Source organism: Pseudopodoces humilis, chromosome 20 (genome assembly GCF_049639895.1).
Source record: "Pseudopodoces humilis isolate 2021_Gansu_Grassland_sample_001 chromosome 20, ASM4963989v1, whole genome shotgun sequence".
Taxonomy (NCBI): Eukaryota; Metazoa; Chordata; class Aves; order Passeriformes; family Paridae; genus Pseudopodoces; species Pseudopodoces humilis.
In genome coordinates, this window is record NC_142219.1 from 9,453,091 (window position 1) to 9,523,869 (window position 70,779).

Sequence of the window (70,779 nt, forward strand, 5' to 3'; positions counted from 1 at the left end):
CTAGCTTATTTTTTTTTCTTTTATCTCTATTTTTTTGGCAGCTCTTGAAGAAATCCCTTTGCCATTTCCATCCCTTCTGCTTTCACCCAGCGAATCCCTGGCTCTGCAAGCACTGGCTTCCTCCACTCGGCATCTTTGGGACACCCATCCATCAGTGACAGGGAATTGGAGTGAGAGGAGGAAAAGAAACTCTTCAGATCCAGGAAACATCCACTGCTGGCCCATCTCCACTGGTTTTGGTGGAGTTGTGCCAGACTGGCTGGGTGGAGCTTGGCCACGGCGTTTTTTAGGTTATTACTCTTTCATTGATTATTTGCTGGAGTGTATTAAAAACCTGACTTTTCCATCTGCTTCCTCATGGATTTTCTTACCTTCTGTGATGAACACACTTTGGTTTTGTGTTTGGCTTTCACTCTGCAAACGCTGGGTTAATGCTAAATAAGGGTTTTTTGGGAATCTTGGGCCACGTGCACATATCCATATTGTTATTCCAGAAGCAAGCCAGCAACAAGGTATTTTTATGTATCTGGAAAAAAAAAATCAAAGGCAGAAAAATTAGTTCTGAAGGCAAAGCAGCATGTTTGAAATACTGAACTTTTTTCCCTCCAGTTTATTGAAGTTTTAATAAATAGTCCCATATTTAAAAGCAGAAATCTGTTGCAAAGACAGGGACATTTTAAGCACAGCCTAACCTGCTTGTAGTTTAGATGACAATTTAGATAATGACCACTTAAATAGAAACAATCAATGTTAATTAGAACAATTAAGTTAATTATGAAAGGTGGTTGTAAACAAGTCGATTGTTTAGATAACAATTCATTATCTCACTGCCCTCCCTAAGGCCCTGTTTCCCAACACATTCAGCCTCGATGACCTGAGCAGGGCTCCCTCTGCCAAGTTCATCCTTTCCAAGGGAGGATGTGGGACTGGGAGAGCTCAGCAATGGTTTTTAAACCCAGAGATCAAGGATAGCTGCTGAAAGGTAAGTAATTAAAAAGCCTATAAAATTGCATGTTAAAAAAAAAAATAAAAATAAGTGCTTGTCAACATTTCAAATCTTAACATTGTAGCTGAGTATTTGGGTCCTGCCAGTTTACCAAAAGCAGAAGGTGGATTTGGGATATAAAATGTTCCTTGCTCAGGTGAAATCTCCGAGAAGCCCCAAATCAAGCTGACATTTGGGTTCTAGCCATCTTTAGTTTTTAGGACGTGTGAAGAAGAATCCACCCAAGCTCTTGCAACAGGAGGAGACGCCGGAAAATTCTGCAGCAGAAAATGGATCTGGAGTGCAGCGAGAGAGGTTTGGTTGTGGAATTCCTCAGGATGGAGTTGAAGGGAGGGGACGAAACCTGTTCTGTCAGCACCTTCTCAAAGATGCAGATTCCCAGCTCATCTAAGTTTTGTCAAGGTGCTTTCCAAGGGATGGCCGCTGGAAAAGCAGCATCCCAGTGCCTTGCTGGGAAAGCTCCTCCCACGGGGAGCCCTTGGTGGGCAGCAACAAAGGGGCTCCAAAGCCCCCTGACCCTCTGATAACGAGTGTGGCTTGTAAGCACGGCTAGGGAGGGCTTATCCCTCCTTTGCACCACCACAGTGCCTTGGGCTGTAAATTTCTTCCAGCTGGAAAGTCCGGGAAAACACCGATAAGCCCAGGCTGTCCCCCCAGCTGGGAATGATGGATTTTCCAGAGGTAACTCCATGTACCCAGCTCCCTTCTCCTCCACAGTGGGAGCATATGGAATATATTGTGGTCTGAGGGAAGTGCATCCTAAGAATTCCTCCTGCATCTCTTCGGGAGCGTTCCAGGGTGGATTCCAGCAGGTGTCATGGAATCGCCCACTCAGTGTGGGTTAAGTTATGAGCACCCGAACTCTCAGCAGAGCTTTGCAGCCAAAAGTTTTGCTGCTCCTTGGTTTTGGGGGAGACTTGCAATGGAAGCTCCGAAAAGACTGTCCAAGGAGAAGGGACAACAAGGAAATATCCAAAATCTGCCTGGAAAAAAGCTGCTCCTGCCAAGGGTCTGATAAGCAGTGCCCATAATGTGATTTTTATTCTCTGATGCCTGAGGATTCCAATCAAACACCTTTGATATTCCTCTGCAGGGAATATTTGCCTGGGAAATGTCCATGGATTACAGGGGTATTTCAGTTCTCAAGGTGTCCGCAACTGAAATTTTTCTTTGAAATAAATAGAAATTTAAGTTTTATCAGTGGTTATTTTTTCAACCAAAAGCAATCAGCCAAATCCTGTGGTCTTCCACCACCAGGGAGGACAGAGTCATTCCCACAGGATAAATCCACCCTGTTTTTTTCATTTGTGGGTACAATTTACTCTGGGTAAAACATGGGATCAAGCTGAAACCCCAGCACAGGCACATCCATCACAGGCAGTCAGGGCTGACAGGAGCTCAGAGCCGAGGTAAAAATCTGCATTGACCCACGAGGCTGAGTTATCTCCTATAGGGAAAACCACTGCCCGAGTCCTCTTCCAGGAAAAGGCATGGCAGGCTGGAAATACAGAGAGTTTTGGGGAGAGAACTGGGAAAATCAGAGTGTTTCTCCCACTGGAAGGGCCGGGTCCTGCTGCGGCCTTGCTGTGGCTCTTTCCAAAGTGTTTTTGAGTGTGGACAAGTTTTCCCCAGTGAAATTTTCCCCACAGCACCGAGTGGGCTGTGATTTAGTGTCCTTGGAGCATCCAGGATACTGGAATTGTTTTTGGTTTTGTGACAACCCTGGATATAAACACAGGCCTTAAATTAGGCCAGACCTGTGGCAGCCAGGCCTTTCTGCTGCCTCAGTCTCTCCCTGCTGATCTGCAGAATTCTTATATTTTTGCCCCAATCCAGGAACATTCCCTGCTGCTCCTACTCCAGGGAGTGTAGGAAGCTGGGCACCTGGGAATGTCAGTGGGCTTTTCAAAATAATCCTTCCTTTTGTTTCTCCTGTGTTTTGCCAACAACCTTCTTGCCCAGTATCCTGAAGCCAGAGCACCTGGGTAAGACAGGAGAAAAGAGCTCTGAAAAAGTGTATGGGCAAATCAGTCCCTGTTTTTCCCTGGAAAGGACCTTCCTGTGAGGAAAGGCTGTGCCATGAGCCTGTTGTGTGTCCCAAGAAATCCTGGGAGCATGTCTGGAGCCCACCATTGAGGGACGTGAGGTGGAGGAGAGGGATTCTCCTCACGGAACTCTCCACTTCTCCAAACCACATTTCCAGTTGTGCAGACTCCATCCACAGTCCATGGAAGGTGATGAGCATCTCAAGAGAGCATTTTTCAAACCAGCTGCTGTTTTTTAGGGGGAAGGAAAGAGCTTTGAGGTGTCAGCTCCTTCCCGTATTCCAGAAATTACTTTTGGGGTAAATGAGTCCCAACCAGCATCACCCCAGGGGGGTCACGCCACAGACTGGGAGGAGTTCCTACAAACTGGGCTTTCAACAAATTCTTCTCACTTGGAGGTTTATGGGAATTTGCTGCTAAACCAAGGAAATTTAAAAGCTGAGGAGGTGTCCAACACCTCCAGGCACTGGAGATGCCTGAGGATGTAACAAAGTGCCACTGGAATATGTGACACCTTGCCAGTGAGCCGTGTTTAATGGGTCAGGCAGCAGAGGTGTCACAAAATCAATAATGTTGGAGTAGAAATCTTTGCAGGACCAACAGCTGCGTGCTTTAGGTTTGTTTTGGGTTCATTTTTTGTGGGTCATTGTTGCTGCTGGGTTTTTTTCCCCTTACTTCCATCAAAGTTTTCAGTCCCTTTATGAGTTTTTCAGGTTTAACCCTCAGCCAGACCAAGATCTGAAGGGTGGCTGCCAGAGAATTGAGGTCTATTAGGACACACAGAGCACTTGGCAGGATCTGTGCTGAGAAATATCTGGGAGAGCAGAAAATAGGAGCCGTGTCCAATCCCCTGGGGAAGGAGCTGAGTTTTGCAGACAGAACTCCAGGCTCCAGCCTCAACCCCAGCCTGACAATTGAGACAGACAAATCCAGTGGCTGCTGGATTACAGCACCAATGAGGAACGTGTGTTCTGTGCTGATCAAAAGTCCCAAGCCCAGCCTGCTCTGCCTCTGATCTGCAAATACATCACTGGTTTTTATCACTCATTTTTGCTTTATCGCAGCGGGGCTGGTCTCAAGCGCTACAACCTGATTATCTGGCAGGAGGCTGCCAAAAGCATGTCAGGGATGGTTAAAGGGAATAATAAAGGAAGCAGGAGGAATCAAGTGGTTTGAGGAGGAAATCAGAGGGAATTCCTGGCTGAGGTTGCCAGGCTGGGACTTGCAGCACTGAAAGAGGAGGGGACAGCTCAGCATTCTGAAGCCTCCTCAAATTAGTGATGTGTTCAATGGAAATGCTGGGCTGGATTCCCTAAGCCTCACTGAAAAATATCCACACACATGCCTGAGATCTAGAGGAAAAACAGCATTCAAGGCTGGATTTCAAAACCCCCTCTCAAAAATACTTTATTTTAGCCTGTGGCTTTGAGTTTGTTAAAGCTCTGAAAGAAATGGTGTCAGTTCAGTTTGTAGGAGAATGAACAGCAGCACAGCTACATTTCATTTTGATAAATTACATAACAAGCAGCAATATTCTTGTGCCAAAAACCCCACTTCTAGTCAATTTGAAAAGAACATAATTTTCAATTCAAAAAAACTTGAGGATTACTTTTGAAGTAAACAGATATTTTTAGTTTGAAGTGGTCTGTAATTAAATACTTTGCTTTAAAATAATCAAACAAAGCATTGCAGTTTCCTCCCTGCTTGAGATTTGCCAAATTATTTGTGTTTAAAAAATGTATTACAGAGTGGTTTGATTGGATTTTAACTTATTTGGCCACAAAATCCAATAAAAAGTCCTTTAGCTCTAATCAAGATCCAGTTAATTAAACCTCATTTGCTACTACAAAACCTTTGGTTTGTAGCTACCACACGAGCAAAGGGATCTTCTCCAGTCAGAGAAAGGGGGTTTGATGTGAATTCAAGGTCTTGTAACGAGATCTTTTTACTGATCTTTAACAATGTTCAAAGGAATAGGATAGAACCAGAATAAAACCAAATCTGGGCAAGAACAGATATTGAAACCAAAGTGTCTCTAAGTAGGTAGAGTTATTCAAAGCTTTTCACTCTTCAGTGTTGTTGAAGTGTATTTTGTACCTACACCCTTCCCTCGAGCTGGATAGAAATCCTCTTTGTTTTTTAGTGTCTCTGTTTTAGCAACAGTGTTGGTATTTTTCTCACAATCCAAATTCTCTGCTTTATGAAAGGCTTTTCCTGGTATTTTAATTTTGTTTTTAAGTTGAAGTTGATCCGTGAGGCTCTAGGCCTATGGAGCTTTGTTTCCTGTGGCTCCATATCTCAGGTCTGGAATAGCAGGTGCCAAATAAAGCGTGAAGCATTCTCTGATTGAAGCATTTTCCTGACCTTGGGGCCTCTGGAAAAGCTCTGTCCCATGTGCTTTTCCCAGCACCTACCAGCCCTGCTGAGCTCCTGCTCCCAGGAATTCAGGGTTCCCCCTCTCTCAGCTGCCTTCAGCCAGCAAACTCAGCCTACTCCTAATGCTCTTGGGGCTGTTTCCATTTGACTTGACTGAGATGGACCCATGGATATCCAAAGTTATTCCTGGAGGGAGCCAGGTGATCCATGGATGCAATTCCTTAGGAAGGACTGAAGAAATGAGCTCCAGGCAGGGCCCAGCTGTGGTGGGGTCAGGTCTTTACTGAAATAATGCAGGATGGGTTTGAGATGAAGAGGGACTTTCTGCAAGACATGGAGTGACAGGGCACTGTCACTATCACAGAGTGGATGGGATCAAACTGCCAGAGGGCAGGGTTAGATGGGAGATTGGGAAGGAATTGTTCCCTGGAAGTGTGATGAAGCCCTGGAACAGGTGCCCAGAGAAGCTGTGGCTGCTCCTGGATCCCTGGCAGTGCCCAAGGCCAGGCTGGAGCAATCCCTGGGATAGTGGAAGGTGTCCCTGGCTATGGCAGGGGGTGGAATAAAATGATCCTGAATTCTCTTCCAGCCCATTCTACGATTATATAAAGTTGTCAGGAGGTTCTTGGGTAGCTGCTAAATCCCTTGGAGTTTGTTGTGTCCTTTCATCTTGATTCTCCCTCAAACCAAGAAACCATAAATTCATTCCTGGTCTCATATAAAATTATTAATGCTTACAAATAATTCTCCAATGCAGAAGAGGAGACAATGAGGCCCTTGCTATGTGCATGCTATGAAATGAGCTGAAAATCCTTCCCTTTCCATGCATCCCACCCTGAACAGCTCCACCCTCTCTGGTTTTTAGGGAAGGTGGGCCTTGAATCCATCAAGTGGATGATGGATACTTTTCCTCCTCTTTTTGCTGGGCACAGGATCCTTTTGCTGTTCAGCTGGAGCTGCTGGCAGCTTTGGGGATGGAACAGGTAGGGAAGGAGGCAGGGAAGCAGGGAAGGAGGCAGGGAAGCAGGGAAGGAGGCAGGGAAGGAGGCAGGGAAGCAGGGAAGGAGGCAGGGAAGCAGGGAAGGAGGCAGGGAAGCAGGCAGGGAAGCAGACAGGGAAGCAGGGAAGCAGGCAGAGAAGCAGACAGGGAAGCAGGCAGGGAAGCAGGGAAGCAGGCAGAGAAGCAGACAGGGAAGCAGGCAGGGAAGCAGGGAAGCAGGGAAGGAGGCAGGGAAGCAGGGAAGCAGACAGGGAAGCAGGCAGGGAAGCAGGGAAGCAGACAGGGAAGCAGGGAAGGAGGCAGGGAAGCAGGCAGGGAAGCAGGGAAGGAGGCAGGGAAGCAGGGAAGCAGACAGGGAAGCAGGCAGGGAAGCTGAGCGCTGTCAGCAGCCGCAGCATTCCCATGGGGCCGGTGGCACCCCGTGAGTTTTGCCAGGCCGGGCTCTTGTCGTGCTCTGAGCTGTTGGACACAGGGTTCCCTGCCTGGCAGGAGCACAGAGGGGAGCTCACCCACCCAGGCACAGCTAAAGGTGAGGGATTCAGCGGTGAGTGACGAGTGTGGGGATCGATATTCCTGGGATTACTGCTCATGTGGGGCCGGGGCTCAGCTTGTTCTGTCCCTGCTGCACGGGGCAGGTGGGCTGGAAAATGCAGAGAGATCTGGCATCAGGGGACAGGCAGCTGGCATCTCAGCACAGGGGAAATTTGGGGACCCTCTCCAAAGCAGAAGATTCCACCTTGCTCGAGCCAGGTTTGTTCCAGGAAGAAGAGTGAGCTTCCAACATTTTTAGCCTCTGTTCGGTTCTTATATTTGTTTCTCCAGCTCAGGGGAGGCAGAGGAGGGAAAAGGCTGGATTGTTTGCTTATTTACATGCACTGGTTTTGTTGCACAGTCCAGAATTACTGAGTTTTAACCCCTTCAGTTCATGGGATAACTAAGAGGGGAAGAATTATTAATACTTGGCAGCTTAACCAGTCTGAAAATCCCAGAGCAGATTTGTCTGTGAGGTTTTTTTGCAGATATAGGTGAGGATGCAGGTTTTAATTAGGTGATTCCAACCCACAGCCTTAGGAAAAGTGATTCCAAAGCAAGGGAAATGTGAGTCTGAGCCCTTCACCCTGACCCCATCCATGAAGGGACATTTGGAGCAGGCTGGGGATCATCCTGAGGGGACCATCCAACCTGAGGGATGTCCCATCCCTGAAAGTGCTCAAGGCCAGGCTGGACAGGACGTGGAGCAACCTGGTGTAGTGAAAGATGTCCCTGCCCATGGCAGGGGGGTGGAACAAGATGAGCTTTAAGGTCCCTTCCAACCCAAACCTTTCCATGACTCTGATCATGCAGTTGCAGCCTCATTAGGAAACCCTGCCTCACACGTTGCAGTTGGGTTGTCAAGCCCACAAACCCAATAAAATCCTTCCTAGGATTGAGGAGGAGCTCGAGTTTGCATGTGTCACCTCCAGGCTGGGATAAATAATAATAATGAGGACAATGAGTGATTGAGAGGATTTTCCCAGCATAATTAATTCTGATTTATGGTGCAGAGGAGCAGAGAGAGACAGGCTGAGATAGAATGAGTGGGTGAAGTTTCTGAATGAGAGAGGGAAGGGGATGACAGTGGGGAGTGAAAAATGAAATGTGCTTTGCTAAAAAAAGCAAGTGGAGCTGGCTGGAGCCCCGTGTGGAGCAAAGCAGGTGACATAAATAATGCCAGAGGATCTGTCATTCCCATAGCTGGGATGGCTGTAATTAGATGGAATTCTTGGTGTCTTCAGTGCTGTGAGACAGAACAAGAGTTCTTCATTCTGTGGAGCCAATTAATCGGCAGTGAGGGAGAAAATGAGTTTAGTCTGGGTAAAAAAGTGACTGACTTACGTGACTTTGAGGGTGGCCCTCATAGGATTCGAGTGAAATCACCCAAGCTCTGCTTGGACAGCTTGTTCCTCCAGTCTTCCCCAGCCACGGGGAGCTGCTGGAATCCCCAAGACTCACTGGGCTCCTCTCTGGTGTCCCAAGGGAGCCAGAGCCCTGTGGCTGCTGTTCACACCCCGTCCTGAGCCCAACACCCTCCTCTGCAGCCAGGCCAAGCATGAATACAGCACAAAGAGAGGGTTGGGATTCTCCAGGCTCATCCAGCCCTGGTGTAGCCATGGGATGCTGGCCATGGGCTGCACCATTATCAGCAGTTAATTAGCTGTGCCCTCAATGCAGCACTGATCAGCACCATGAGCAGCAGAGGAGAAGCAGAGCTGTGCCCTGGCTCCCTGGGCAAAGGGAAAAGGGAATCCTTCCTCTGCCATGGTGCCAGGACCTGCTCCTCAGGAGCTGCAGCACCTCTGAAAGCAACTTCTTTTTTTTTTAATATGTATTAAATGTGAATTTCATCTGGCAACAGCCCCATTGTGGTTGGATCAATGCAGGATCAATCCCAAACTCCCTCTGCTGGGAAGAAGGGCAGAGGGGAAGAAGTGGGGAGCTGACTGGCCTGTGCAGCTGGAATAATCTCTGGGGTGGGCTGTTCCCATTTCCCTGAGATGGATTGCAGCATGAATTTGGGGAGCTGGATGCTTAGGGATGCTCTGCTGCTCTCCCAGGACATCCCACCCTCCGGCTCCAGGGGCTTTTCTCTGTCTCCCCTCCCAGTGCTGCCACCCAAACAAGAGCTCCAGAGGCTTCCTGCTGCCAGCTGTGCATCCCCTGGGATGCCTGGGCAGATGTTGCAATGAGACAGGAGCTGTTTTTTCCTCCAGACACAGCCCAGCTCCAGGGATGACATTCCTCTGGATGCTTCCTAGAGCATGGGAAGGACTGAGGTGTTTCTCTGACTCTCAGCGACTCACTTTGAAAAATTAATTGAACTAAATTGCTCTGAGCCCAGGGATACAGGCAGGACAAAGCTGCCAGGGAGGTGGCAGCCTGGAAGGACATCAGGTACAAGAAAAACAATGAACCAACTTTGGGACTGCTGAAATATTGATTGGATTCTTCCAGCAGTGCTGAACATGTCCCTGCTCCCACTGGGCTGAGTTTGAGGGCTTGATCCTCCCTCGACCCTTTTCTGCTGGCACTAGGCAGGAAAAGGAACAAGGACCAGTTATTTCCAAGACTTTGCCCAGGAAAAGAGGGATTTTACCTCTCTGTAGTGCTCACAGCTGCTGGTTCACAATGAATCCCTCCACTGTGCTTCCAAATCCAGGGACTCCCCCTCCTCACTTCCCTTCTCCCCCCGACTGCCACTTTTGTGTCCCTGCTGCAGCCCAGGCAGGTGGCTGAAGGCAGGCTGGGCTCTCCACCCCTGCTCCCAGCCACTCCAGCATCCATGGATTCTGTCAGAGCCGTGCTGGGGAGGTGGCCAGTGGGCCTCCAGCCACACGAGCCGTGCTGGTCTCCTTCCCCCACACACGAGTCCAAAAGGACACTGTGACTCACTCCTTTTCCACTGGCAGCACTGCCAGCTCTCGAAATACTCTGTGTTTTTCTTAGAGTCTTGGCTCCAGAAGCCCTATAATTACTTGAACTTTCATTTTCTTTAAATAAAGCAAATTTCTGTCTCTCACAGAGAATCGCCGGAAAATGTGACCTCCTACAAGCTCAGGAGCCACAGAGTGAAAACCCCACCTTTAGTCCTTCAGTTTTTTGGATTTTTTTTCTTTCCTGACACATTTTTTACAATTTTTCTTGCAGATTTGGGTTATTGACAGTTGTCTTTCTCTGCCTTGAATCTTGCAACATTGCAAATGATCTGGACTTTGTGTCTTGGTGGTGTTGACATCTCAGGTCCATTGGCTTCAAGCATTTGGCTTTGAATGTAAAATTCATGAATAATTCTCTTCAACACGTCCTGGGCTCTGTGCAGCTCTGGACAGAACGAATTTGGCTCTGGATTTTGTGATCCCAGAGTGTGGTGTATTTAAATTGCAGTTTCAAGTTTAGAGGAGAAAGAGAAATGCATTCCTTGGGGGATTCATTCCATCCCTGCCTCAGGTGGGATGGATGAACAACATGGGACAAGAGCTGGTGTTTTCCCCCTTTATTTTGAGGATGTTTGGACAGGTTTGGTGTGTATCCTTCAGCTCTGATGTTCAGCACCAGGTGAGATGGAAAAGCTCATTTTCTGCTGGGATAACCTCTGGAGAAATGGTGTTAGCTGGGGGTGATCATCAGGAGAGTGTGCAGGATGGAGATGCCACAAAATGATCCCATGCCAGGCCGCTCTCCAGTGGGACATCAGAGCCTGGAGAGAGGCAAAAACCAGGCAAAGGAACGATTTGTGTTTTCTTTGTTCTGCTCATGAGCCCTGAAGGTTTGTCTTGTGTCCTCAAGCAGCACAAAAAGGCAGCCAACGTGCACAGACAGGGAATTGCCTTGGAGGTTGATTTTAACAACAAACCCCAGTGATCTCCAGAAGCTCCCCACGAAAAGTAATCCAGAGACATTCTAAAACACATTTTTTCCAGAGGAGTAGGAGGGGGAAGTGTGCATTTTTAGCAGCATCAATCAGCGCACTGGCCCAAGTCACACGTTTAAATCGAGGCCTAGAAAATATGGAAAAGTTGAAATAATCCTTGGAAGCAATCCAGGGACTGGTCATTGAGTCTGCAGGACCTTTTATGAATAACTCTGTAACACAAACCTAATGGAAGCACCAAGAGCCAGCCCATTGGTTTTCCAGTCCCAGTTTCCCATTCCAAGATGAATGGCCTGGATTTTTGGGAGGGAAAGGAGCAGGATTGGTTTGTCTCCTGGCTGGGAGAGTTTGGCTTTGAAGAACTCAGCTTGCAGGAACAGGCAGCTCTGTGAACTTCCTCACCTCGGGGTTTCTCTTGGCCTGGATCACCTTTTTATTCCCTTTTATTTCCACTCCTGTTACATGGTCAGGAAGTTGCCTCCATTCCACACCAGAACATGCTCTGCTCTCTCCACTGAGTGCCGTGGAGAAGCCAAAGCCTTGTGGGGATCCTGGAGACCTGCAGGTCTCTGCCTCTCACCTTGTGTTTCTCTCATCTCAGACATCTGAAGTTTTTCATTCTTGAGGCTGTGGGACAGAGGGAGAGGAATAATTTGAAATTACTGACAGGCCTGAAAGGTCACCAGATGATCTCCTCTCATCACAGGGGTCTTTTCTGTAGCTCTGTGACCTCACTTTCCCAAAAGCAGCTGGCAGTGGATAGCAGAAGGGAGAAGGACTCACCATAGTGAGAGCTGCTCCTCTGTTCTTCATTAAAGCTGACTTAATTCAGATTTTCACAGGAAAAACCTCCAGTTTTCCTTATTCCCCAGCACCAGTCCTAAGCAGAATCCCCTTGCTAAAAGGGGATGAAGAAATAGATGTGGGAGGCTGTGTTTCCCAAGCAGCTCATGAGTCAAAATCCCTGGAAAGGACAGGAGAGGGTGGGTGGAGTGGAGAGCACAGGGAGTGGGTTATTCCTGGGTTGGGAATACAGGGCAGCCTTTGGCCCTGCAGAGCATCTCCATGTCGTTAAGGCTGGAAAAGCCTACAAAGATCATCGAGTCCTTTTTGCATCAAAGCATCTCCAAACGCATCTGGCAGCTGCTCTGGGGCGTCCCTTGCTAATCCCAGACAACGTCTGTGGGCACATCTTCCACCCAGCATCCAGCCACACCCACAGCACACTTCTGCATCTTCGCTCCTGATGTTAGGAATGAAAAAAGTCGTTTGAATCCAGAGATTCCTTTGCTGACCTGTGATTTGTGCTGAAGCAGTCAAGCACCTTCCCCTCGGTTCTGTGGTTTTAAGTGTTTTTCAGAAGTATCTGTTTATTACAGCTCTATAAAGTTTTATTTTGCGAAAAACCGTGATTGATTTCCTCTGCTTGAAACAACAAGCAGGCACCCTCCTCAGCCAGCACCTCCTCCTCCATTCATAAAAACGTGTTAACAATTCGTTTAAAATTCATAGACAAGCCAAGCACAGTTTATTCCTGAAGTTACACAAATTAATACAAAGCAGCACACGGCCTAGGCCTGGCATCAAGTCAAAGCCTGCTCCAAAGGCCTCCCTCTGCTGTACAATACGTCGATGTGCTCCTGGAAACTCCAGGAATCAGCAGATAATGCTTGGAGTTCCCTCCTTCCCTGCCTGCTTCCCTCTGCTCTCCTGGTGGATCTGAAATGATCTTTAAGGTCCCAAGCCATTCTCTGATTTGCAATTTCCTGAACATGACACAGAGCATTGATTCAATCCAAGGCTATACAGATCCGTGCCCCCTCAAAGTCTGGTTGTGCTCCAAAAGTTGTGTTTGAGAGTTACCCTAAATTTTGGCTTATCCTAAATTTTTCTCCCTTCTGTTGTGTAGGTGCCCAGAGCTGAGAGCTGTGAGCTTGGGAACAGAGGTGTTTGTGTGACAAACAGGGTTTGGTGACAGGAGAGTTACCCAGCTTTGAGAGAGTGAGGGCTGGGAAGGAGAGCTCCGAGGGAAGACTTTCATTTGGGGAAAGTGCAGGGGGATTATCCTACACAATTGCCATGTCTGTGTGGGATGGTCAGCAATGCCTTTTCACTGTGCTGCTGCACGCCTGCCCCATCTCAGCGCTCAGCAAGCCACCACAGCAGGTCCCTGTGGGCACTGAGGGGAGCCCCGCTCCCTGCTGCCCCTGAAGATGATTCCCCAGGTGGATTTTCCCCCAGGAGGCTCTCCCCTGTCACAGCATTCACCAGAGCAGGAGCAGGTGCAAGGTGTTAATTGGTGTTAATTAACCTGATGAGCCTCACCTGGGCTCCACTCAAGGCCCTGGAGCTCCATTCAAGGAGCTAAAGGGTTTGGTGGTGGCTTGGCACATCCTGCTCTCCTGGGTAGGTGTGCTGCAGGTAATTCATCCCCTGGATTGTCTGCTGTGGGCAGTTTGTGCCCAGCCTCTCTCCTGCATGAATTTCAGCCCTGTGAGCCGCTTGTCCCGTGTCCTGGAGGGACAGAATTACCCATTTCCCTCCTTGTCCTGTCCCCAAACCTGTGCAGAGGGTGTCCTGCATCACAGCCTTTCCTCGGGGGTGTTCAGCATGGGCAGCACAATGTCCTGCCATCAGCTCTCCCTTCACAAGGACTGCCATTATGCACTTCTAACATCCCAACAGTGATGGTTTTTTGAGGAACAAATGACACATTTAAATATTCTGACCCAGCACCGCCCTGCTGGGCTACAGTTTAGAGGGAACTAGAGCAATAATTTGATCTACTGAGTGTGTTTGTTTGTTTAATTACCTATTCAACTCCATCCAGTTTCTTTTTGCTTTTTTTATTGAAGGAAGGCAGTACTGAAAGGCTCCTCTGAGCAGGAAGCCTGGGCTTTCTCCCCCTCCCTGCCCTGTCAGCACAGCCCCTGCTCTTGACCCTGAGCAAAGCTCTGAAGTTCTTATTTGTCAGCACAGCAAGGGAGAGCTGGGACACATCGATTGTCCTTGCTGAAAGCACCTGGAAGGGGCAGGAAGGGAAGTGTGAGGCCAGGTGGGACTTTGGGAAGCATCCCTTGCTCCCCCACCTGCGTCACGCGGAGCGGGCAGCGCTCAGGCGATGGCTGACGTTATCAATAAATTGTCAGCCAGGATTTCTCTCTGTGAGGGTCACTGGCTGTGGGGCACCTTCCCCTGGGAGGGCCCTGATGTGCAGCAGGGCCAGCTGAGCCGAGAGCACAGCTGTCCTGCCTGCAGGGGCAGTGCTGTGATGCTCCTGCTCTCTCAATTCCAGCCTTTTCCACAGGGACCGGTGAGACCTGTGATTGACAGCATCAAATATCCCCCAGCCTTGCTCCTTTCTTCCCCTCTGCTGACCTCTTATCTAAAGTGCTTTCTCCTGCCCTCAGCAGCTGAGTTTCATCACACCAGGGAGGTCCAGCAGCCTGGTAAATCCTACCGCTCCCAGGTGGCCACAAAATGTCACTTTTTGGCTCTAAGCTCTGAATTCTCTCCCCCAAACCCTGGTGTTGAGATGTTATTTTGAGGTGTAATTCCCCCAGGGCTACCAAGATGGGAGGGAACGATCCTGGGTCTTGCCTGTGGTGAGTACAGTTGGAGTTTGGCCCTAGTCTGGAATCAGCTGCAAAGCCAAGGGAAATCCTTGGCACCGGCTTCAAAACCTCCTGAGCTTCTGGGCAAGGCAGGACCTGAGCACGGCTCGGCTTTGTGTGCTGGAGAGCAGACCTGTCCTGGAAGGTCCCTGTGGGAATATTTGGGTAGTTTCTAGCAAGATAAATTTAGTGCACGTGGGAGGGATGTGGGGATGAGGAGGCAGACGTTTCATCAGCTTTGGCTGGGTAAAAAAAAATCAAGGTTTAGCCTTGGCTGTTCTCAAAGTTTGTCTGAGTTGCTGATTCCCCCTGGAATTTCTTGGGAGACTTGCTCAGAAATTTTGAAGCTTCTGATTATGGACTTGGTTTCCCTGGTTATCTCTCATGGATCCTCCATGGTTCTGGGAGTGTTTGAGTGGACTGAGAGTTTGGCTGGGCAGGGTGGCACAGGGAAGGCCACAGCTCTGCCTGTGCCACGATGCTCTGGGACTACCGGCAGGGGTCTAAAAAAGCTGAGCCTGGGGAACTGCTCGTTTTCCAGGCTCATTCCAGAATTTATTTGCAACACCATCACTCAGTAACTGGGATTGTATTTGCTGAGGTCACACAGGAGTGGATTTGAGACCTTTTCATTACAGCAAAGAGGCTGGGAAATATTGCAGCGCCGGAGTCCCAGCTCCCTGTTTTCCAGGGCTGGTGGGAGTCCAAAACTGCACTCCAAGGAAAGAAATGATGTGCCATGTGTCTCAGCAAGCTGCAGCTCTCCAAGACAGATATCCAAGTGCCCTTTCCAGCCTCTGGAGCGATGTGGTGGGGATCAATCCCCACAGATCCACCTCCTGTTGGCAGCGGGACACAGCCACACAGTCGGCGTGGAGGAGACACTTCCCTGCAGATGGTTAAGCTTAAGCAAAATGCAGCTATATTACAGTCTCCTGAATTAAATTCCCAACTGCTTTGGGAACCTATTTTAGGGAGGAAAAAGTAGATCATGTTTCACCAGACAATGCCGGAGCTGAACAACTGGAGCTGGTTTTATAGAAGGCACAGTTGATTTTTCTCCCAACATTTTATTTATTTTATATTTTTTTTGGAGGAGAGGGAGAGAGAAATCCTGGTAGTGAATCCTTTCTGGAGAAAGGGGGTGTGGGTGGAGGCAGGATGGTCACTTATGACTGGCACTGAGAATTCCTGCTGCCCTGGCTGGGCCCTGGGAGAAATCTGGGAATACAGAGATAAGCAGTGATCTCCAAGGTCAGCACTTCCCATCCGCTGGATTCCAGCTGCACACGTGGTACCCAAGTTGCTTTGGGTTTGTTTTGGGTTTTTTTCTGAGGGGTCTGATGTTAACTCAGGGCTGGGAGAAGAAAACCTGGAATAAAGATAGTGCTAAAGCTGAAAACGCAGGGGATGGTCGCTCCAGGGTGAGCAAGGAAGGAAATTCGGGTGTGAGGATGGCAGGGGCCTGGCTGGCAGGAAGAATGAATCTTTAACTCAAGAGAAAAAAAAAAAAAAGGTTGTTTTATTCATTTTCTGAATTAGGAAAAGCCAATATCCCAGGCTGGACAGGGGCTGGAGCAACCAGGTCTAGTGGAAGGTGTCCCTGCCCATGGCAGGGAGTGGGAACGAGATGATCTGTAAGGTCCCTTGCAGCCAAAACCATTCAGTGAAATTCTGCATATTCAATTCCAAAAGGAAAAAGCCTCTTAGAGTAGTCAACAAATTCCATTTTGGTAGCAAGGCTGATTTGTTTTGAGCTGAATGTAGAAAATGAATGTCAAGGAAAAGTCATTTCCAAGCAAGAAAGCCCATCCTTTGCGTTGGGGAAAATGTCAAAAGGGCACGCTGACATTTACATTTTTTTCTCTCTCCACTTTGTTCCTGAACAAAAATTTGCCAAAGCCAACAGGGTGTCACTTTGTGATGGAAATCTGTTTTGACAAAAAATTTTCCAACCAGCTTTACTTGCTACACACAAACATTTCCGCTCTCGATTCCAATCCGGATTTGGCAGGGAGCAGGGTAAGGATGAAGAGGGGCTATTCCTTTCAGGCCCTGTCAGTGATGTATCACCCTGTCAAAGGCCCCAAGATTGCTGAAAGCATCCTGATTCCAGGGAGATCTTAGCCCAAAGTTCCCTCTCTTTGCCTGCCTGGCTGAGCTGGGCAGGGATTAAAACGTTCCCTTGCTAGGAAATGCTCAGCTGGGAGCTGAATTTGGGCTGGAGAGCTGCTGATCCACAGTCAGGGCCTGCTTAGGCCTCACATGGGCTGTTCTGCTGAGTTACAGATCCTTCTTACTGATTTTTGAGGGTTCTTCCTTATTTATGATGCAGTTCTGGGTCACAGTTTGGACAGATGTGTTTACAAAGGAGTGACAGCACAAGGGGGAATGGCTTTAAAGTGCCAGGGTTGGCTTAGAGGGGATATTGGGAAGGAATTGTTCCCTGGGAGGGAGGGGAGGCCCTGGACCCCTGGAAGTGTCCAGGGCCAGGTTGGCCAGGGTTTGGAGCAGCCTGGGACAGTGGAAGATGCCCCATGGCAGGGTTGGAATGAGATCATCTTTACGGTCCTTTCCAACCCAAATCATTCTCTGACTTTATGATATGGAATGAAGGCAGGAATCTAGCCATATGCCTATTTTTTGGTACTTAGAGACCAAAATATCTACATTTTCAGTGCAATTTATCTGTAGAATGTTGAAATGCCGTGCATGGGATGGAAGAGGTTTGAAAGTCTCTCATTTCCTTGTTGGGATCATATCAGAAGGAACATCCCAGTGAGGATGAGGACCCAAGCCATGCTGGCTCTCTCCTGGGAGGAGGACAGCCCAATTTGTGCTCCAGCTCTGAACACGAGGGGCTTGCCAAAAAAATAAAAGAAAAAAATTAAAAAAAAAATATCTGAGCACAAGTGCTTGGATGTTACTGGCAGGGAAAAAAAAAGAGCCACAGAGGCAATAAAATTAATTTCCTTCTCTAATATATACAAGACTTTCTCCAAGAGAATTATGAGGCAAGCTGATCAAAGTCTGTAAGTGGTACTTATGCTATCAGTTTCACCCCCTTAATGCCCTGCTGTCAAAACAAAATCCCCTCGAAAGGCTTTGAGGAAAATCACATGAGCATAATGGCTTTGAGAAAAATGGCCCTAAGTACTCAGTAACATATACAGAGAGGACTATTAGATGGGCTGGTGTAATTGGACTTATTTTCAAATGTAAACACTCTTCTAGGAGCAAGTTACTGCTTAGCCACGGAGCAGAGCAGGGCTGGGTTATCGAGGGAGAGGGGAGCACTGGGAACTTTGCCCTGAGACACGGTGGGGACTTGAGGCAGAATTAGATAAAAGGAGGAGGGAAAAAGCAGGAGAAGGATGGGGTTTATTAAGGATTCACTTTCAGACGTGTAAAGGATGAAATTCCAGCGGGGAGCGATGGTGCTGCCCTCAGGTGAGGGTGAACTCTCAGAGCCTTTATCTGCTGTGTTTGCCTGAAGGTGTTCCTGGTGGGGTTAGGGCTGCCCTGACAGCTCTGGGAACTCCAGTCCTTGGAGGATTCCCAGCTCCAGAGCTGTGTTTGGGCCAGGCCTTGACCACCCAGCCCTGCTGGGGACACTGAAGGTGACACCCCAAAGGCCCAGTCTGCAGTGCTGGGAGGGAGCACAGCCAGCTCTGATTAAGGGATGATTAATCCTGATTAATCTGATTAATCCTGTGGAGGATTTGTTGGCGCACCTGTAGGGAAACACCCGTTTTCCCATTTTGGTCCGTGACTCTCCCTCAGGGTATTCCATCACCTCTGGAGCAGTGACAGCAGCTCCCACTCCTGCTACCAGCTCTGCCCTTTTCCAGCACTTTCTGGGGAGGTCCCAGCCCCTCAGGCCTCCTTTGCTGCAGCAGCAATGCCCCAGGGATGTGCAGGGAGGGGAGGGACAGATCAGTGGCTGGGTTTGGAGAGATCCTGAGGTAAAGGCAGGAAAACTGAGCATCCCTCGTGGTTTGGATGCTGCTGGGTAGAAAAGCTGCTGCTGAGGGTTAATATCAGGGTTCATATAATTCCCCCTGTGCAAACAGTGTCCAGTGCACACTCCAGGGCCCGTTTCTTCAGTCCTTGCTTCCCCTCCTCCCTCTTGCCCCACAGCCCTCTCTGTCTGAGGCCAAAAGGTCCTTGGAGTCTCTTTCCCAGACCACTGAATCTCTTTGCCACATGACTTTTCTCCCTGGGAACACCAGTCCACCAAAAAGCAGGGTCAGGGATGTTTTGACAAAATCCTGAAATATTTCAAAAGCTTAAAAAACAAAAAATTCCAACCAACCCCACAAAACCATACCAATAAACCCACACTCTTTCTACTGCTTGCTCTTTTTGGCTGGGGAGTGTCAAACAAGTCTTCCCCGAGCATCCTTTTGGGCTGGGGCACAGACAGAGTCTGCTGGAGTCAATGAAAAGATATTTCTAGGCCAGGCTCATGCAGATTCCTGACATCTCATAGAACTATTTCCCTATCTGTCCCTCCTTCCTGGCCTTACTGTCTTGCTCTCCCTTTGGAGGAAATTCCTTTCCTGGTGATAACCATGTCTGTAGCTCATATTTCCTCTTTCTTGTTGACAGTTTTAAACCAATAGATTTATGAACTTTGAAGTAATAGAAATATTTCAGGCATACCTACCCTTGCCCTTATCTAGACCAGGCAGGGATTTTTCTTTTTCTGGACACTGCACTTGTAACAGGAGACATTTCCCTTTCAGCCCATCCTTTGGAAAGCCAAGCCTGGTTTGCTTAATGAGGGCTTTGGTAACCTCTGATTATTCATGTGTGAGTCCCACAGCTGTTCTCCCAGTTTTTACCTCGGCTGGGACCAAAGAGGTGAATCTGCTTTTGAGGCGATGGCTGTGTGAGACTGGGGGGTGATGGATTGGTGCTCAATGAAGAAATTTGCAATTATTTCCCATCAGGGCTGGCTGGGACACCAGGGTGAGTGAACTGCTCCATGCCCTGCTCCCTTTTTGCAGTCCCTGGCCCAAATGTCCTGCTCCATCTCAGAATCCCACGTCGCTTCTCAGACTTTGGCTCCTCCGCAGTTTCACCCCTCAAAATGGGAATGACGTGGTTCAGAGTGCTGCAGGCAGGCTCAGAGCCAGCCACAGCAGTGACAGGGGACATCAGCTGTCCCTGCCTGCAGCACTCTGAATCAGGGAGGGATTTTACACCTTCCAGCCCATCCCGGGGTGTCTGCCCCAGGGGGACACAGCTGGGGCTGGGCTGAGCACCCTACAGCATTGCTGAGCCTGAATTCTTCCTCCAGTCACTTCACAGGCAGAAATTCTTCACTTTTTAACTCTGCAGGATCCTAAATTATTAAAAAAGGGTGGAGGGAGTAGATACTTCCTCTAGGAAGTGTTCCTCTGTCAGAGATGACAGCACAGCCCACGAGTGACACGAGTCAGAGAGAACTCCAGAGGCAGCACCTTCCCACCCGACTGTGAGCACTGAGCCCTGGGGGTGTAAAACGATTGGTGTTAATTGCTGACACCTCCCCAAACTCCCCAGGGGCAGAGGAGAAATGCTGCAGGTGGGGAAATTTGGTGTTAATCGAGATTTTGCATGGCTGTGACCTCCAATGAGATAAAATTGCAGAAATCCCGTGGCAAATGCATCCCTAGGCAGGGCTGGATTTTAGGGGAGGCTGAGCCTTAGTTCCAATGGTTCCAGACCCCAAAATGATGCTGTGGATGAAGAAATAACAGCCCTGAGAGGTGCTGCTGTCAGGTGGGAGGGTGACACCACAAAACCTCCTCCTAGGCAGAGCTGGAGCCAGGATTTCCTGGTGGGATGGGGAGCGTGCAAGGTCATGGGAGGGGAGAGGCAGATCCAGCCCAAGCCAGCACTTTGCCCAGGAAAAAAAGGATCAAAGGAAAGATCCTGAAAGACCTGGGACAGCTTTGAGAGGCAGAAAGTGGCTGCTGGTTGTGTGCTGAGGATGTGTGTTTGGGATAAGAGGCTGATCCCCAGCCTGCTTGTGTTCATCCTGGAACAGGAAGGATTGGCAGGGTCTGCGGCCAAATGAATTCCAGAATCGTGGAATGGTTTGGGTGGGAAGGACCTTAAAGCTCATCCAGCCCCACCCCTGCCATGGACATGGACACCTTCTCCATCCCAGGTGGCTCCAAGCCCTGTCCAAGCTGGCCTTGGGCACTTCCAGGGCCGTGTGTTGGGCGCAGATCTGCACACGCAGTATTCACCACCACGGTGAGCAGCAGGTTTTGTGCCTGTTTTTTGTTTGTTTGTTTTGTTTTTTTCCCCTTCCTTCCGGGGTTCTGGTGGCTCTGCTGCAGCGCTCGAGGGAGCAGCAGTGCAGGGAGATCCCACACTGGTATTTCCCCAGCTCTATCAGCTGTGGGCTTAACAAAATAAATCATTTTCCAGGGCTATAAATCCCGGGCCTTTCAGCAGCTCCTACAGTAACCGCCATGTGCAGAACAACAGCAGGCTGTTTATCCAAACTCACCAAAGCATCTGTAGCCCAGTTAATGATTTCCCAGCCACTCACACCCCGGCTGTGGGCTGGGAGCTGCTGCCCTGAGCATGGGAGAGGAAAGCAGAGGCTTCAGGGTAGGAGAAACTGCATTTCCCCTCCCAAACCCCAGACTGGGATGTTTGTGAGAAGTATTTTCTTCCTGCTCTACTCCATGCTGGGATTTCTTTCCAGAGGCACAGAAATTGGTACTGTAAGGGTTAAGCTGATGTGCTGGGATGTTCCTCTCTCCTCTTGATCCCCAGGTCCTGTCTCTGTTAAACATCTCTCCCTCTCCTTTACGTTCAGCTCCTCTTTTACAAGGCTGGGCTCGGGAATTTCAGCGCAGCCAAGAGCCATCTCCCCATCCATTAAGGCCCTGTGACAGCAGGTAACGAGATCACTTCAAAAGGACCACGTTCCCCATCTCCCCCTCCCCAAACCCAGCCCTGACAGCAGCACTCGAGCACAGCCAAGGAAGGAGCAGCTGCCCCATCTCTTTGCGAGGCTCACCCGCTCCCAAACAGGTCCATTTTGGGGCTCCAGGGCGGGGCTGAGCGCAGGATCCGCCGGTGTTTGGGAGGAATGCTGAGGCTGTTTGCCCAGAGGTCTCTGCAGGACGCTCCGAGCCCCCAGGAGGGGCTGGGGATGCTGTGTTTTATCAGCCTGCTGCTGACCTCTGCACCACGTCTCGGCTAATCGCAGAGCCCCGAGGGCTGCACCCACCCTGCCCTGCAGGAGCTCACTTTCTCAGCCGGCCTTCCCTTTTTTTGGGTTGTTTTTTTCCTTCTTTCTGTGTTTTCCCTCCCCTGCTCCCCGCTCAGTCTCACGTTTCTCACACCGCTCCCGGCTGTCCCCGGGCTGAGCATCCCTCCGGTCCATCCCGGGATGCAGGCTCGCTCCTGTGCGCTCCTCACCTGGGACAGCAGCGAGGCAGGGAGGGGACACCCAGCTGCAACTGGGATGTGGGCTTGCATGATGCTGGGAGCCTGGGTGGGGAAAGAGGTGATTCCTCTCGTTCCAAAAACCCATTCATTCTGCCAAAAACAAAAACAAAACCGACAAAAAAACCCAAAAAACAACATCAAAAAAAAACCAAACCAAAAAACAAACAAAAAACCACAAAAAACCCAAACAAAAACCAAAATAAAACAAAAAAAAAACCCACACAAAAACCCCAAAACAAAACCCCCCCAAAACAACAACAAAACAAACAAACAAAAACACACAAAAAAAACCCCAGACAAATTATTTATTCATTTATTAGGTTATTTAATCTTGCTATTTTTTAAGTTACTGAGAAGTAGTTAGAAAGAATTCTGGAAATGTGAAGGCATGAACACACAGAAGATTCCAGGCTCTGTCTGCAATTTCTTTTAATTACTAGTTTTTCCCACAAATAATAAAGTAAAACCCTCATCTTCCTCAGGATCCTCTTGCCAAACCCATTTCCTCACAGAACTGGCTTCAGCTGCTGCAAAGCCCCAACACAAACCCCTCACCGGGGTTCAACTTCAGCTCATTTGGTAAATTACCCCTCGATTTCCAGTGAAATCCTGTCCCAGGCAATGCTGAGGAGCTGCAGAGCCTCGTGCTCAGAGAGCCTTGCAGGGATGAGGGGCTCAGGTTTAATTTGCATTAATGAGTTACAGAGTGATTGGGGCCGCAGAGTGCCAGCTCACCGTGGGGCACTGGTGTGCCCAGGGCTGTGCCACTGCTCCCTCCGCAATTCCAGAGCTCTGCTTTATGGCTTGGCCTTGTAAATCAGCACAAAAGCAGTCCCAAATGTCCAGGGAAACATTCCTGAAGGGCAGGAAAGGCCGGGCTGAGGCGTGGAGAGGCACCTGTGGTTGTGTTCTCATCCCAGCTCCCCGCCAGCTGCACCTGCTGGGGAGCTCCTGGGGACATCTCGTGGCTTCTGCTCCGTCACCCTGGGCCCTGCTGAAGTCCCTCTGTCCTGGAGGAGCCGACTGCTGGGAATTTCTCCTCCAGGAATAGCTCCTGTGGAATTGCTCTGGCAGGATGGCTCTTAATGTGGGAATAATTACAGCTTTTCAAAGGCAGAAATAGATTTGGACCCGTGCAAGACTCTGGGGAGCTCTTCCAATCTCCCCCTAGGTCTGCTGGTATCTTTTTTTCTGTGCTTTTAAGGGGAATTATCCAGAGGCCACTCTCAATTTATGGGATCAGTGTTTAAATATGGCTTGACTGATAATTCAATTAATTGATTCAGTTTGTGGCTGGTTTGAAAATGGCTCTTTCAGGGCTCTCCCCAAAGCTGTGACTTCTCCTCTGCACTGCCCCAGCACTGATGGCTCTGAGCACCCCAAAACACAGGACCCTACAGCACCCAGGCTTGTGTGGGGTGACAGGGAGAAAGCTGAGCAGCATTCCCTGCTCCAAATCCCTCCCCCAGCACCTGCTGGATCTTTTTCACCCTGCTGATCCCCAAACACACCCGGTGGGATGTCAGTGGCAGCATCCTCCCTCTCCCCAAATCCTATTTTCAGGTGGGGAAACTGAGGCACTTGAGAATGCAATGAGCCTCTTTAACCACACCCAGGGCATTGCAGGCAAAGGCAGGATTTAGCCATTAAAATAACTCTGATTTCCAGTTTTTGGGATTTTGAAGACACAGATCCCTCCACAAAAATGAAATAACATTTCCAAGGAGTTCCTTGGCAACATTCCTGCCAGCTAAACAGCAAGAAATCCCAATTTTGGCAATTAACCCCTCCAAAAACTGAACATTAAGGAGACAAAAAGACAAAAATTGAGGCTTGGATCTCAGAGTGCTGAGGCTACGTTTTGCTGAGCAGGGGCTGCTGCCACAGCAGCCATCCCAGAGAGCCCCTGTCCATCTCCATCTGCCCAGGAGTGACAGAGATGGATGATGGTGCTGCCCAGAACGTGCTCTCAGGCTGGGGCTGTCCTCCCAGGAGAAAGCTGGAGGCTTTAGGAGCCCCTGATGAAGATGTAAGAGCCGTGTTTGACACGCCAGCTCTTTTGTTGGGGCGCTGGTGGCTCGTGCCATGCGGCAGCCACCACGCTCCTGCCAAAAAGGGTCAGCGAGACACGTGGCCCTTTTTTCTGCCTACAAAAAAAGCTGGGGCAATAGGGAATCTGCCCAGAGAAAAGCTTCAAGAAGCATTTTTTGAGGGGACATGGGTTAAAGAGACCAGAAAACAGCCAGGATGCGGAACAGCAGGGAAAGACGAAGGGAGAAACGTTTGCTCGTCCCACCAAAGTGGGGAAGGATGAGCGAGGAGCAGATAAACCCCAGATGGGCAGAGCTGCTGCCCCCGAAGGAGTTAATTCCCCGAGGAGTGCACTAAGTGGTCAGCAGCCCAATAAATTATGGCCTGGAAAGACAAACCCCAATCATCATTAGTCACGGCTCATTGGCCTGTTAAGGCTCCTCAGCCGCGTTTATCTCTTCCCTCCTGTCCAGCCTCAGCCATATTTCATGCTCCGAAAACAGCTGACCCCGGGGGTCAGCCGAATGAAAGCCCCATTCAACAGGTCCTCCCAGGCCTGGCCACGGAAAAAAACGGCCGAGGTCAAAATAACAGGGAGCTGCAGGCAGCCCTCGGGCCGCTGCCCGCCCGGGACAGACGCACACCACACGCTCAAGTGCCCAGGACATGTTAATCCGCCGCAGGATCACGCGGGGTCAGGCCGGGGCTGGGAGGAACAGTGGCATAATTAGGTGAGGGTGACCTCCATAAAACAGTAATGGGCTTCCAGGGGCCGGCACGGAGCGGCCCGCGGCGCTCTGCGCCCACGGCCCGGCTCCTCGGGAGCTGCCGTGGAGGGCGTCCCACAGGTAGGCCTCGCTCCTGCCGACCGCAGCCCAGGGTTTCACCAGCCAGGGCAAGCTCGGTGGGAAGCATTTTAAAAGAAAGGAGTGAAGGGGAATGTCTTAATTTCTGTTAATTTCCATTTTAAACGAAAAACCGACGGGAAAATATTTGGAGCGCGCGCAGTCGGAAGCTGCAACAGGTGGTGTGGGAAGGCCCTGCTGCACACAGCAGCAGGAAAAGGGTGTGCTGAGGAATAACGGGGGGGTTGGAGATGGTTTTGTAGGATGTTATTTTCCCAAAACCCTGTAAGTTCATGCATAGAGGCATGGGAAACTAGCTTGGAAGAGCTGGACGACTTGGAGTGGGATGGAGGGAGGGGAACTCCAGGCCAGCTTCCTCCGCAGGATGGTTATAAAAGTTGGTACTGGAGGGCATGAGGTGGCTCAGGGTGAGCTCCTGGTTTTCATTCTGAAGCCATATGGCCAACTGAAAACTCAAAAAATGCTCTTAAAATAAAATGGAATGCTATGAAATGAAAATCCTGAAGATTAGCATCAAGTGAGAATACTCACTCTTCACCAGCACAGCAGGGCAGGGTTTTAATTCTAGAGAAGAGCAAGAAAGTAAGTAAGATGGTGAGGAAAACATCTCAAATTTTTACATTTTGGATATGTTGGTTTTCAGCCAGAATGGTGTTCCGTTTTTGGCTACAAAAGGGCTTCTGACATTACAACACAAAGCCGTAAATACTTCAGAAATAACCCTCATTTAAATTGGTTGATGGAGACTCAAGGATTTGACTGAGGAACAACAGAGATCAAACCAAACTCGTGTTTTACCAATCCCTTGGAAGTCAAACTCCTGTTTTAGCAACCCTTTGGAAGTCAAATTCCTGCTTTCCAGCCCTTTGGCTGACAAAGCAAGATTGCTTTTAGGAATTTGAGGCTGTGCCCATATCTCAGAGCAGGGAAAGCTCGTGGAGGCAGCCCGGGTGTTTGTTTCTGGGCATTGCAGCTTTTCCTGCTGCAGCAGGAGGTGCTGGTGCTGGAATCCTCTTTATCCCACTTCCTGAGCAACCTGTGCACCTCCAGGTGCTAAGAGGGATTTAAGCTCTGGGAGAAGATGTTGTACCCTGGAATTTCATTTTCCTGGAGCTGGAGGTCAAATGTGGGGCTGAGCCCACTTTGCCACCCGTGTGTCTATTCAGGGAGGGTTTCAAACAGCTCCCCTATCACTGTGATCTCTGTCACTGAGCACCATAAATCAGGAGGTGCTGGCTCAGGGCTTTTCCTTTTCTTCCAGGGAAGCAGAGGGAGGGGTGAGTATCAGGGAGAGCTCTGCTGAGATAATTCCTGCCCAAAGCAGCTTGTGGGGATCACATTTTAACCCAGCTATTTGTCTGTCTATTTATTGCAGCGTGTCATGGGATGTTTTAGCACAAAGCAATAGAGATGATGTGATTTGGGACATCCAATCTCCCTGCTCCCTCCCTAATTACAGGGAGGATAATGATGGGAGGATGCCAGAGGCACGTGTGGAGCATCCCGGCCCTGGAGCTCTGCCACGGCCGCTGGAGAGCTCAGACGGGGAAAAGGGAGCTGAAAAGGGGAGAGGAGGAGGAGGAAGGCTGCGTTTCCTCCTCTTCCTGGGCTGGAGATGGGGCAGCTCCTGGCTCTGAGCAGCGTTTGCAGCCAGGGCTGTGCAGGGTTTGGGTTACCCCAGGCAGGAGTCTGAGCTCTGCAGCCAGCACTGGATGGTGAGCAGGGAGGGGAGGGAGTGGTGTCCCCCTGCTCTGTCCTGGCTCCTCTGGCTCCCAGGGGTGCAGGGTGGGGTCCCTGGGAGAGAGGGCAGCCTGGGAAGCTGTGCCTGTGGGATTTCACAGGGGGCTGAGGGAGGTGTTGGGGAGCTGGGGAAGGAGCACTTGTGCAGGGGAGCTCTGGAATCTCTGTCTCTCCCCCCTTTTATCCATCCAGGGTCCCCCAGCCCTGAACTCCTCTGCTTTGTGACTGGGGTGACTGAACTGGGCCGTGTCGCCCCCTTCCCTGGGTGGGTCCACCAGGAAATCTTCAAACAACCAAAAAAAATCTGTTCTGGATAAAAAACGGTGGGGCCTTCCACAACATTTTTTTTTTCCTTTACTTGGAGATTAAAATCTTTGCTGCAACAACTCATTTTGGGGGAGTTTGCTGCAAAACCTGCATCCCATCCAGAGCTGCAGCCTCTATTCCCAACAGAGGAGCCTCTTTCTCCCATCCTGCATGCTGAGTTGGCACTGAGCCTCCAGCCATGGGGCTGGGCTGTCACCCCAGGGATGCCATCCCCATCCTGGAGCAGCTCCCCACCTGCAGCAGGAGTTTGTGCAAGCCCAGGGAACTGAGCTGGGATATCCCAAACGCTGAGCACTCCAGAGCTCCCTCCCTGCTGGCCACCAGTGACTTCTGAGCACAAGGTAACACCTGGGATGGGTTTGTGAGGTGGAAAGGGACAGCAAAGGAAGAGCTTGGAGCAGCAGGTAAGGCTTGGAATTCACATCCCTGCGTTCACAAACTGGTGGAAAAGCAGCCCTGGGAGCGAGACAGAAGCTGGGACAGTGTGTGACATGTCTGGCTCTTTATTCCCTGCTATAGAATGCAGCCATTTGTTAAGTTGAAATAATCAGCTGCCCTTGGTGGTGTTTCCCGTGCTGTTCCAAGCCAGGGGGGAGAGCTGCCAGGCTCTTCCCTCCTCTCTCTGCATCAAACATCCCTCCCTTTCTCCCAGGCAAAAGCAAAGACTATCCTATTTTCCCTGCCTTTCCCTTCACCTCGCCCTTGCCAGACTGTCTGTGGGATTAAAGCTGGAGAAATCAGCTCCTTTGGAGCACCGGGCTCAGCAAGGCGCGGTGACAGCACGGTCCCAGCGCTGGGAGCAGGCAGAGCAGGGGAGGGATGCAGGAGAAATGCTTGAGCAGGACGTCGGGCTCGGGGCTGGTGGAAAATTTACAGCCTCAGGCTCGGGCTCTGGGCCCCCTTTTTATTACATTTGACACCAAGCAAGCGAGATTGATTTACCCCCGCGTTTCCATCTGCTCCAGCAGGGCTTTTTCAGCTCCAAAGACCACGGGGTTGGGAAGAGGAGCCGCGGAGATGCCGGCTCTGGCCGTCAGCAAATCCAGCAGATCCAGGCATGAAGAGCAGGCGATATTTCATAAGCTTAGGATGGGATTTAGCTGTCCTGCAGAGCCCCGGAGAAAGGAGCACAGCCAGCATTTCCCCAGGACTGGGGGAGTTAGCTGGATCTCCACTTTTCTCCTGTCCCCAGGTAATAGAGGCATTTTTAATCTGTGTTTGCTGGCTCCTCCATCATCCTGCCTCTACCAGCTTTGCCAGTATGGAATTATGGAATATCCTAAATGGGCAGGGACCCACGAGGATCTCTGAAATCCAGCTCCTGGCTCTGCACAGGGCAGCCCAACAATCCCACGGTGTCCCTGGGGCTGTGGCCATTCCCTGGGCAGCCTGGACAGGGAGACTTGAACAGCCAGCTTCCAGAACCACTCTGGAGCTTGGAAAGAGGATTAATCCGGGCTCAGGACTTGCTGTGGTGATGGAGAAATGAAGGTGCAGAAGAGAGGAGATATCCCTCTGAGCTCCTTGCAGGAGGATTTGCTCCTCCTAAGGCTCTCTGGGAGGATGAAATGGGAATGTTGGAAGCTGGCAGGACAAGCTGCCAGGTGCTGGACTGGAGATCTCCAGAGGTCCCTCCTAGCCTACGTGCTTCCCCAGACACTGGAATTAAATGTCCTGTGAGATGCAGCTGCCTGCAGTCACCACGGTTGGTGTTGGGATGTTTCCTTTTGCTTGAATGATTTCACACCTGGCACTTCACCCCTGCCCTCTCTCCTGCTCTGCCCCTAGCCCGGCCACTCTTCTCCCAGAGCACAACTGTGGGAAGTTTTGTTGCTCCCAGGCTGCTTTCCCACCCCTTATCCTCTCTCCTAGGAAAAGCTTCCTCTTGTGTCTCATGCCCTCTCCCCTCCCCATGCTCAGGCTGTCACTCACTGTCCCATTTCAGCGCCACTATTCCCTTCCTGAGCACGCTCAGATCAGATATTAGGAAACATTTCTTCCCTGAAAGGGTGGTCAGGCACTGGCCAGGCTGCCCAGGGTAGTGGTGGATTTAAAAGGAAGGGAGGGATTTAAGAGCTGCGTGGATGTGGCACTTGAGGACAAGGATTAGTGGTGGCCTTAGTGCTGGGGGATGCTTGGATGTGATGATCTCCGAGGACTTTGGGATCACAAAAATCCCGGGATTGGGATTGGGATTCTGTGGGCCACATGCAATGGTCCTTAGACCCTTTAGAAGCAGGATGGAGTTTACAATCCTCAGCTGGGCTCTGTGGTGTCTCCAGGCCCACCCTGGCAGTGCTGACAGTGAGAAGTGCCTGGAGCATCCCTTCCCAACCTTCCCAAAGGTGGGAGCTCCACAGCCCCACCGTGATGCCCACCCTGCCCAACCAGGGAGCTTCTCCTGGGTCTTGCCTATTCCAGCTGGACTCTGCTGATGAAACCTTGTGACCTCAGTGTGGTTATACCCCAGATGCCAATGGAGGATCCAGGACATCCCCTCCCCAAGTCCTGTATTTAATCTCCAGCTCTCAGCTTTGAGTGGCAATATTTGCTTGGGCTCTGAGCCATCTGCTCTGCCCTCTCCACCGTGGGGCACGTGGAGGTGGCAGCTGGTTTAGCAGAGCTGCTGGGGCCCTTTCCTGCCCTGCATCCCGTAATTGGTCAAGTTTAATGTGGCTCCTCCACTTGCAATTTGTCAGGCCTTTATCTGAACATCTGCATCCAGGCCTCTTATTAAGCCCTTAGAAAAATAGAAGTGTCTGATGCCTGAATAGCTTTAAATTTGGAAGCAGAGTGGGAGTAGATGGGAGAAAATGCATTGCCCTTGATGTACTCATCAGAGGAGGACAGTTCTGAACAATGACCAGATCGTCCTCGCCCCACGATGACAGCAATTTCTGACTTATCACCCCCCAGCACTATATTAAGGCACTGAGATTACAGTGTTATTCATTAGCACCACATCTGCTGGAAATCAGCGTGGGGAAGGCTGCTGAGGGTGCTAAAAAGCTTCAGGATGGCACAGAGAGAATACTCCCCCAAAAGGGAGAATAATGTCCTTGCCCTGCTGGGCGTTGCTGATGAGCCATAAACACGTGGGGCAGCCTCGGACTGAGCTGCTGAGGACAGGGACCACCAGAACTGCCCACCCATGGGGGCTTCCCTGAGGCTCTTCCTTTTTTCCTGCCTGTTCCAAGTGCTCTCCTCCCTTCCTGGCACAGCTCCTTGCATGGCACACCAGGTTTAAGCCGTGTCACCACTTCCACGCCATGGGAGGAAAATCCCGTTTCCTGCATTTTGAGGTTCTCAAAGATCCTCGGTCTCAATGCAGTCATACAAAAAAAACTTTGATTCATAACAAATCCAGAGTGATAAAGGAGCTTTCTGCCATTTGTCCTGCCCTGCCCTAGCTGCCCCAAAAAAGCCCTCACCTTTCTCATATTCCCCTGACAGGTGAACTAAACTCATGGATAACTTCAGGAGTGACTTCCTGATTTTGTTTCCTGCCTGGCCTGCTGAGTAGCCAAACTCCACGGCCCTCCTGTTTTCTAGGTTGGAGAAAAACCTCCTTGCAGCAGAATTTGGTGATTCTGAGGTTCAGCAGCTGCAGAAAGATTTAAACCATTCTTTTAGGACCGCTCCTTGACTTTTCCGAGCAATTTCAGTCACCCAGAGAACAAGGGATCAGGAACATTAGGGTTCCAAAGGTATTTCATGGCCTTGTGGGTAAAAATGCAGAACAGGCTCTGAGGATCTCCTGAGGACCTGCCACGGTGGATTTTCTTCTATCCAAAGTCTGAAGGTGGTTTCTGAGCCCCCCCAGGCACTGCAATCCATGGCAGCCACACCTTCATTTCCCAAGGATGATGTGGAGGATGAGGAGCATTGCTGGCAGGCATTGTGCTGATGTGTGGCTCTGCACGAGGGTTCAGAAATCCCACCCAGCCTTCCTGGAGCTGCCCTGCTTCCCTCAGGAGCCAGGGCCGCTGATCTGCAGAACCTCAGCTTGAGGAGCTTTCAAAGAACCGTTTCAGCAGCTGGTGTGAACCATCCATCAGCGCTCCTGTCTTCGCTCTAACCCGCTCCATTCTGGGCTGCCTTAATTCAGTTATGATGAAATTTCGAGCAACTGCTCCTGACAAATGAGACTTCCTCTAGTGGGTTGCTTCTTTAAACTGTTAACACATGCTTAAATATTGTCAGAGCTCAGAAGGAGAACATTTAAGTTCCCAAAGATCCTTCATTATCAAAGGCAGCTGCTGGCGTGCAGTGGATCCCTGCTGCCCAACTGCGCATCCGTGGGAGAGTATCCTGGCAGGGATCCTTTGGTTATAGGAACGGAGGCTCCTGCCCTGGAAAAGGGGCTGGAGGTTATAATAGCAGGCATGGAGAATTGTTCACAGGCAGAAGAGGAAAGTGGTGGAAATTCAGAGTGGACAATGCTGACTTCCAGGACTCAAAGGGAGCCTACAAAGGAAAGATGGGGAGGGACTTTTTACAAGAGCCTGGACTGACAGGACAAGAGGGAATGGCTTCCCACTGCCAGAGGTCAGGGATAGATGGGATATTGGGAAGGTGTGAGGGTGGGCAGACCCTGGCACAGGGTGTCAGAGAAGCTGTGGCTGCCCCTGGATCCCGGGAAGTGTCCAAGGCCAGGCTGGATGGGGCTGGGAGCCACCTGGGATAGCAGAAGGTGTCCTGCCCATGGCAGGGGGTGGAATGAGATGAGATGATCATTGAGATCCTTCCCCTCCCAGACCACTCTGGGATTGTGTGACTTAGGACTTCTCCCCATTCCACATGGACCTCAAGGAGCTTCAGTTTCCAAGGTCTTGCAATGAGAACAAAGGTTTTGTGGAATCCCTCTCCCAGCTCAGCTGCCCGACAGCCACGGCCGCTCAGCCTGTCCTGCAGAGAAAGGAGCCCCCAGGAGATTTCCCTTCTGCTCCTCCCAGCCTTCCCCATCCCAGTTTCCACCGGTGAAATGTGACAAGTCTCTCTGGAGGGCACCAGGAGCTCTGCTGGCAAATCCTCATTAATTGATTCAGCAGGACCAAGGAGGAATCCAGTCCAATTAGAGATAAATAATTGATGCCGTCGAAGGCCGAGATCAGGGCGTTATTGATCAAGGGCACGAGCAGGGCCGACAGCTGTTCCTGGTGTCAGCGTCACGGAACCCGAACTGAGACAATGACCCCTCAGCAGCCCCTGGGAGTGCCAGGGGACACCAGCCCAACAGGAACCACCTGAGGTCTCCACAGCACAGAGGAAACCACTTCAATTCTTTAATCCTTGGCCTCTGACCACACCGAGGGCCCGGAAACCCATAGAGCTCCTGAAGATTTCAAAGGATGGAACTTTTAGCCCCGGGACCTCAACTGTAGTTTTTAAACAGCGGTTGGTCATCCCACTCAACCCATATCCTGGAGAGAAGTGAAATGTCCCCTCCAGAAGCACCAGGGAGGAACTTGGTTGGACAAGTAGGACGGGATAAGAAATAATTCTGCTGCAGCTTTGTGGTTTGATGGCTCCAGACAACGTGGAAAGGAGTGAGAGGGAAAATCCTGATGAGAACGTGGCCCTAAAGGTTCCCTGCCATGGGAGGAAGAGGAGGAAGAGGTTGGGGTGTGCAGGTGAGGATTGTTTCCCTGGGAATTGCTCCTCTGTGTCTTCCTAATGGACGGGCATTTCAGGAACTGGGTCTGGAATGTGGGCAAGGACTTTTCTGAGGAGGATCAGAAAATTCGGGCTCCGCCCACCCCATCCTTTTCAGCATTTTAATGGCTGAAGAATTGTTGAAAACTCATGAACCAGACGGAGATTTACCCCCAACTTTGGTGGAATTTGGATTAGGCCCAGCAGGTCCTTACAGAGCTCAGGGGGAAGAGGGGGAAGCTGTAAGTGGTCCAGAGAAGTGAGGATTGCTCACTGATGTCCCCTTGCAATGAGCACATGGGGATTGCAGGCAAAGGGAATCTGCTATTTCCACTCCAGGACATTTATCTGGGTCAGGGTAGGGAAATTTGATTTACTTGCCAAGGTCCCACCAGGCTGGTAAAATTATAACTCCCACACATTATTCTGTGTGTATCCTGACTGTTTATTACACTTGGCCACTCAGGGAGTTTTCTCTCTGCCCCCTCCCCTAAATTCACTGGAGTGAGTTTGCCCTGTGTGCTGCCAGGACCTGTAAAACCACAGAGAGGGGCTGGAGCCAGAGAGATCCCCAGCTCCTTGCAGAGCTTCCCTGAGCTCTGCCTCTACTCTGCCTGCAGAGGAAAAACACCTAAAGTTCTGTCCTCTCCTCAGGGACTCACTTCACACCTCACCTGCCATGGCTGGGAGCTGTTCACAGCATCCCAGAATCATTTGGGAGGGACCTTACAGCCCATCCAGTGCCACCCCCTGCCATGGCAGGGACACCTTCCCTGGCCCAGGTGGCTCCAAGCTCCATCCAGCCTGGCCTTGGACACTTCCAGGGATCCAGGGGCAGCCACAGATTCTCTGGGCACCCTGTGCCAGGGCCTGCCCACCCTCACAAGGAACAATTCCTTCCCAATATCCCATCTAAACCAATTCTCCATCAGTTTGAAGACATTCCCCCTTGTCCTGTCACTCCAGCTCCTGATGAACAGTTCCCCTCTGGCTTCCTTGCAGCCCCTTCAGATCCTGAAGGCTGTTCTGAGGTCTCCACTCAACCTTCTCTTCTCCAGCCCCAGCTGTCAGCCTGTCACCAGCCTCAGAGCCGTATCTCTGACGGAAGCAGGACAAGGATTTCCCCTGGGCAGGGCTGAGTTTGCCCTGTGATGTTCCAAAAAGGTGGAGAGCAAAGAGGATGAGCATTATGAAGATGCCCTTCATTGGCAGGAGGACAAATTCAGATTTCTCAGGCTGGGTGAGAACAGAGCCAGTGGATTGGAGCCTGTCACCCAGGCACTGATCTCTGCTCTCTGGTGACCACAGATACACAAAGGAACGGCTGCAGCGGTGTCAGGGCAGCTTTAGGTTGGATATCAGGAAAGGTTCTTCCCCCAGAGGGTGCTGGCACTGCCCAGGGAATGGGCACAGCCCCGAGGCTGCCAGAGCTCCAGGAGTGTTTGGACACTGCTCCCAGGGACAGGGTGGGATTGCTGGGGTGTCTGTGCAGGAACAGGATCAGGATCAATGATCCTTGCGGGTCCCTTCCAACTCAGGATATTCTATAACCCAAACGGTGCTTTCCAGCCCTACATTCCCAGCTCTGGAGCACAGCCCTTCACCGTTGGCTTCCCAAGCCCAGAACTGCCTTGTGAGTTATTAATTTGAACCTGTGCCACCCCCTGCTCTCAATTACCACTGACTGAGGGCCCGTGGGTGTGTCAGCACCAGGGTGCTGGAGTTCAAGGCTCCTGCCTTACACTGGCTGAACTCTGCTGCCTCTGCATGTTAGGATTGGCCTGGCTGGTTTTGTTTTTCCAGGCTGGACAAAGGTTGTTCTGCTGCTCTGGGACCATCACTAACAACCCCCAAGAGTGCTGCTGGGTTAAAGCACCCGCACGAGCGCCTCTGAACACACCAGCTCCTAAGGAAGGAGAGAGTTTTCCTTTGTGTTTATTCCCCAAAGTGGCCTGAAGCACCAGCCTGCTCCCTGTGCATTCTGCCAGCACAGCAGCCCCATGGCCAGCAATCCAAGGGGAAAGAGGTGCTGGGATCCAAATGAAAATCCCAGCTCCCAGCATCCATCGCCGGCTGCGTGCGAGCTCTGGGAGCCAAAAGCAGGTCCAAAGGCACTCCCTGCCCTGCCCGTGCTGGACATGCTGCATTAACTCACGTTCAGGGCGCTCTGCAAAGCGCTGAAAGGGATAAAAGCAGGGGGAAATCATCTCCCAGCCTGACCTGGGGCTCGCAGGACCCTGTGGACCTGCTCCCTTTTCTGCTGCAGTGGAGGCTGGCGTGCACACTTCCAGGTTACAGCTTCTTCCAAGAAAACCCAGCACCTTTCGGAGGAGCAGGTGCTGTGCAAAGACAGCAGCAGAGCCCACAAATGGAAAACTCCCTCGCAGGCAGATGGGAAACGGGTCCTGCTCCAAGGGAAAAGACCTGGGGGAGGTTTGGTCCCACCGAGGAGGTGCTGGCTGCAGAGATTTGCATATTTAGTGACTTCATGCACATCCACTCACCCACTTCCTTCCCCAGCCTCGTAGGGATTGTTCGTTATTTGTTTTCACAGCTAATTAAAGCCTCCCCGAGCTCAGCCCCCTGATGAGGGAGAGAAGGCTGAGCCCACAAGCAGCCACAGTGGAGGATGCCCCAGCCCACAGGCTGACCCCAGGCCACTCTGCAGACCCCACGCTGCAGTTGGGACATTATTTACCCTCATATTGCAGCGTTCTCCTAAAATATATTGAAGGAGAGATTGGGAAAATGAAGTGTATAAGATTTATCCTGCACTAGAGGATTTCAGCATCCAAGAAAGACAGAGAGTCCAGTCCCTCAGACTTAATAGAAACCTCCTGCTTTATTAATGTTGCCTGATTTTTTTTTTCCCCCTTGTCCACAGGTCCTGGGCAGAAAGTCAAAGCTGTATTTGAGGAGCTTTCCTGGAGGTTTTCATTAATAACAGGGCCAGGGAATCCACTGCAAATGTAAAAATAATAGATTTGAGAGCCCTAAAAGGATGGAGATTTACTCACTGTGGAAATATTAGGGAGAAAGTGGGAGTGGGAGGTTCCCAGGCTCGGCATTGCCTGGCTGTGAGCCCTGGAAGCTGCTGGGAATGGCAGAGGAGGGAAGGTTGTCTCCGAGCGGCTCTGGAAGGCAGCGGTGACTGCTCTGCCCAGCTCCCAGAACTGAGGATATTCCCGAGAAATGGAGAATTTCCTTCTCAGGGTGACGGGAAAAGGAGGACGGAGAGCTTTCGTCGGCCAAGGTGCTCACCCCTTGGAGCTGGAGGTGCAGGGTGATGCTGAGCAGGCCAGGAGGGACACACAGCACTAGGGGTAGGAGAGAGGGATTGCTGCTTTTGCTGCTTCCTGCTGTGCCTGGTTCTTGTGGGAATGCTGGAACCACGTCCCCTCCTTGCGAGGGACTGCCCCTGCACCCCACACACATCACCAGGATCACCACCCCTGCTGACAAACCTCACTTTGCACAGCCAGCTCAAGGAGCCCCATCAGCATTTCCAAACCTGAGTCCTCACACCTTCAGGTGGTGGCAGGTCCCATCCTGAGCCCAAGCACAGGAGCTCCCACAAGGAAAGAGCCCCTTTGGCTGGAGGACAAGTGGCTTGATGGGTTTGCCCTCCTCACTCCACTCCAAATTAGAGGAAGTAATCTTCCGAAGCTTCTTGGGATGGGTTGGTTTTACTGGAGGAAAATGGGTTTAAAATGGGTTTAAAACGTGTCTGGGTTACTCTGGAAGGAGGAGCACAGCCTTTACCTCTGTGCCATCCTCCAGGCAGATGTGAAAACCCCCAGTCAGAACTTCCAGCCAGCCAAGACCTCCGGGTACCAGAAGCCCGGGAGATGGAGGGAGGGAGAAGTGAGTTTTCCTTCCATCTGGGCAAAAAAGGGAGCAAAGCCCGTGGATGCAGATGGAACTGACTGCGAGGTCGGACACCAAACCAGCCCTCCTAGGAATCCTGGGGAGCCCCTGCCAAGCCCTGCTTGCCTGGGAGGCAGCATCCAGCCTGCCCTGAAGCACTTCAGCTCCTCCACAGCTTTCAGCAGCCCCCCAGCCCCAGGCGGCTGCGCTGGTGGCCCGGGGGGCTGGAGGCATTTTCCCAGCGCTCTAATCTAACAGCACCAGTGGGAATGTTTACAGCACGCCGCCACTTGAGGGCTTATCAGCCTCGCTGCCTATCTCCCACCGCCCCAGCCTGATAAAGGGAGGGGCTGCTGGCACCCGGGGGAAGCGCCCGGAGCAGGGAAGGGGCTGGGGACCGGCCAAGCAAAGCCAGCAGGGCTGCGGGACTTTTCCAGGGAGCCCCTCTGTGTCACCGAGGATGTGCTGGAGAGAAGGAGCAGAGCAGATCCTTTCCCAAAGGCTCCCTCAGAGCAATTTGGGAGCAGCAGCGTCCAGGCCTGGGGCAGAGGGAGCGTCCCGTGGAGGGGTGAGGGGGCACGGAAATGCATCCCTGGGAAAATTCGGGGCATGCCATGGAACCACAGATAATTTCTGTGGGATCACCAAGTGATCCCAGCACTGCCAAGGCCACCACGAACCCGTGTCCCCAAGTGCCACATCCACAGGGCTTTAAACCCCTCCGGGGACTCCGCCACCACTGCCTGGGCTGGACAACCCCCGGTGAAGCAATTTCCCCTTTTATCCGATCTAAACCTCCCCATGTGCAGCCTGAGGATGCTCCCTCTTGTCCTGTTACTTGGGGGAAGGCTGACCTCACCATAGCCGGCGATCAAGGACACCAGCACTGGCACCTGCCTGCCTTAGGAACAGCTTTTCCCTAAATGAACTTCATCAGCTGCGGCTACAGCGCAGCGCGGCTGGGGCTGCACCCTCTGCTTTGTGTCGGGGCTGAGCTGCTGCAGCTCGTACCTGCACGAATCCTACAGATCCCCTTATCCACCTGCAGCGCCTAGAGCGAGCACAATTCGAAAATACTTTTTTTATTTAACTTTAGGACTGACAGGTGCCCTGCCGTGTCCTTGTGGCCACGGGCAGCCCTTGTAGCCCCGCCGCGCATCCCTCGCTCCGGGCGTGGGACACTCCACGATTGCCCTCTAGTGGCCCCCGGCCCGGGGGCTGCGGGGTCCCGCTGCCGACCCCCCCATGTCCCCCCAGCCGGGACCCCCGCCCGGGCCGGCAGTGCCCGGTCCCTGTCCCCTGCGTGTCCCCTGGGCTGTGGCAGGAGCACACACCCGGTCCCTGTCCCCTGCGTGTCCCCTGGGCTGTGGCAGGGGCACACACCCGGTCCCTGTCCCCTGCGTGTCCCCTGGGCTGTGCCAGGGGCACACACCCGGCCCCTGTCCCCTGCGTGTCCCCTGGGCTGTGCCAGGGGCACACACCCGGCCCCTGTCCCCTGCGTGTCCCTGGCTGTGCCAGGAGCAGCCTCTCTCGGGATCTGGGCTTTTCCCAGGATTTGGTGTGCAGCACACCCGGCTGCAGCCCCAGCACGGCTGTTGTGCCACTACCCCACCCTTTGGGATGTTTCCCAGCCAGGGTGGTTCCTTCCCCCAAGCAGGGAATCTCAGAGTTGAGGTTTTGGAGGGTGGTTGGAACAGGGGATTCAGTTTGGAGTCCTCCCCAGCTGTATTTTAGATGTATTTTGTAGAATCACAGAATAGTTTAGGCTGGGAAAACCCTTTAGGATCGTTGAGCCCAACCATTCCCCCAGCACTGCCCAGGTCACCCCAACCCTCCAGCCATGGTGACTCCACAGCTTCCCTGGCCAGTGCTTGATAATCCTTCTGGTGAAGAAATTTCCCTTAATATCCAACCTCCCCTGGCACAGCCTGAGGCTGTTTCCTCTCCTCCTGATGGCTGTGAGAAGGGAGCAATATTTTAATTCATTTAAGTCAAGAAAGCAGCTACTGCTCCTGACAGTGTGGCCAAGAGGAATCCCCAGTTCCCACATGGGATCCAACAGAGTCTCTCAGCACCAGAAAGAGAGGAAATGGACAGGTAAACTCAGGGAAGGAGGGAAGTTTGCAAAGGGAATGGACTCTGTGTAACTCCTGGGATTGATGGAGGGTCCTGTGAGTGCAGGGAGAGAGGCTGGAGAATCACCATGGATTTTCCAGAGGGCTGGAAGAGCCATGCACAGCACACTTTGCCCATATTCACCCTCCCCCTTTATCTTAATACATAAGGACCTTTTGGAGAGCAAAAATATCCTGCTCTTCCCAGAGTTCTGTTCCCAAAGTGTTGTTCTGAACTAATCCATCCTCTAGTGGAGCTGGATGTTGCTATTCTGGTCCCTGCAGTAACAGGAACCGTTTGCGTGACTTGTCAGGACCTGCTTCACCCCAGACATGAGATCACAGCCTCTTTTCTCATTTATAAATAAATACGGTCCTGGCAGGGCTGGAGACATGAGGGAAGTCTAAAGGAACGTTTCCTCCCTGGTGTGATCTCCACCGAGGTGGCCCCAAAGGGCTGGGCAGGGGGAGAAGGTGCTGCAGGGGAGGGTGAAATGTGGTGTCATCGCATCCTCTGCAGATGTTTCTGGAGAGGTTTGAGGTTTTGGGCTCTTCCTCCAGCCTTGGTTTGTGTAGGACAGGGATGGGCAGCACTGGGATCATGATCCTGGTGTGTCCCACTGCCTGACATGGAGAAGGGAAAGGGCATTACATGATAATTAAAAGTGTGTGGAATTTTTCAGTGTGAAGGTGCCACAAAGGAAAATCGTAGATAATGTTGTTTTTTTCTCCAAAACACAAGGGCAGAGAAGATATGGGAGCACATCACCAATGCATGCAAACCACAGCCTAGACTGGGACACTGTGCACAAACCGCAGCCACAGCTGAGGGACAAATCAAACACGAGCTGTGGATTGCAGAGAAAAACACAAGGGCAGGAGGGAAAAAAACAAAAGGAGAGACTGAGAAAGTGATGTAGAAAGTCAGAAAACCATGTGGGGAAAAAAAACAACCCCAGAGCAATAATGGGGGAGAGGAAATAGTCGGGAGAAAGCAAAAGCGCAGCCATTGCAGAGGGTTTATTGTTCTCACCTGGTGTATTTTATGTCTTCCATTACCTGAATCTCTCCCTGGGTGGCTGTAGGGTCCCATTAACTCACTGTGTGACCCCTTCAAGAGTTTTATGGCTCAGGACAGGCCCCAGTGACCATCACCATTCAGAGCCCACAGATGTCCCCAAGCCACACCAGCACGGGGCCCATTGTGTCTCTCCAGGCTGCAGGGCCAGAGCTGGGAGTGTTCAGGTGTTGTTGCAGGGTCCTGGGTGGTGTTTCCATTCCTCCCCTGGAAGCTGCTGCCCCTTCAGAGCAGAATGAGAGCACAGGAACACCCTTAAAGCTGATTTTGCCATGCAGCAATCTCTTGTGTCCCTTCCCACAGGCAGAGGGGAGGTACTGAGGAGCTGGGACAGGGACATCTCCAGCTGAGTCCTGTCCACACCCTGTGCCTGCACTGGAATTTTCTCTCCCAGGCAGAGCAGGGGTGAGGAAGTCTCATTTCTGAAGCTGCAGGCTCTGATTTTTGTCCCTCAGTCAGCCCAGTGACACTTGCTGCTGTATTTTGTGCCTTCCAAACTGAAATCTGGATAACCCAGCTCCCCTCTCAGAGGCTGATCTCTCATTCCCTGACCAGCTCCATCCCCCCTGGAGGCTCCCAGCCCCCAAACCCTGATCCCCAGTGCTGCCCAAGGCTCTGCCCTGCATATCCCCCCTCCTCTGCAGCCCTGGGCTGGGTGAGGTGCCCTTTCCATGGACACCCAGCAGCAGCTGCTGCTCAAAGCCTGCTGTGATGCTGTGCCAGCCCTCCAAGCGTGGCTCAGGGCACCTCTCCTGCCCACCAGCCTGGGGGGGACCAGGAGCCAAGCCCTGGAGCACAAAAGGGGCTGTGTGGCTGCTGTTTGCCCTCTGAGGGCTGGAGGAAACTTGGCAGGGAGAAAAAAGCCTTTAGAAGCTCCTGGGATGGCCGGGATTTACGTTAAGCTGCTCTCAGGAATAAAGGGAATCTTGAGTGGGAGCAGGTATGGCAGAAGGGATGTGGGCAAAGGGGATTTGTCTCCATGTATCCAAGAGGAGCAATTCACTGTGCACAGCTGCAGTTTATGTCCTCCTGAACTGCCTTTGTCACCTGGGGGAGGCCGATCCTGCTCAACTGAGAGGGTTTCTGAGGGGGTCTGGAAAAATCCACCTCAGGCACGTCATTTTAACCTGAATGTCTTTAACTTTATGTCATGGAGAATGGTAAGAAGGATGAAAAATCCCAAAAATCTCTGGGAAAGAGGGCATGGTGCATGTATCTGAGTTGCAGAGCTGGAGAACAAGAAGGTGGCTGTTTGGAAAGAGGGGCAGAAGTAGAGTGAGCTTAAAGGCACAGAACATGGAAAACCCTCTCCTTGGAGAAAGGAAGGCTCTATCCCTGTGACATTGTCCCAAGACTCAGGTAAGATGAACCTCCCTGGGGATGAAAAGCCTTGCTGTGAATTTATTCCGTGCAAAGGGCTGGGCTGTGGGCTCTTTTAGGCTTTGTGGTTAAGGGCAGGCTGTCCCCAGCCAAAGAACAAAATCAATCTCCACCCTGGCCTGACTGAGCAGGGCCTGAGCCTGCTGTGGGGCTGGGATATGGCCAAGAGGGTGGTGCTGTGTGCTGGCCAGGCTAGCACAGACCTGGCTTTGAGAGCCAGGAGCCTGCCAGGCAATCCCTGGATCTCAGCTGCCCTCTGGGGAGTGCCTGTCCTGGTGGTCCAGCTCTCAGAGCCCCACTGTGAGCGTTCCCAGGCAGAGAAAGGCACTTGCAGTGGGACAGAAGAGGCTGAGGAGGCTTTCCTGCAGCACAACTTCTCCAGCAGATCTATGTGAGGAGATTCTCCTGCTTGCTTAGGCTTTATACCCTTAAATTTGAACCTGTTTTGCCCTTAGAGTGTCTTTTTCTCCCAGTCCTGATCTCAATTCATGAGCCCCTCATTAATTTTTAAATTCTCCTCCTCCCAACTATAGCAGGAGAGGGTAAATGAGCAGCTCCCGTGGGTGCCTGCTGTTTGGCCAGTGTCACACCACAAGAGCCTCTCAAAACGAAGATCCCTTCTGTCCTGCTGTCCCTCCATAATCTTCAGCTTCATCCCAGTGGTTCTTCGAGGTGGTGGCTCAGGAGCCTCTGGTCTGAGGAGCGTTTGTGTGTTGGAGCTGTACAAAAGTGCTCTTCTTCTGCCTCATTCCCTGCCTAGCTGAGTGCTGACGTTCTCCAGCTGTAACCTCAGCCCTGGGCTCCGTGGGGGGAAGGAATCCCAGCCTGTCCATTCTCAGCCCTGGGAGTGACACAACTCTGGGAGCCAGAGCCAGCCCAGCAGCTGGGAATGACGGGACCCCCATGAAAGGCCTCCTGTCTGAGTCCCTGGGAGCTCCAGGGAAAGCTTGGAACCACCAGCTGTCCTGGCCATGGTGGAACAGCCCTGCTTCAACACCCTGGAGTGCTGGGGGTACCCTGTGGGGCTGCTCTGGATGTGGGTCCTGCCCATCTCCCCAGCCTTCTTGGCCAAGAACATTCCCTGGGGGTCACCAGCTCCCTGCTGCTCTCCTGGCCCTTGCTGCTGCCCAAATTCCCTTTGCCCCAAAACCCAGGGTGTCCCTTCTTGCTTTCAGACATTTCCAGCTGCCCAGACTGCCTGAAACTGTAAAATAAACCCAGAATGACACCATTCCCTGGAAGAAAGCAGCTCATGCCCCACGTGCTCTCCCTTTTCCCTCCTCCGCCTCGCTGCTCTCCAGGAAATCTCGTGCCTGGTGATTTATGGGCAGTAAAAGGGAGAAGGAGCCTGACTTGGGACCTGCTTTTGCAAGCCTCAGGGGAGTTCTGTGAGGCTCAGCTCGCCTGGAAGGTGTTTCTTGCTAGCGGCTGCAGGTGGGTGAGCCTTGCCAAGCTAAGAGGGGCAGCAGAGGAGCGTGAAACCATGGGATTAGTTCAGGCACCTTCTGGGGGCAGAATGAGAGCAAAACCAACTCGTGAGAGCTCTGAAGTTGAGGATGGCTCCAGGCACAGCTGGCCCAGCTGCAAGCCATTCTCAGGACAAGCTCACTTTTGCCACCAAATGTCCATATAATTTTATGGCTCTGGTCTATCCATCACGCCTAATATGTGGCCATATAAGCCAGGCTTAGGTAATGAGTTGTGACAGGCTGTACATTTCTTGGTGATTATGGCATGTGTCGTAAAGCAAAGAGCTGGAGGCAATAATCCCCTGGAAACACATTGCCTCAGGGTGTCCTGTTACCATTCTGAAATAAAATTACAATGAAAAACTAATGAAAACAGTCAAGAACTCCAGCCATAGGCAAGGCAGGACTGTCAGGGAATCAATCCTCCAGCCCCAAACTGTGGGGATCATTTTGGTCCAGTGTCAGCACCCACTGTCCCACCCCATGGGTGTTGCTGACAGCCAGGCCCTGGATGCTGCTCCTTCTGCCTCCAGGATCCTGGGCAAAGCAGCTTTTCCTTGGTGTGAGGGGTTCACCTGCACTCTGCTCACCCCCAGCTCGCCTGGGGGATTTGCAGGTTCTGGGAAATGTTGGAGAGGTCTGCACTCTAAACCCATTCAGTAAAAGTTTCCTATTGAATGGGCTGGGGTTTGATGGTCTGATTGGGTCCCTTCCAGTGCAGGATATTCGGTGATTCCTCTTTTATTCCCTGCATTTAAGGTGGAACATCTTGGGAATTGTTTGGGATAATAATCTCTCCTTTACTAACTGGGATCCCAGAACTGGAGCCTGAGAGCTGTGGAGTCTCAGAATGCAGAGGCTGGCACTTGGCTTTCCCCTGGTTTTCCTTCTCCTGCCTTCCACACCTTCATCTACTCCTTTTCCAGGGAGCAAGAGAGTTTTCATTCCAGAGAAAGTTGGGAAGAACTGCAGGAGCTGCCTGGAAGCACGGGGATATGACTGTCCTGCCTTCTGGACAAAGCCAGGAGTGACCCAGTTGGAGCTCAGTGAGGACCTTGAGCACGAGGTTGGACTTGAAACCTCCCAAGGATCCTTCTGAACCGGAATTTCTGTGATTCCATGGGAATTCAGTGTCTTTTGGGGTATTTGGGAGCACAAGCTGCCTCTCTTTTCCATGAAATCTCATCCATGAGGAAATCACTCCCACCAATACAAGGCAGCAGTTGTTCCATGGGCTTTTCTCTCTTTTCTCAGCACTAAATAAGGGATTGGTCCAGCACCACGATCCTGCAGCCAGAGGTTTGTGGGAGGAATTTCAGCACCACGTGTGTGATATCAACAATAATTCCTGTGGCTGAGCAGAGAATTCCAACTATCCACGATGAGCCCAGGAATGCCACCTGCTCCCATTCTTCTCCCAACAGAAAAAGGAGAAGATGCTGGGAAATTACAGCACAAATTTATTTCTTTCCTCTTTCTCCTCTTTTTGTTTTCCCCAAGCTTAAGAAAAACACCTAACAAAAAAAACCAACTTATTTTTTTTCCTCTTCTCACATCAACAGGATTTGCCAGTAATGAGGGAGGAGCAAGATGTGTCAAATGCCATCCCAGAAAGGTAAAATTGCTCTGATATTCCACAGGAACCAGCTCTGTTTGCAAATTTGGGGCTTTTCAGGAACAAAATCTTTGTCACCATTTCAATTTCATTGGCTTGCCAGGAGTGGAGTCTTTTCTATCAAGTTTTTGTTTAAGAGAGAACTCAAAAATACTGGTGGAAATGAGGGTCTTTTCCTCCTCTTTTCCTTCTTCCCACTTTTTGTGGGAAAAATACAAGCTGAGGAATTCCAGTGCCTTGAGAGCTGACTGAAAACTGCAGCTTTTAAGTTTGAAAACAACAACATGAAATTTTCCCCTTCTGCAAAGCAATTAGAAATCAGCATTTCTCATGCAGGAAAATTGGAGAAAAGCAGTTAAGTGTGGAGGGAGTCTAAAATGCTTCCTAACTCTGGGATTGTTAAAAAAAATAATCATTTGTTTCAATAAAAATCTGACATTTTAATAGGAGAAAATGTTTTGTTTGGATTTTTGGATACATAGTTGAAATTTACCAGCATCAAAATGCATTATGACATTTAATATATTATTATATGTCATGAAATATTTTAATATCCTTTAAACAAAATGGTCCAGGAAAAAACTGCCCAAACTGAAATGAAATATTCCAGCAGTGACTCTGGAAAACTCAAGAAAAGCTTTGTCCCTTTTCAAAAATTTCAGAAAAATGGACAAGTTCTTGCAAAATATTCGGATTTTGATTCCAAATGTGGGTTTGGAAGGAGCAAGAACTTCACCTCCAGGAACTCTTTGATCAATTCCTTTGGATCCATGGCTCTCTAGTTGCACTTGGAACTCCAAAATGTGCTTTATTTGTCATTTCCTTAAATCAAATTATCTCATCCCTCCAGAAGGAGAGGAAAAATTGGTCATTATCCTCATTTTACTGCCCAGGAAGCCAAGTTTTAGGGGAGAACTTGGAGGGAGAGCTTGAGGGGAAGCCAAGCTTTAGTGGCTAGCTCGGTGCTTCCCAAAACGTGGATGTTCCTCCAAGCCCAAACGAGGCACGTCCTGGATTAGGGAGTGTGGGAGGGACTGTGGGAATCAACCTCCCTGTTAAATCCACTTTTGGGGGGTTTTGCTGTGCTGTATCCCAAATAAACTGGGATTTTTACACGCTGCAACTGAGCTTACTTACTTACTGCCATTTCCCAGTTGTATTTTTGCCATTTTCCAGATTAATTTTGCCAATTCCCAGTCGAATTTTTCCATTTCCCAGTCTAACTTCCCTGGCAAGGAGCTGCCCCCACCAAGAATTCCCTGAATATTCCCCAGTTTTCTGTTTATTTGCTGCAAACTGGAAGCGTGGCTGAGCCAGGGGAGGCTGCTCAGGGTTGAATGAAGGTTGTGTCCCCTTTCCTCAGGCTCTCCTTGATCCTGATTTTAGGAGAAGCTTCCTGAAAACAACATGACAAGTGTCGTTTGTCCCATCACAGACAGGCTTTGTCCCATCAAGTCACCCTCAACTGATCTGCAAGCAGATTTGAGAGTTAAAACCTGTTTCTTTTTTATTTTTGAAGTGCCTGGTTTCCCCTGGAGGAGATCTCTGGAGTCCTTGGGAAGACTCAAAAGTGACTGAATAAACTGGGTTTTTTAATATTAAAGTGTTAAAAATGGATTCAGGCTAAAAGGGAACATTAGGAACATTATTAATTTTATTTTTTTTCCAAATTCCTTTGAAAACAAAATATCCTTATGGATTGGCATCCATCATGGATGCCATATTTCCAAGGAAACAAATTTTAATAAGCAAGATATTGATGTGTGAGTTCCCTGCAGGCTAAAGAAAGGTTTCTAATGAGCCAGTTTTTAGCTTGGAATAGGAAATAAATATAATTTCCAAACTTCAGTTACTCACAGCAGCTTTGCCCTTGCTGCACGAGGCCCTTTGACCCAAAACTTTGGTGGAGGTTTGAGATGAGCTGGGATTAAGGTCCCTGGAGCAGGATAAGGTCCCACCTTCTGGATTCCAGGGTCTGCTCCTCTCCTCACAGAAGCCAACAGGAGGAAGTCTCCACAAGGTTAGGTGAATTCAAATATTTCTGCATTTTTTTTGTCCTTTTCCAACTGGATGTGCAGCTGGAGTTGTGTTCCCATCCCACTGATGAGCTGGAATCTGCTCCTTCCCAAATCTTCAGCATCCCAACGCTGTCCTTAGAAGGACCTGACTCCACAGCTTCCAGAAATGGGAAGTTCCGAGGTTTCACCCAGCTGGAATTACAACAAAACCCTGGAAAAGTGACCCTCCAAAGAAATCCCTGATCTCCTGTGACAGGGACAACCCTCATTTCCAACCTGTTTCCAAACGTCCTGACAGTGGGCGAGTCGGGAATGAGGGAAGCAATAAACTGGCTCCTCGGCCACAAATGAGGAATTAATTAAACACTTGCTTTTCATTTCTCCCCCTCCTTGCCCAAGGCTGAGCAGATCCCTTTGACAACCCCTTCCCACTGGGGGAAAGGGGTGTGGGGACATTTTTTCCCTGCTTGACTTGGGCAGTTTGTTGCCAGCTCTTTTTTCCCTCCGGCTCTTTCCCGAGCATGGTGAGCCGGGAGGAAGATTTGGGGCGCTGCCTTTAGCAGTGGTGTCTGTGGAAAAGATTCCGATGGTATCAGGGAGAGGCAATATTTAGTCAATCCCAGAATTCCAGGATGGAATTTGGGTGGAAAGGGACCTCAAAACTCGTCTTGTTCCAACCCCTTGCTGGTTTTCACTATCCCAGGTGGCTCCAAGCCCCATCCAGCCTGGCCTTGGACATTCCAGGGTTCCAGGGGCAGCCACAGCTTCTCTCAGTCACTTCAATTCCTTGGTGTCACGTCCTGTGCAGCACCTGCACACCACGGGCTGGATCATGATTTAGGAGTGTTTCCCATCAAATCCCTGCTTGAATCTTTGGATACTCCAGGTCTGGAGTGACTTCAGAGAGGTGCTGTGATCCCTGAGAGGAGGTAAATCACAAATGGACTTCCTTTTCCCAAGGGATGTGTCCAGCTCCACATCTGCTGCTGTGGAAAAATGAGCTTTTTCCTCACCTTTTAGTGTCCCTGGCACTGAGAATTCCCCAGTCCTGCTCCTCCCTGGTTTGCAGCATCTCTGTCACCTGCAAATATGGGAAACTTCCTGAAAATGATGACAGAAATGTTTCTGTGCCCGAGGAGAAACAGGAACGTCGTGGTCAGTTAGGGGCTGGTGTTCCCTCATCAATTCTTGGTAGAAAGGACCCATGGACAGCTCTGTGTCCATCCCATGGGTCTCCCCTTCCAGCTCTGATCTTTTCAGCTGAGTTAATCTCTGCCCTCAGGACTGGCCTTTCCTCAGCCCTTCTCCCAGAGCAGTGGGACCATTCCTGCATGGGGCAGGACCTGACCTTCCCCAAGGCCATCCACGGCCTGATGGTCACCACACTGCTCCTGATTTCAGGGATCGTGCTCCAGGAGCAGAATTTGCAGCGGAATATGGAATCACAGAGGAGATCTGACACTTTCCTTGCCTTTTTTTGTCTCTTCCTCTCTTCCCCCAGCATGGCCCGGCCCCAATTACAGCCCGGGGCGCTCTCGGAGGGGACATTCAAACCCAACAAAGCCCCATCCCCCGCCCTACAAAGGCGACATCTCCTGGGCCTGTGCCCTAATGAGAGCAAATTTTTTGTCCAAACATTTGAAGCGAGGAGGTGCCTTCTCCTGCCACCCCCTGCCGGGGTTAATATCATTATCCAGTTGGCTCTGGTTGGGAATTAAAACAAGGGCATTCTCTTCTTTTAATGAGAGCTGACAGTGGCTCCAGCACTTCAGAAGGGAATTAAGGAAGGAGGGATGGCTGTGGAGTCTGTCTCCCTGGAGTCTTATCCACCAGCCCTGCTGCCCCGTGGGATCAAAGGCCACTTACCTGCTGCTGAGCACCAAATCCCTTGGGATACCACGCTGGAAATAACGATTTTAGCAGGCAGAGCAATCCAAGGATCCGCTTCGACGGGGCAGGAAGGCAGAGAGGAGCCCTTGAGGTTTTGGGCATCGTGGGCAGATCTAAAATGGGATTTTAGAGTGTTAAACCTGGCCAGGTTTTGGTTAGGACTTGGTGGAAACAGGAAAATTTTGGTGTAGCCAGTCTGGTGAAAGTGAAATGTTGTGGAGAAAATGATGCATATATATATTTTTTGATTTTTTTTTTAATTGAAAACTCTAAGTTTTCAATGGCATCTTTTGGACTTCAGATAAGTGCTTCAGAGAAGGGGTTTTATTTTTAGAAATTAAAAAAAAAAAAAAAAGCTGATTAGAAACAGCCACCAAAACCTCCCCATGTCTTATCACTGAAAAACAGCAAGTTCAGCCCATCCTCCTCTCTGTCTCAGGATAGGTTTGATTAGAAACATCAAAAAAATGCAAGGCAAAAATGTGAATTTTTAATCCCATTTTAAAGGACCTTTACCCATGCGTGAACTCTCCTTTTGAAGTGCTGCAGTGGCTCTTGCCCAGTCTGCTCTGAAGAAGAGATGCCCAAACAAAGGGAACAAGTGATCTTAATTGTGACAGGGTTCCAGGCTTCCACTGCTGGGACATGATCAGGAAATCCATTTCCTGGGATGCCAGGGGAATCTCTGGTGCTCTGGAGGTGGGGAGGAGATGCTGAGCCACACAAAGCAGCCCCCAGGGTGTGAAAATGGATTGAAGAGGCCGATTGCAACGGTTGCAGGGAATTTTCTTGGATTTTTTTTGTGTGCTGGAATGGTTTATAGCTGTCCTGTGGAAGGGATCGGGTGGAAAACGAATTCCTCTTTCATGGATCACAGAAAGGATTCTCGCTACATTCCTCTGCCATGGAGCTTCAAGTGGAGCTGAACAACTGCAGGAGCTGGTACAGGAGAACTTCAGCCCAAATCCCAGCATTTCATGGAATGGTGTCCTCCTTAGGAGCATCCCAGCTTAAAAGTCATGCTCTAGCATATATTCTTCATCTAGGAATTACTAGCATGGATCTGGGGAGGCAGGATGCTTGCTGGAAGAAAATGGGAGAGTTAATGGCTCTGGGGATATTTCCTTTCTCAAAAGGCCAGGTCAGAGGTGCTGCTGCTGCTGGGGACCTGGTTCTTGCTGTCCCCTTGGTAGCACTGTGGGATAAAGGACAGCAAATAAGAGTTTTGGGGCACTCACAACACTGGGGAAACCTGGACAAATGTGTCGCAGTTGCAGCTGTGGTAGGGGAAAAAAAAACCCCATTCCATAATGTCCATCACAGAGGAAAAAATCTGTTTTGTTTTGGTTTTTTTCCCTTTAATTGGAAAGCTGAAAGTTAATAATTAATTTGAAAATGAATGCACTTTTAGGCTTCTGGATGAGAGGTTTTCAGTTTCCAATGGACAGGTGATAGAGCTTAGGGAAAACCAACACTCTTAGGGGGAAATCCGCCTGTTTTGGTGCTTAGCCCTGGAGCGGGGCAGGACCACGTGGGAGCTGCAGGGAAAGGCAGCATTAACGACCTGAAGCCACTCATCCATCTCCAGCAGGGCTGGGGGTACAAATGGAAGTGGCTGGGGCCATCCCAGCCCATTCCCTGCAGGCTGGGAGGGGGAGCCAGGCAGGAACCCCCGGGAGCAGGAACGCCGCAGTGCAGGTAGCGCTCGATAAACAGCGAGTGAGAACCCAGCCGTCTCCGTCAGGAAATCAATTCGATGGGGGCCTTTAGGTTGGCTTTTTCCCTGTTTTCCCTCCTCTCTTCCCCTCCCCTTTCCCATTTTGCAGGCAGGTGTCTAAGGTGAGGGTTGTGGGAGCAATCGCTTCTCGAGGCAGCTGCTTTGCTGTTCCTCCTGCTCACGGCTGAAGGGCAGCACAGCCTGTGGCTCCGGGGATTTGTGCTTCTCCTCATCCCCCCATCCACAGGGAAGCTGGGGATGGAGCTGGGAAGGTCTCCACGGTCCCATCTTTGAGCTGTTTGCATCCCAAAGGAGGTGCATTAGCCTTGGAGTTGGTCCTAGCCAGCAAGACCCAGAGCAGGGCGAGGAGGTTTTCAGGCTCAGGGTTTGGAAGGATGTGCTTGCTCTGGGTTTGGCTCCTGAGCTTGATCAGAGATGAGGAAAGGCTGGGAAGGGGGTTAAATCCAGCTCTGCTCAGGAAAAACCACTGGAAGTGAAGGGGCAGCACGGGGGGTTTGGCCACAGGAGAGCAGAAAATTGATGGGTCAGGCTTGATGGATTCAGCAGGGCTGGCTCTGTTTGGGAGCAGCCAGGGGTCTGGATCTGGGATTTGAGACCAACTCTCTGATCTTTATATCCTCTTTATCACTTGTCCTTGGTGGTTTGGGATTTTGCTTGCCTTGCTCCTCACTTAATCCCTCAAAAATCAAAACTGCCCAACCCGTTCCACTGCTGGCTGCACAGAGACCTGAGCATGGGAGGAAGAGATGGCATTGGCTTCACCAGGAAGGGCCAAATTACATCTTTGCAAAGATGGAGATGGGTTTAAGACATCAAACACCACCAAGAAACTGGATTTCAAAAGCTTTTTGCTTTAAAAAATCAGAATATCCAGTGGTCTGGGCTGTAATGTCATGCTTTCATAAAGCAAAAACTGTCTGAGCCAAAATATCAGGTCTTAAGTGGCTAATTTGGTCAGCAAACACAGTCATTCAGCCCAAATAATGAGGAGGGGAAATGCCACTTTGAGGGCAGGAAAGGGGACAGAGCAGGGACTGACAGCCTTGAGACCAGGTCCATATCCCTACATAGGTGCTGCCAGAGGCAGAGACCTTGATATATCATCTCTCCCTTTGAACAATCCCAGGTCAGCCATGCAGCTTCATTCATCTTCTCCCTCAGGCAAGGAAAGGAACAAATTCTCTGCCTGGTCTGGATTCCAGATGTGTACCAGTACCTGGGATGCTGAGTCTCAGCAGAGCCCTGGGAGCTGGAGAGCACCGGGCTCCTGATAACAGCAGCACATCCCTGGGGGCAGCCAGAGCTGCTCCATCCCCTGGAGCATCCTGCTCCACCTCCTGGTGGAGTTACCACCCCTCACCAAGTGGATATAACCTGCTGCAAACATGAAGTGTTATTTAAATTATTTCTCTGACCAAAAGCTGAAGGAAAGAACTTCACACCGTGATCATTAAGCCCCAGCTACCAAATCTACCTCAGCTGCTTTTAATCATCTGGACATCCCCTGAGCTCCCAGATGCCAGGCTTGGGTTTATTCCCCTGCAGGAACTTGTTAGGCTGTCAGCCCTAAATGTTCCAATATCCCAGGTGAGGCACCTCCCATCTTCATTTAATTACCTATCTCCACTCCTACATATATATCCCATCTCCCAGCTTGTAGGCTAAAATAGATGACTGGGAAAGGAATGGATTGAGGAGCGTTTTGCTTTGCCTTTTGTTCTCCAGCCATCAGGTCTGGATTTGAAACCACAAGCTGACAAAAAGGCTCCCGCTCGATACGGGGGGCTCGTACATCTGCTGCTTGCATGTCTGATCTGTTCAGGGCTGTGTTGGGCAGGTTAAACCTGTGGTTTTCTGCCCTGTTAACAAGTCTAATGTTGGGAAAGGAAATGTCATCCTGGTTCATCATATCAGGGAGGGGAATCAGGGCAAAGAACATCACCTGGCTTGGCCAAAGGGGACAGTTTTCTCTCTTTTTCTGAACTTCATTTGGATTCTGCAGAAGGAAACTGCAGTTTTGTTCAAGCCAAACCTAAATGGAAATATTATCTATAGAAGGCTTCAGAATGCTGTGGATTGGGGTTATTTTTTGTCTGCCTGCACATGATGTCATCTTTTAACACTTGTCTGCATCAGGCACCGTATCTACCCTCAGTGAGCCCGGTGTGGCCCCAGCACTGTCCTGTAGCTCGTGTCCAGCTCGTTGTGTCCCCAGCTCAGTCCCTGGGAAGGAAAGACAAGGCCTGGGGTTATGTCTTTACCTCTTGGCTGTGTTTCCTGCCCGCCCCCCCCAAATTAGCTGGAATCAGGGAGGAAGATCCCCCAGGGATTCTTCTCCTGTTGCCTGCGAGCAGAGACTTTGCCAGGCTGGAGCCTCCTCGCTGCAGAGCCCAGGAGGTGCCACTGGCTGTGACAGGGAGAAGGAGGGTTTGGAAAACAAGCACATTTCTCCCGAGGCCTCTGCTGTGTGTCGCTCCCTGCAGCCCATCCTGTTGCAGCCCCCAGCCCGCCGCTCCTATTTCAGCAATCAGCTGCAAGACAAACCAGCTGGCCCCTGCCGAGGTGTGGAAACTCCACCGGGGGATTAAGCTGGTCTTACCATCAGTCCTCACTTGTGAAAATACAACCTACTAAGTTTTCCTAGATGATGCAGTTTTCAATTGCTTTTGTTTGCTTTTCAGGCAGGTCTTAAATCAGGCTGTCAGTCAGGCTCCCTTCCTCCCCCTGCCTCGCCTCCGAGGCGGCTTCCAGGCGCTGCTACAGGACCCGCAATCTCTTTCCTATTGCCATTTATTTATGGGGTTTTCCTTTCCTCCCGCTAGGAAGGGAGGGGCTGTGTCTCGCACAGCGAAGCTTGAGCTCTGCAGCTCGTTCTCTGGAGCTCCCAGCCCGGGCAGGGGCAGCCAGGGATGCAGAGGGGACGGTGGGGACACTGCGGTGGCACTTGGTGTCTCCGCATCTCCAGCTTTCTCCTTTCTTTCTCCAGCTTTCTAACATTCTGAGATGCTACAGACTCTGAAGGGAGGCTGTGGAGGTCGTTATCAGCGTCCTACAAACCTCTCACGTCTCTCTTCACACCTGCGAGGAGGATTTCCCGTGAAAAGCTGAGGGAGAGGCTTTATCTGCCTTTCCTCCCCTCCCTCTCCGCCTTGGGCTGTTACATCCCTCTCTCAGCCACAAAACACCTTTGTGCTGTGTCCCACGCGTAGAGAAGAGCTGAAGTTTGTTAGAGCTCGTTAATAGAGTCTCAAAAAAAGGTGCCACGGTTTTTTTTGGAGGATGAAATAGTGGCTGAGAGGCGCAGGGAGCGGCTCTGGAAGGTGCAAGCTGCAAGTTCAGGAGGGCTCAGCCTCGCTCTCCATCCCACCAGGCACATTTTCTATATCTTTAGGTGCTTGAGCACAGCCCTGTCAACACATGGGGAAGGAGGTGGTTCTGCCTGAGTGTGTGCAGCAAATCCAACACATCCCAGGCAGAGATTGACTCTGTTTGACATCTGGAGCAGGTCGGTGCCTCCGGGATGCAGCAGAGCTGCTCTGCGTATGTTCAGGGCTGGGATTTGTGGCCATCCAGAGCAAGCCCTGACCCAGGTCTCTGGGCATTCAGTCACCACTCTGAGTCGTGGTGCACAGCTCCCTCTGGCAGAGGTTGCTGGTCTCCAAGGACCTCCACAAATCTGGCCCAAATCTCACAAGCAGCCCCATCTCTCACCCCCACCCCGGCCTCAGTGTTCCAGGTGTTTTCTTCCTCCTTTGTCTCATAACACAATTCACAAAGGACAGAGCTCTTCCAGATATGGGAATCTGGGCGCCAAGTCCGCTCCCAGCAGCCCTCTAAATCCTACCCCTCCATGTAATTTAAATTGCAGGGGTTGTGCCTAGGGGAAGGTGGGGGAGGCTGCTGGATTTGAATGTCACCTGGTTAACGAGCGCACCGCAATCCCTTTTCCCCCTGTATGGACAGCAGAAGGCAGGAGATGGAGGGGGTCTGATCAGCTCTGCTAGCTGATCTCAGCTGGAGAAGCTGTTTCCTCTGCTGTGACTGGTATAACACAGAGCTGGTGGAGCTGGGAGGATGGTTGGAATCAGGGCTTGCAGCTCTCCCCAAGCTCCTGGGGGAGCCCCATGCTGAGGTGCTGGCAACTCTCACCTCTGATAAGGGAGAAGGCAGAGAAAATCCAGGGCCTGTCTCATGCTGGAGGAGCTGGATTTTTGTGTGCAAGCGGCGCAGAATGGTCCCTTCCTAGCACAGAGGTGTATCCTTAGGTTTAACCGACAGAAAAATGCAAATCCTGCTCTAACACACCCCACTGCTGCCACAGACAGGCAATGAATCATCCTCAAATATTTTTCTTAGTGGAAAGTGTGGCTACCTGGGCAGATAAGCAAGGCAAGGTACCCTAAAGCTGCTTGTTGCCAGAGGAAGATTTGGGAGTGCTGATATCCAAGTGAATGGTGGTTTTCTGGCTGGCTGTAGGATGGGAGAAAGGGCTTCCCAGGTGTTTTTTCCTGCTGTTGGCTGATATGAAAATGGCTTGGACAACTGCAGAGCCACCCATGCAGACACGAGGCTCCAGTAACAAGGCTGACAGTGTGGCTGCCCCTGACTTTAACTGCTAAATCCACAGGAGCTCCTCACTTCAAGCCTTCAGCTGGTTTTATATCTGATTTAACCAAGCGTGAACAACACTGCCACTTAAATAAAGCTTTGTTTCCATTCTCTTCTTTGCATCTCCTCCCAGGCAGCCTGGAGATGATTGGAGAGAGCTGCATCTTCCAGTACTTCAGAGAGCCAAGAAGGACCCAAATTCCTGGTCTTAGTGTTAGACTGGTTTTGTTCTGTGCAGCAGGAGTAAGAAAAATCCCAACTGAAACATGAAAGTGGCTGGGCTGTTAAAGACTCCAGCCCACAGAAGAAGAGGAAATATATTTTCCCCCGTCCAAAGCGAGCTGAAACACCAAAATTCCCTCATCACACAGCCCTGATGTGAAAGCCAGGTTGCTTCCCCTCCACACATCTGCAGCACTGCAGCTCCTGGTGCCTCCAGGGGAAAACAAGGCAGCCACGAGCCCTGCCAGCTGTCTCCAGCACAGCGTGGTGCCAAGGCCTGGGGAGCTGGCAGGAGGAAGGCTGGGATGCACAGCGTGCCTGGGAAGCCTTTGGGGGATGCTCTGCACGAGAGCTGCATTGCTGCCCCCATTAGCAGCATGGCTTGAGTGGCTTCATCCCCTGCAGCTTGAGCAGGAGCTTATCCAATTCCCAAACTCCCCAGGGATGTGGCTCACTCAGCTGGCTCAGCTCGAGGAAGGAAAAGCATCTGGCTGGTGTCAGAGCTGGTTGTGGCTGAGAGAGCAATGAGGCATCACTGCACCGTGCCTTGGACTGGGATCTGCTGGATGTGGGACCTCCTGTTTGCTCCCAAGAGATCTCCCAGCCACTGCTGCTCGGTGTCCTTGGAAAGCTGCTGGATTCATTGCTGATGCTACTTGGAAAAAGCTGCTCAAGAGTCTTTACCTGTGAGCTTGGCTGTGATTAAAATTGGAACATTTCAAGGATAAAGAGGATTCCTGACAGAACTCCAAAATACTCGCTGTGGGATGCCAAAGGGTTAATGCTTAACTGAACTCCTCTTTCCATGCACCAGCTTCCCTGGGAATCTGGTTTTTAACCTGACACAGAAAAATGGGAAAATGGCAAAGGTTTTATATTTGATCTGGATTAACCAGGAGCATCCAGAGCCAGCACCATTCCTCAGGGGTCTCTGGTGGGGACAGCTGGAGGCAAACCAGGCTGTGCTGTGGGATACACGTGGCACTGCTATCCCAGTCATTGGAACAGACCTTGCAAGGGGATTTTAGAGCCACTGGAAGCAGAGCTGGCTGGGAATCTTTCTGATAAAGCACGTGTTGGAGTCGCTTGGTCAGATGGAACTTGTCAGAGCAATGTGTGACACCTGCCAAAGCTGAAGCTGGGAATGCTTCCTTCCATCAGAGGGGAGAAAAAAGGGGATCCAGGAGGAGCAATGGATTTGTGGAAATGCATGCAGGCTGAGTGTTGGCTCCAGCTCTCTGCAGTGGCCAGAAGCACAAGGAATGGCTGTCACTGACACCTCCTTGGCCACCCAAGACCCCTGATGTGGTGCCAGGACCCACCACGGTGTGGGTGTCCTCAGTGAGTGCCACATGCCAGAGCCTCTTGTTCCATGCATGGTGTCTTGGATTAAAGAATTTAGGTTGGAAGGGACTTATAAAAGTCATTGAGTGCAATCCCCTGCCATGGGCAGGGCCATCTTCAGCCTCAGAGCCCCATCCAGCCTGGCCTGGGTGTTTCCAGGCATGGGATGAGCTGCCAGTGGGTGATGCTCCTTAATCCCCACCTTGAAGCAAACTGTTGAGCTCAAACCAGTAACACTTCCAACCCCTTGTGCTCTCCTTTCCCTTTTCCTCTGAGAAAAACTGGAGGCAGCCACATCCATGTGGTGGGAAAGAGGAACATTTTGGGAATTTTTCTGCAGGCTATCAGTGGTCCTGCTGCCCTGGACATAGAGAGGCTGTGCTTAGGGCGAACTCCTTTCAGCTGCTCCTCAGTGTAAATCTGACCCACGAGCTCACCCAGTTCATAGACACTGCCTGTTGAAAAGGCAGTAAATCATCTAAAACCCTCAGTCAGAACTGGCTTGGGAATGTTTTATGGTGGAATTAGAATAATGAATGAGGAGCCTGCTGTTTGTGTTTGTTTTGGCTTGTGAGCTGCTGAAAAAGTCTGGTACTGAACTTGGTGATAAAGTCTCCTCCATCTGATGTTGGAAACAACTTTTTAAAGCCTCCAAGACCCAGGAGGGTGAGAGGTTGGCCCAGCATGAGCTGAGAGAACACTAGGGCTGAGATAAGAGGCCTGGGTGTGTTTTGGGGCACGATGAGCCCTTGCTGCTGGAGGATGCAAGCTCTCCAAAGCTTTGGACACTCTCCTCCTTGGGGCTGGCCCACCAGATGCTGGAGGAGCAAAGTGAGTTGGCCAAACCTGCGAGAATCCGGCTACTTCCATGCTCTGAGTAGCCAAACTCTCTGGGATGCTTTGGGGTTGCTCCACAGCTGGTGGCAGGTCACCCCTCACATGTCCTTGGCAGGTTCCTTTCCAGCTTTGCTCTCAGATCCCAGCTTGAGCTCACAGTTATAAAATGAGCTTCGTGCTCTGACTCTGCCAGAACTGCAGGGGCTGGAGAGAGCCTGGCTGTGATTTTTGCCAAGCTTTGATGTGGGTCTGGATGGCTCCTGGGTAGAGCTGGGACAGTTTTCTTCTGGCTGGGGGAAGATACTCTGGAAAAACCTGAGGAGCTGCCGGTTAGTGGGACACAGTTCAGATGGACAGATGGATGGGGAGCATTTCTGTGTTAGTATGAATGATCCAATAATGCAGTTCCAATGCATGATCCCTAATCCATGCATGCTGCAGCAAATTCCCATTTTTCTGGAGCACTCTGTGCCCAGGCAGCCCCTCTGATGGCACTGGGAGCACTGGATGTGCTCAGCCCCCTCCATGTCAGAGCTCAGCAGGGCTCTCCAAAGAGCTGGAATCACTTCCCTTTTCTGGATCCAGGTTTTTATTTCCTGGTGGTCCCTGATGATCCCTGCTGCTTGGCTCTGAGCAGGACACATTTCACCAAACATTAGGATCCTTCTTCTCCAAATCTTTACCCCAGCATATGGACCCAAATCCTAATTCTTCCACAGTGGTCAAAACCTGGCAACACTCAGTCTCATTTTTGCTTCCATGGTTGGTTTTCTACTTTCTAAGGGCTGTAATCAACATCACTTTTCCAGAAGAAAACCCTGCTCACCTGGTCTTGCCATTTTTCAGCTTTTTGGTGTTTTTCTCCTCCAAAGTTTTGAACTTTGCTTTCCCAAATTGTTTAACAAGTAATGTTTAATGATGGGAAGCGACTTAGAGCTGCACAAAAGCCTGTCCCACCTGGCAAACTGTGAAATGCAGTTTGCAGATGGAGCCTCCCCTTTGGTCCACGTTGGATAAACTGAAGCCTTTGTTGGGGAGCTGCTTAAAGGGTGGAGTTTGAATTTCCAAAATGTGGGAAGGGCAGGATTTTCTGTCCTGCTGCATCTCCTGTGAGTGATCACAGGGCAGAGTCCAGGCTCGGCCTTGGCCTTTCCCACCAGCCATCGCAAGACCCAAGGACACGAGAGTCCTGTCCCGACTTCTGACCCAGCCGTGGGCTTTGCACTCCCATTTTGTGCTCAGAAGGATAAAACAAGCTCAGCTCAGCTCACCTGGCTCACCCAGCCCTTGTCTGTCGCCCCCAGCCAAGGAAATTCCGCGTGGGATGGATCCGGCTCAGGCGGGGAGCGCTGAGGGCGAGCTCCGTCCCTGCAGGCCCAGCACGGCTGGGTTCACCAGTCGGGCTTTTTGTGGGATTTGGAGCTGCTCTGAGGTTGTCTGGCAGTTCCAGCAGGGCTCAGAGGGAGGAGAACACCACGAGGGATCCCTCCGTGTCCCCCGCTGCCACCCCAAAGCGTGTCCCCACAGCCAGCAGCCAGGCCTGGCCTCACCGTGTCCTTCCATGCCCCTTCTCCTCCTTCTCGACACCCCCTGAACCTGAGCACTCGCTTCAAGTTGATCCCAAGTTTATTTTGGAGCTGGATCGGCCTCCCCTGAGGCCAGGCCCGTGGCTGCCTCCTGGCGAAGTGGCTCTCTCAGGGGCAGCCTTTATCTCTTTGAAGATTAGGGGGCTTTAACATGTCTTTAAAGTGAATTTCATCCCCCCCCCACCACTCCTCTGTTTTATTATGATAATTGATGACCAGCAAACTTTTCTTTTCCTTTATCTCTTAAATATGTTTCTTTACCCTTAAAAATGCAATATTTCTTTTAACTGGGAATATGGATGGGTCTGTGTGGAACAGGGCTGCCTTGGAATCATCTGTCAATTTGATCATGTAAAGCCTCTGTTTTCAGCTGGCATCCAGTGCAGATTTCAAAGCTGTGACTCACCACTTCTTTGCAGAGTTAGGAGTGAAAAAAACAAGGTAATAATAAAAAAAAAATAAAAATAAATGTTTTCCAAGTGGTCAATTACTGAGCTTTAATTTTGAGCCTCTGTATCAGGGAGTTTTGGGTGTGTGTGTTCAGGAAGGATTAAAAGCGCTAAAAGATTGCAGTAGCAGGGCCTACAAAATGAATGGTTGGCCTTGGAAAGAGGAGGTTAGAAGAAATAAAATTATTGTAAATGAAAGGGCAAAATTCAAAGTTTTTTAACAAAGGATAAGGCAGGAAAGGGGAAGTCATGATAACAATTTAATATATAGTCAAAACATTGTATTTGAGTATAATGTAGATAAACTCATCTAGCAAATGCTTGGAACTGAAACTGCCTTTTCCCTCCCTGCAATAACTGTACAAAAAACTAAATAAATCCATATCTAATGGGTAAATATATAACTATAAATCTAAATAACTAAAATAAACCCATTCTCAGACACAAAGGACGTGTCAAACTGAAACCCAGATATTTACTCTGAAAATGTGAACGTGCATTTTTTTAAAGCAAATTTTCCCCCCCAGTTTATATCATTTGACCTAAAATGCCATTTTCATCAGTGTGATCACAGCTCCACTGGGAACCAGTCTGTGTTTGCTGGGCCTGATACCCCAGCCCAGAGTAGCCCAGGGCTCTGAGGGCTCCCAGGAGGTGACAGTGGCTCTGTGCTCATGCCACCAGTGGCAGAATCCCAGGATTTCCCCAGGCCAAGTCTCCAAATGGTGTCAGGAGAGAGGGTGAGCAGCAGCTCTGGCTTGTCAGAGATTTTTACCTTATCATGGGCATCTTAAATCCACGAGGAGGCATTAAAGATGAGCATTTGTGAAGCCTGAGGAGCACCAGTGATGCTTCTGGGGCAGGATGATTCCAGCAGCAGGGATGATTCCTAAGGGCTCAGGGCTTGGCATGCCATGGCTGGCAGTGCCAACTTCCAGTGCCTTATTCCAGAATATCCCACTCCAGGATGGGGTGAGCCCAGCTCCCTGCAGGCTTTGGGAGGTGGAGATAGGGTGAATCCCATGGATGTTTGTGTTTGGAAGCTCCCACTGGGATCACGCTGCACTGGGAGCACGTGGGACCCACCAAGGCAGAGTCACCGTATGGTTAAACCGCAGAATCACAGAACTGTTGGGTTGGAAGGGACTTCAAAAAACATCTCATTCCACCCCTGCCACGGCAGGCACACCTTCCACTAGACCAGGCTGCTCCAAGCCCCATCCAGCCTGGCCTTGAACACTTCCAAGGATGGGACAAACCACCTCTAACACCTCCAAGACCCCAGAAGGACCGTGGGGCAGCAGAGCTGGGGTGGAGCTGGGGGTCAGGAGGTGGGTGGGATGCAGAAGCTCTCGGAGCACAAATCAGGACATTTTAACCCCAAATTTGCAAGAAGCTGCTGATGGGAAGCCCTTCATGATGCTGAGAAAAGCTGGGATTTGATGGTTGCTCAACCTCTCCAATTGAGTGAGAGGGATGTGAAATGGAAAGATCCCATGTGTCCACTCTCATTTACTGAATTTACCATTCCTTGCACCAAGGCAGTGTCTGGAATTATTCCTTTCCTCAAGCAGCGATGTTTTCTCAGATGTTTTGCAGGTTGGCACCTCCAGCCTCTCCTCTGGACCAGTGTGGGGATTGCTCCTGCCCAGCTCTGCCGGCTCTTCAGCCCACAGTGATCACCTGAAGTGAGCCCCACTCATCTTCCCTTTGCCATTTCATTGCCAAAGGCTGTTTGCTCAAAAATTCACACCAAGCTCCACTTAGAAGCAGCTTCAATGCTTTGTGAGCCTCAGGAGACCAAGAGCTGGTCACCAGAAATGTGCCAGGAGTTCTTACACCCTTTGAAAGCTGCCTAGACCTGCTGAGAGCAGCAAATTAGCAAAATTAGTATTTTTCAAAATATGGTGCACCATGGCTGGCAAACCCAAAGTGAAGTAGAAGATGGGACAGGGAGTGAACTTTGGAATGGGACAGTGGGGTAAACAGAGAGGAAGGAGAGCAGAACTACCAGACTGAGCCCAGAGTTTGGGTCTAAGAACAGGATCTCTGTGGTGACTGCATTCTCTGACTGCTTTCCATGAGTGAACTGTTGCTGCTGACGTGGCTTGGTCCTGCACACACCCATCTCCTCTTGGGAAAGGTGATGGAGGTGGAACAAGAGTTTGGAAAGCAGAGCCTGAGTCAGGCAGAGCTGGGAGAAGCTCTGCTGAAATCCCCCGAGCAGTGAGGCACCCCCTGCTATCAGGAGGCTTTTGGGGGCTCCTCCAGCAGTAGCAACTGGCTCAGGCTGGATCTGAGCCTGTGGAATTAGGGATGAAAAGCTGCATTACAGGTCCAGGGAGCCCACCCAGGGCCCTCCAGCCGGCAGAGTGCCAGCATGAGGATGGATCCAAGGGCCATTGAAAGCCCTCATCCAACGTATATTTGGTTTGTCTTGTGTGACACAGAGAACCTGAGTTATTATTTGATCCTGCTCTGAGTAATAACCAGATAAATGGGCCTGCGGATTTCCAAATAAACATTTTAATAAATGAGGGGGGAATTAAAGGAGAGCTGCTCCCCCCCTCTCCCCTGCTGCCAATATTAATGTTCAAATGAAGGCAGGCAGTGTCTAACAGAGCCCCGTGTACTGTAAATACATTTCTTGCACTGTCACATATAAACACAGCAGAGACGGAGATCAAAAGGTCTCGCTGTGCCGAGCAGAGCCGTGTGATGAAGTGAACATGTTGCTTTGTGCCTGGGGTGGGGTGATGGGACGCCTGAGAATAACAGACTGGCTGGAGACGGAGCAGCCCAGAAGGCCTGGGGGGCCTCAAAGGGGAAAAAAAAAAAAAATCCCCACTAGCAGCAGGAAAAATAAATAATTCCGTTATCTCTGATGAATTTCTGCCTTTGATCTGGCTTTTCCTCTCCCTCGCGCTGCCTTCTCGTTCCCTCTTCTCCCCCTTGCTCGCAGCCCCCCCAGCTCCCCTTCGGACAATTTTTCCCCCTCTTTCCCCTCTGGGTTTGATTTATCCCACGGCCGGCTCGGGGAGCCTGCTGGGCTCTGATGGATGGGCAGAGCTCGTCTGCCCAGCCCTGGCCCCGGCGTCTGCCAGGACATCCCCGGCTGCCTTTCATTCCTGGAAACCCGGAGAGCCCCGCGGGGCAGCCCCGGGCGCTGCATTCGCTCCGGGGCTTGTGCTTCCCCTGGGGAAGATGCTTTAGAGCCTCTCCCAAAGCCCAGCCTTCCCCACGCCGGGGTTATTCAGCTTAACCCTGACAGCTGCTAAATAATTGGGTGTTTCTTCCACGGCCAGTGCCTCCTTCCTGAGCCACATGGGTGCCTCTGATATTTCCCTGCAGCATTTGCCAGCAGAAAAAGAATAAAGGCGGGGTTTGGAAGCGGCAGAGCGGGGTTGGGATGGTGGAAGAGCCTGCTGAGGGGATGGATGGGGAGCAGGGATGGGATGTGGTGGGATTCACTCCCCTCAGGGCTCACCGAGCCACTGGGATGGTCCTTGAAAGGAGAGGACAGAGGAGCAATGCCAAAATATTGCTTGCCTGCACCTTAGGCTCAGCTCAGCTCTGAAAGTCGTGTCCTAGAGAGGCCCAAATCACAGAAAACATCAGCACAAGGGAATGACTCAGTCAGTGCCCGGGTGGAGATGTCCTTTAAAAACCTGCATTTTTCTCTCCATGCTTAATAATCCATCAAAACCACCTCATGGGCCTGTTGCAAACCCCCACCCCTGCTCTGCAGCTACAAAGGCAACAAAATTGTGTGGCTCAGGCTGGAAGAAGCTCTCAGGAGATGTAACAACCCCCCTGGGCAAATCCCTCGTGCTCCATCCACTGTCCCACCCCTGTCCTGATGCATCCCCTGTTTCCTACGACTCAAAGCCAAAATTCACACAGAGCCTTGACCACTGGCTTGATAAAAGGTCCATTAAAAAAAAGCCTTGCAGCTTTGCTTTGACACCTTCTGTCTCCCAGCCCAGCTGGTTAAACCTTTTGCTTCTACCTCACGTTTAATATTAACCATTTTCCTAAAAATCCCTGTGGAATACAGGACATTTCTGATTCGAGCCCACAGATCCAGCCCAGCTTGGACAGATGTTCCCTCCCTCTCTATTTCTTCGTGCCTGTGGTGCTGTTCTGGTTGATCATTCCTGATTTTCCATCCTCTGGAGATGTCTCAGCAATGACAATCTCTCCCTTTGGGCTCTTTGGCCCTAAATGAACTCGTCCTTTTTTTCAGAAGATGATAATTTAAAAAATTGATGCTTTAAAAATCATCTTTGGTGATTTGTATTTTAAGGTGTTTACATCGATACAGAGTTCACTCATCCACTCCCTTTTGCAAAATCCTCTGTCCTCTGATCCTTTCCTTTATTCAATTCACTATTTTTGCTACCTATGAAAAGAAGTTTTTGCATGGAAGAATTTTAAAGATTTTTGTCCAGTCAGTGTGCTCATGGAACCTGCTGGCAGTGAAATCCCCCCAGACTTCTTATCATCACCAAAAACTATATAACCCTTGAAAATTCCTACATAACCAATATTATAAAACCCTAAAATCAGTCTCACTGATCCTGCTGAGCACCGTGCAGGCCCTTCCTGCCCTTAACGCTCCCAGCAAGGGTGAAGGACAAAAATCACAAGGAGAAGAAATAACTCCGGTAAGAGCCCGGAGCAGGTTGGAAGCAGAGCTGGGAGGAGAAATTTGGTCTCTCCAAGTATTTTTTGTGGAGCTGCAAGGTGAACAGTAGCAATTCCAGCGCCAGGGAAGGTCACATCCAGCCCCTGGAATCATCCAGATGTGCTTTGAAGACATCCAGAGATGGCAAATCCATCACTTCCCATGGAGAGCTGTGCCAGAGTTAATCACCCTCACTTAAATATGCGTGCCTTGGCTTTGCTTGGAATTTGCAGGGCTTCAGCTTTTGATTTCAGTTTTCCTTGCAGAACACAGAACCTTCCTGGCCTGACACCCTGCCTTGGAGAGCTTTTCTGGGCTGCTTATCTTGGATGCTTGATTGATTCACTTTTTTTCTACAGATTAATGCAAAACTCTGCTCTCCCATCATGACCTCCTTCTATTAAGAAGGAATCAAGAATTGCCCTTCTAATTTAAATAAATAGATATATTTCCTTACCCATGAATATGAATTTTGCCATTTAAAAAAAGAAAAAAAAGTTCTGATTTAAATAGATTACCCCAACCACTGGATTTCCCTAAAATGATCATTTGCAAAAAAACACCCAAGAATCAACAATCAGGGAGGTGCCCACTGTGTTTGTGTGGCATTGTTTTGATTCTTTGGGTTTCACTTGTCCATGTTTCCATGGTAAATACAACACTATTTAGGGAAAATGCTTTTTAAATATCATTTTATTTCCAGCCATGCACCACAGACCAACTGTAGGACTCCACACACTGGAGAGACACAAGGAAGTTGATCTCCACTCTGATTTTAACGAAGAATGGGATGTCCTGATGAGCACAGCAGGTAAAACACCCAGGAGGGAAGGAGAGAGAATTAATTAGCTGGACAAGCTAGCAGTAATTAGAGAAAGGGCAGGACTTTCCCTCCCTGGGGTGGTAAATCCTGTGTAAAGCCCTGGGACTGCAGTAGCTGCTGAAATGCTGCATTGGGTGCTGGCAAGGTGAACATTCCCTGGGCTCGGTGGAATTCTCTCCCACAGGGAGAAGGGGTAGGAAGGTGTTGTTTGCTTGGCTGTGTTATTTTTTGGGGTAGAAATGCCCTGCCCTGGGTGCTGCTGGTGTTTGGGAAGCAGCATTCAGAGGGATGCCCTGCAGGAAATGCTGGGCCCAGGGACAGAGTGAAGCCATTCCCTGTCCCGCTGAGTTGATTCCGTGGAGTCCCTTCCTCAGGCAGAGCTGCTTCGTGCTTTTTGTTCCAGCCAGGGCAGGAGCTAACACACAAAACCGGCTGGATAATCCCTAAAAATCCTCAGAGCCTCTGCCCTGGGGCTTGGCTGGCTCCAGAACAACAAGTGGGAGGGCAACATGGATGTGTTGAGCTCCAGTTCTGGGGTATTCCCTTTCTTGCTCTCCCAAATCAAGGTGAAGCAGGTTCCAGGGGCCGAGTGAGGCCTCTGCCCCAATGCCCTTCACTCAGCTGAGCTGGGTCTGGTGTGTCCCTGAGCCCTGCTGGGGACAAGGGGTGACAGGCACCACGGTGAAGGTTTATGCCTTCCCTCCCCACCTTCAGAGGTCTCCTGGTTTTGGGAAAAGCCTTCAAACTCTTTGGATGAAGCAGCCCTTGGTGAGCAGAGCACTCAGGGGCAGCAGCAGCAGCACAAGCCACTGCCTGCTCTGTGAAATAACTCCTCTAGCACAGGTTTCTTGGGAAGTGACCTGAAACCTCTGAGGTTTTAACTCCAGAAGGTTTTCACTGTGCTTTAACTCCCTGAACCTACCTGAGGTTTTGCTGCCCTCGATTTTCAGGCTCCATCGCGCAGTGGAGGTGAAGCTCCGGGAGATGCTGGGGACCAGCTGAGCAGGCTGGAGCTCCCTCCCAGCTGCTGAGGAGGAGATCAAACATCTGGGAAGGACCAGCCTGGTGTGCACTTTGCTGAGTGACTCTCCTAAAGAGCCCAGGGCCTGGCAGGGAGCGGCCGCGCTCGGCCACCGCGCCAGCGCCTTATCTCTCCCCCAAACATCAGAGACCTGATCTTGCTCCTGAGGCCAGGACCTGACAGCCTTGTACATTAGCACTTTTTTAAAGTGATGTCCACCTTTGAAATAGTACCTGTCCCGAGAGTGGTCACTTCATTTGACAAATGCCAGTGATGACAGCTGGACGTTACAAACTCCAGCCCAGCTCCCACAGAGCTGAGGGGGGAGAGCCGTGCTCCCCTCGGCTGGTGGAGTTATTTGGATGTGGTGCCCACCCTGAGCCCACAGCCATGGTCTGAGGCCAGTTTGGACCTCGGATAAGGACAGTGCCCATGGGATGGGTGCCTGGATCCCACCAGCAGCACAGTGCACGGAGCATCATCAAATGGGGCAGCTGAAGGCAGGCTGAGAAGGTAAATGGGGATTTTCCCAAAAGAACAATGGAGTTTTGCCACCCTCTCTCTGCTCAGAGCAAGAAGCCAGGCAGAAAACCCACTCATCTCCTCCTTACACAGGGAGGTTTGAGCTGAAAGTTTCTGGATGAGGCTCCAGCTCCAAAGCAGTCCCTGGATATGTTTTGCCCTGGAGAGATCTGGCTCAGGTGGCCAAAGGGACTTGTCTGGCTCCATGGGGTTGCTGTGGGCACTGTGCTGAAGAGCTGGGGCAGCCTGGGTGAGCGGAGACAGGGCTGAGAGACCCCACAGCTGAGAATTCCCTCCCTGCTCTGCAGAGCCTGCCAAGAGCCCTTGTGCTGTTTCTGGCCCGTCCAAGTCAGCACTAAAAGCTGCGCTGAAACAGCACGACTGAAGTGACAAATGAAGAAAGCTGGGAAACACCACAGTTTGGGTTGCTTGATTAATTTTCTGCCTTTTATTTAAATAGGAGGTTAAATACATCCACTCCCTTGGACTGTGGTGCCCTGCTGAGGATTTCTCTGACAGATGCCTGGGGGTGCCGCAGTGATGTTCGGTGTGAACGGGCGACTCACAGCCCCTGGCTGAGGGGTGCTGGGAGCAGCTGGGATTTTCTGGCCACTTGCCTGCACTATGGGATGCCCACCCACTGCTGGAAAAGTGAATTCTCAGCCCTGGAATTCAGCCCTGGAACAGGCTGTGGATAGGAGCAGAGGGAGCACCTGGCTGTCAGCAGTGCTCATTGGGGTCTTCTGTGGCTACTGAGCCTCTCCCCAAAGTTTCCCATATTATTCCCACATTCCCAGCAGAATTTCCTAGAGAACAAGATGTGGCTGGGTGTGTGAATGCTGTGCTCTGGGAAACACCAGCTTTGCCCAAAGTCTGTGTGTTTACCCCTGCAATGCTGCGGCTCACGGGCAGCACCAGCTGGACATTGGATACCTCAAGGCAGCCAGGGACTCCTCCCAAAACCCCTGAGCATAGAAACATTTTCAGATAGAAGCAGACAAAACCAATATTTTTTGGGAGGCTCAGGCACAGCTGAGCTCTTCTCTTGCTGATGGACAGAGGGAAGGGGTTTAAGTGTTCTTCAGGCATCTCCTTGGCCACTGTCTCTGCCCTGTGGGTTGATGTTCCCCTTTTCCCTGCATCTCTGGCTCTCCAGTTTGGTCCCACACTCTTTCTCCTCTTGCAGCCCTCTCTCCCCTTAAAAAAAATGTTCATAAAGAATAATAAGATATTCAATAAGAATATCAGAAGCTGATAAAAGAAAATGATCCACAAAGATCTTCAAGTCCAGCTCCTGGCCTTACACAGTCCAGCCCCAAAAATGCTACCCCGTGTTGGACGGGGTGAAGCAGCTGCATGGAGAGGTGTCACCCTGAGAAAGGATGGGTGTCCCTGCTCCCAGCTGGCCCAGGAAAGTGCTCCAGGCTCCTTTGTGCCCCTGGCAAACGGGGACTCTCAGAAACTTGTTCCAAACCCATCAGCTTTTGGGAAATTGTGGGTGGGAAGTGGGAATTGCATGAATTTGTTCTCCCTTCGCAGGCTCTCAGATGTTTTCCCCAAGCAGCAGCTCGATGTCTTGTAGCCATCCCTGCACCTCTTGGTGCCCACCTTCCCATGCAGCTGCCACATCTCCCTCCACCTCCTCACCTCCACCGAGACCCAAGTTATGATGTGAAACTTGAACACTTCTGGACAACTGGCACAGCCCAGGCTGAGCCTGCAATTTCCTGGCTCATAAAAACATGAGCTTCCTTCAGGCCCAGGTCTCTGCCAGGTCACACTGATCCAAGTCCCACACCACTTCCCCAAGGCCTCTCCACCCCCAAAATATTTTGTGACACCAGCTATGAGCTTGATTTTTCCTTTTTTTTTTTTTTTTATTGTTCCATATGTTGGAGACACATGGAAAAATGCACAGGAGAAATCCCCTCAGTCAGGGAGCAAAAAGCCCCCAAGTTTACAGGGTGTTGCAAATAATCTGAGGCAAAACAAATGTTTAAGGCTGCCTCAACTGCCAATTTTGAGTGCATTGTTTTAAATCTGGGAAAACAGGCCAAGGGGCAGTTGTTAATGGGCCAGTAATTTTCTTCCTTTCTAGGCACCCCAGAGCAACGAATATCAAATATTCCTTGGGAAAGAAATCAAGTGTGGGGGCCTTTTTTATTGAACATCTCCAAAGCCTTCATTGCCTCGCCCTCGGAGCGCTGCTGCTTCCAGCGAGGAGCTTTTACAAGCAATAACCTGTTTGGGAAGCAGAGCAGGGAAGCCACACGGCCCAGCTTGCAGCTCATTGTTGGGACTGGCTTTTACAAGCCACAGTGGGGGCTCCCAACAGCCGAGCTTTTTGTAGCCCAGTCCATTAAACACGGCAAGCAGAGCTAAAGAGCGGCAGGGGACGGAGCCCCCGGGGATCCTGCTGAGCCAAGCCCTCTCCTCCTGTAATAAACTCAGCAGCATCCCTCTTAGCATTCCAGCAGCGAGCAGCCTGGCCACAGAGGCTAATGTATTGCTGAAGGGAAGGTCAAGTGTGAAAAGAGCCAGGGTTGGGATTTTTCCACAGGGCTTGGTTGCTGCTACAAGAGCGGTTGGCCAAAATGCTGCTGGTTCTGATAACGAGCCAAGCTTTGTGTGTGTGACTTTGGGATCCTTGCTGAGGTTTCTGTTTCTGAGATCTTGTGGATGTTACATCGGTGTGCAGTCCAGGAGGTGTGACAGGACCCAGGGAATGGCTGGAGCAGTGTCAGGGGAGGTTTAGGATGGATTTCAGGAGCAGGTTCTTCCCCCAGAGGGTGCTGGGCACTGCCCAGGCTCCCCAGGGAATGGACATGGCCCCAAAGCTGCCAGAGCTCCAGAAGCGTTTGGACAATGCTCCCAGGGACAGGGTGGGATTGTTGGGGTGTCCTGTGAAGGGCCAGAAGTTGGATTTGATGGCTTTTGAAAGTCCCTTTGCACTCAGGATATTCTGTGTGTGCTGGGCAATGTCCCCAGCCCCGGCTCCCACAGACCCATCTCTCCCTGGACTCAGCGTGGCTGTGCTGGCTCTGGGCAGCCAGGAAAACCAACATTTCCTGCAAGGTGCCTCAAACAAAGCCAGCCTGAATTTTGGGGATCTGTTATTTCTCTTTTGGGCTGGAGGAGAAGGAAGGGCTGTTGTGTCCCAGCACCAGGTGAGGGGCTCTCGCCCTGTGGTGCTCTTGGTGCGGTGAGAGGGGTGGTAGAGGAAAGAGGGAAGAAAAAGGGATAAAGCACTTGGTTTTTACAAGTCCCAGGTGCCCTCCCTGTGTGCCAAGGGCACAGGCACTCCCTGCCTTGCTCACTTGCTGGATTTGCTGGAGTTTTCCCAATAAACAGCCACCCAGAGCAATGAAATTCTTCCCGCAGCTCCAGCCCTTCCCCTCTCAGGCAGCAGCATGGAAATCCTGCATGCTTCACTTGGAGATCACCTGGCTGGGACAAAACTGATGTGGATTTAGTGGGGGGCAGAAAAAACAAACAAACCACTACTTTTCACATTAAATTTGGCCTGGCTGAACCCTCTGGTGTCCTTCCTCTGCAGGGGCTGCCCTTGGTTCTCAGCTGCTGTCACTTGAGCTGAACATCTTCGTGTCATCAGAAGAGGACCTGTGTCTTCTTGTCCTTCCCCCAGAGCTTTTGGTGTGTCACATGGAGGCTTTTACCTGTTGGCAGCTCCTTTTCTCCCTGCCAAGGCTGGGGGAGGGAAAGGAGTCGTTGGACAATGCCCAAGGACTGTGGGCTAACACCAAGGCTGGTTGAGTTTTCACCAGTGTTTTTAGTCAGAAAAAACAGAGATCTGACAATCTGGGAGTGCTGTGGGAGCTCCAGGCACATTGCTGGAGAAAAGTGAATTTCCCCTTGAATCCAAACTGTTCACCTCTAGTGTTTGCAGAATTGTCCTGTCTGCTTTGGGGCAACCTTGTCATTTAATTGCTTTTTATCTTTGATTTTGAGGTTTTTGTTTGAATTACATTGGAGAAAAATACCTTGAGTCTGTGCTTTAAATAAATTTCTGATTTATTTACTTGCAAGCCCAGTGTGTTCTGGTGTGAATTGTGATAATTCCACTCAACCTGTGGTAATTCAGCTGCACATTTTTCTGTACAGGTACCTGCTATTGTCCCATCCCTGGAAGTGTCCAAAGCCAGGCTAGACAGGGCTTGGAGAAACCTGGGATAGTGGAAGGTGTCCCTGTCCATGGCAGTGATTGAAATGAGATATTTAAGGTCCTGTCCAATCCAAACCACTCCATGATTCTATTGCACTCCTGAGGTAGAAAGCTTAAAATTACGAGTCTGAAAACCGCTTCTTTTTTATCTAAAAGAGTCTGGGTTGCAGTTCTCCGTGCAAATGGAAATTTAAGGAGGAATAATTGCCCCTCAGGCCTGGGTTCAGGACTGGACAGGGATGCTGTGCCGAGCATCCCGTGGTCCAGCGCTGGGCACTGAGTGTTGCAGCCGGGGGTTGCCATGGGGACGGGACAAGAGCGAGCCTGGGATGCGATTGGGTCCCCCCCGATGCTGCCGGGGAGGAGGGGCCGCGGCCGGGGACCCCTCGGGGCGCTGCCCCAGCCCCTCTGGAGCTGCGGCCCCGCTCTCGGGGGGCTCGGGGCGAAGGGGGCGGGTGACACCTTGTGGTGGCGGCTCCTCGCCGGGGCTGTGCCGGAAGACATTCCCTGGGAGCTTTCCTGCCCGGGCTCAGCCGCGGTGGGAGGATGGAGCTAAGCCAGGATCCCCGGTGTCCTGCAGGAGGCTAAAAGCCATTTTTTAACCCCTTGTGCCAATCAGGATCTGTGCCGGGCAGTGAAAATTTCAGCCGCCCTGACCAGCACAGCTGTGGATGGATTTTCCTGGGCTCCTGCCTTGCTGGGAACACGAGGTGCTCAGTTTGGCCCATCCTGTTCCCACACAGGGGATCCAAACCTGCTTGGCTCTAGGATCCAACGGGACCTGTCTGCTGTGGGATGC